At 35.3% G+C, this 72,089-nt stretch overlaps 5 protein-coding genes across 5 annotated transcripts; 1 reads left to right on the top strand and 4 right to left on the bottom strand.

Annotated features, from left to right (window-relative positions):
• The first annotated feature begins 33,124 nt into the window (after positions 1 to 33,124).
• LOC132901980 (uncharacterized) lies at positions 33,125 to 34,308 on the top strand. Its single transcript, XM_060945371.1, has 6 exons — positions 33,125 to 33,145; positions 33,232 to 33,305; positions 33,464 to 33,651; positions 33,732 to 33,952; positions 34,064 to 34,127; positions 34,227 to 34,308. Exons 2-5 carry the CDS (start codon positions 33,286 to 33,288, stop codon positions 34,100 to 34,102), a joined length of 468 nt encoding a protein of 155 aa, XP_060801354.1. The 5' UTR covers positions 33,125 to 33,145; positions 33,232 to 33,285; the 3' UTR covers positions 34,103 to 34,127; positions 34,227 to 34,308.
• Positions 34,103 to 44,026, bottom strand: LOC106141658 (putative nuclease HARBI1). Its single transcript, XM_060945366.1, has 7 exons — positions 43,899 to 44,026; positions 35,973 to 36,220; positions 35,699 to 35,895; positions 35,491 to 35,623; positions 35,255 to 35,396; positions 35,030 to 35,177; positions 34,103 to 34,482 (listed from the first exon to the last, which is right to left on the bottom strand). Exons 2-7 carry the CDS (start codon positions 36,213 to 36,215, stop codon positions 34,200 to 34,202), a joined length of 1,146 nt encoding a protein of 381 aa, XP_060801349.1. The 5' UTR covers positions 36,216 to 36,220; positions 43,899 to 44,026; the 3' UTR covers positions 34,103 to 34,199.
• LOC106139402 (GILT-like protein 1) lies at positions 39,610 to 40,330 on the bottom strand. The gene has a single exon (XM_013340838.2). It carries the CDS (start codon positions 40,276 to 40,278, stop codon positions 39,643 to 39,645), a length of 636 nt encoding a protein of 211 aa, XP_013196292.2. The 5' UTR covers positions 40,279 to 40,330; the 3' UTR covers positions 39,610 to 39,642.
• Positions 42,031 to 42,748, bottom strand: LOC106139401 (GILT-like protein 1). Its single transcript, XM_013340837.2, has one exon. The coding sequence runs from the start codon at positions 42,705 to 42,707 to the stop codon at positions 42,060 to 42,062; it is 648 nt and encodes a 215-aa protein (XP_013196291.2). The 5' UTR covers positions 42,708 to 42,748; the 3' UTR covers positions 42,031 to 42,059.
• A 981-nt stretch (positions 44,027 to 45,007) lies between the features above and the next one.
• On the bottom strand, positions 45,008 to 45,758 carry LOC106139396 (GILT-like protein 1). The gene has a single exon (XM_013340831.2). It carries the CDS (start codon positions 45,710 to 45,712, stop codon positions 45,065 to 45,067), a length of 648 nt encoding a protein of 215 aa, XP_013196285.2. The 5' UTR covers positions 45,713 to 45,758; the 3' UTR covers positions 45,008 to 45,064.
• Positions 45,759 to 72,089: the final 26,331 nt, after the last annotated feature.

The raw sequence follows: 72,089 nt of genomic DNA, 5'->3' as shown, positions 1-72,089 counted from the left end.
TCTCTTCTTATCTTTGTTTTTATATAATATCTTCTTGAACCTTTGATATTATTTTTCTATATAAGACAGACCAGAACGCGCCGAACAATACCTTGTTTGTTCAGAATAAAAAGGAGCCAAAACATATTGTATTATATACATCTGAAATAGAAATTAATCTCTTAGTTTCAGATGTAAACTGACAAAACCTAACAGAGAGAATCATAAAGTCTGCTAGTAAGTTAACCTACTTGGTAATTTTTGCTAGGTTAATCCAAACGGTTTATACAACCGACCGCATTTGATTTCACAGCTCTGCTATGTAAATACTAAAGTTTCCCAAAATAAATGTTTTGTCAACACCGTAAATTTGGGGTCTCGCTTTAGCTACCTCTGATTTCAAACTATCTAGGTGTCTTTTAATGGCTTACATAAATCCAAACTTCCGGTGTAATTTCTTTAATCTAACACTGAGATAAGATGGAACAACATTTACCTATCCATACTTATATTATAAATGCGAAATAAGGTTTATTTGTCTGTTTTCTCTTCATCGAACTAATAGAATTAAGAGTCGATATCACCAAGAGAGAATCTCTTGAAGAGAAACTTACGCGGACGAATCCGCAGGCGTCCTGTAATAGTATACATAGGTATAAATGAGACAAGCACGTACACATAAACCTGCATAGTGCGGACAAGAGTAAATCAAACCTAATGAGTGTAATAAGTGTTCCATTTGGATTATAAGCTTTGTTATAGAGTAATAGAACAACAGCCATTATGAGAAGCTAACCGCATGTAACGGCCCATTTGTATGTAAATTTGAGTGCGGAGAGATAATATAAAGGATACATCTTAAGAAAGGTCATGGCCTACAAGATGAAAAGGAGATCTAAAGTATGATCTAAGCATTTGATTAATGATGGGATAAGGCAAAGAAATTAAGGATACGCAATTGTCTTAGTAACTTTCATGAGTAAGACTACATTATTAAATGGTTCTTTATGTCCTAAGCATAGAAGGATATGATATCATAGAGCTAGTAAAAAAATCAATTCGTAATCCTAACACAATAATTAAATCTGTTTCATTTAGTTGGTATTTTTAACCAGATTTTGTTGTATGTGAAGTCGAAGTTAATGTTAGCTTATTAGGTAAAGTTATTAGCTTTGCATGACCTTTCGACACCCTGGATATTCCTAAAAAAAAAAATCTTCTGTTACAGTACGTAAAAATAAAAAGTAAAAGGCGACAAAGGGATAGGTTTATAAGCTTAAAATTCTTCGTTTAGGTGATGGGCTAGTAACCTGTCACTATTCGAATCCCAGTTTTATCATCAATACAAAATGCTGAACGTGGCCTTTCAGTCTATTCAAGACTTTGAGCTCTCAAATCCTTTCTCTTTTTAATAAAAGTATTTATTTATGTTTTGTTTTTACAATAAACTGTCAAAACTTGAAACTTTCCCCCGAGGCTAAAACATCACAAACAAATCAAAAGACCCATAGTTCGATAATAGCCTGACAGCCGAGCTGCAATCTAAACAAATTTAACACGTCATCAATCACTCTTTATTGACGGATCATTGTGTGGTTCAGATTGGCCGAGTGGATTGAACGAGTACTTGGTAGATAGTTTTAAGAGGTTAATAAGAAATCTTTCTATTTTATCATTTTATTATAAGTATTTATCGTAATCTATACATTTTTATGAAATCCATATCACTGTCATATGGTCAATCAGATTATGTTACCCCTTGCAAATTAACACTGAACGGCGCACCCCGGGCTCGTCTCCAGAAGGTTGAGGATATTACCTGACCTAATACTAGGAATAAAAAGCTGAACATGTCATAGGCTGCAAAGATTCGACTTATCATCAAAATATTAAACTTTCATTCATATAATCACGTCTATATCCGTTGCGCGGTAAATAGAGCTGTCTTAAAAGACTGATAGGCCACGTTCAGCTGTTAGGTTTGAGGAAAGGAAAGGTGTCTGTCGGCAATATAAAAAGGGATAGGCAATATATAATAGGACCACTCCATCTCTTTTCCATGGATGTCGTAAAAGGTGACTAAGGGATTGGCTTCCAAACTTGGGATTTTTGCTTTTAGGCGATGGGCTAGCAATCTGTCACTATTTGAATCTCATTTCTATCATTAAGCCAAACAGCTTAACATGGACCTTCAGTCTTTTCCAGACTGTTGGCGCTACCAACCCCGCAAGGGATATAGACGTGATGATATGTATGTAACAACTCGTCATCATTATACCAATGTGAATCAAAATGTATATTGACGGATCGCCCAGTTCGACACCCCGGTAATGAAATTTTACGCCCGCATAACATTCGGTAGGGTAATTATGTATGTTATTTAGTGATGAGATTTTTTTGGAGTCTAGAGTTGCTGTGACGAGAGAGGTTAAATTATTTTGACCTATTGAGTTTCATACATGGTAAAAAAATTAAGATGATCAATATTACCAATGTAGCTATAGACAAATCCCTAGATAACTAATATGACTAAGGCCATATGCCATAGGTAATTTAGTGGGTTAATTATGTGACAGAATCCATTCTAATATAATAAAATAATATCAAATTTCTATCAATCACGCTTTCAATGTTAAACCACTGAACCGATTTTAATGAAACTATGTACGAAAATGATTTTTTCTCGAAATTTCCATGAGACGAATTAAATCTTTTCGAGTGTTTGGTTTAACAAGTCTCACGAATAATTAAAAAAACCTCTTCATTATTACTCAAAGTTAAAGTACAATTACAAAAATAATAATAAATATAATATACCTTAATATTGCAGTATCTTTACTAAATTATCTTACAAAAAAGATAAAATTACGTCAAGAAATTTTATGTCACGCTGTATCGAATTACGAATTTAAATGAGAGCGCGTATGTCATTGCGTATCGCAAGATAAAGAATACTGGAACACCCCCGAGCTAATAAGACATGTATTAAAAACCTTTTAAAACGAAACGGCAACACAGGAGCAACAAAAACTGACATCGAGACGTGGATACGAATAAAGAAGACGCGCTGTGACAGGCCAAGATGCCAAGATATAACCAAACAAATCTAATTTTACACTTGGAAAATTAATATTCAAGAGAAAACAGTCTTTATGGTGTTAAAATTAAGATTGTAGATAAAGATAAAACCGGTGCAAAGGATTTGTAATTTTGAGCCGCCTTTTCGACCGTCTTTAGGTGTAAATTATTCAAAGCGGCTCATCCGAGGACGCTCGCTTGCTCCTACTTTTTATCATCGTAAGCCTGTCTTTAAACATAAACGAAGGAATTATTTAAAGGGCCCGGATCAAGAATTAAACCACGAAATGTCATTGGTGAATGTTGATTATAACCCGCGTCAGTCTGGTGGTATTAAGCAAAGAGTTTTTTATTTGATCACGAATCGTATCCATGAATGTCTTAGAATAATATTTTAATGCGATCAATTTCCAGAAGGTTTAATATTATTTTGCTGATCCAATAAGACATCAAACCAAGAGATTTTTGACAAGTGATAACTTAGTGTAAGGCAAATCTAACTTACCAAGTAAAGTAGGTATCTCTTTTTTTAAATTTGAAGTTTCTTGTTAGAATATAAATTCGTCATAGAAACGGTCAGAGCAACGACGGTATTTGTCGAATAGCTACAGTATCAGAATGAAAAGCTCGATTCGCAATTTAAAATCTTGTCTTGTGACAGTCTTGAATAGACTTATAGGCCACGTTCAGTTGTTTGGATTAATGATTGAATTGAGTCAAATAGTGACAGGTTGCTAATCCATCGCGCAAAAGAAGAATCCTAGGTTTATAAGCTATCCTATACTATCACTTAGTCGCCTTGAACAACACGTGTGGAAATGAGATGGAGTGGCCCCTTTTTTCTGTCGGTGCCGGGAACCGCACGGCAAACATTCTTACCGTATGAAAACATAATAAAAAATTTACATCAAGAGTTATGAATATGACCCAATTACGAGTTGCAGACTCAATTGTAAGAAATTTTACATAATGAAGACGATTACAGTCGCTACGCTATCCGTCACTGTAATTTCCATTGTCATTTCCTACGTGTATTATCGATTAGCTTGCACTATTTCTGGACAAAACGTTCGGTTCACCATAATGTGGCTCATTAAAGTTGTTTTCTACAATTACGTGCCGAGTGACCTAGATTCATAATGCTTATGTTATATCTTCGATATGTAAAATGACAACTTTATTTTATTATATTAACGACAATTCTTTTGAACGTTCCATTTTTACTGACATTTTTTTGTTTCTCTTTTTGATAAGCGGCTTCTGCAATTTACTTGAATTTTTTATACAAGACTTCTTTCAATACTGCTGACGCTGTCTACCCCGTAAAGTATAAAGACGTGATTATATGTATGTATATACATATACTTATTTGCTCAAAAAAAATGTGAAGTAGTCGCATAAAAAATATATACCTATAACTTAGTCAGTATACATAAGTATCCATATTATTAAAAAATTCTAAAATTAAATTTCTAAATTGTAATGTCCTTGAAAATTCCAGTGCCCAGTAAGCTGGTAGCATTTACATACTAACCTAAAATCACTTGCTATCTCTGCATACTTCTTTTGTTTCTCATCCACATCCATAACTCACTGCACCTTGAAGAAAAAAGAAGTAATTATAATGATTTATTGCCAAGAAACTATATCATTCAGTTGTAAATTCCATCACAATAATGTATAAAGTTATAATAAAGTAATAATTGTACCGTTCGATGGTCAATTACCACGGATCAGTCATTGAGATTCTAACGTGGGTATGACCAAATACACCATCATGCTTACACGGCGACAGGGAGAGGACCAATTTACCGATGTATGGTCAAAAAGGACACTTATTCTCTTTGGTACTCAATAAAAATAATAATATTTTTTTATAATTATCTAAAAAACAAGTCGTTATGGTTCTAAAACTAATTAACAGAGTCATTTTTACTAGTTTACGCACAAAACAACCAGGTTTTTTTTAAATATATACATTAATAGTTTTTTCTAAAATTGTATCAGAAGAAATCGAAATTCATGTGTCTTTAGGTTTATTGAAGATCCTTAGTATATGTGTATCCTCGGCAATGCGACATCAATTTCTTTGATGATCATGGACAATTTGTTACCTTTATCATCTTAATCAACGTTTTCCATTATCGCCACACCATCATTAATGTTGATGTTAAGACACTCCGAATTTTCACGATAATTGTTTGTCACTCCTCGTAAAAGTTTACTCTGCTCACTTCGCTTCACATACAATCGTTTCAATTAGTATAGTTATAGAACAACTTTTGAAGACCAAAAAAATAATCTTTATTAGTGCACGGTTCAAAATCAGTAGATATACCAAGACGGCGACGAATTAAGAACCTACTCTTCTTAAGCCGGTTAAAAGGGTCAAATCACATTGGCTCAGAAGGAAAACACCACTAGAGCCATCTTTGGCGGACTCAAGGTGCGCTCGTGACCAAACGACCGTTGGTATACTTGTTTATGGGACAGCCCCCGGCGACTGTGCCCCTGCTACGCCCCTGATCGTGGACCCCATTTTTGGTATACACTCCTGACATTGTATTTAGTGCTGGTATAAACGTTCTGGCGAAAGTGGAGCATTAGGTACTGGTCTATGATGAACGCGCAAGAATACTTTAAATCTTTTTTTTTCTTTTTGGTAATAAGAATTATGGCCGCGAATGATGTATTAGTAAAACATATAAAATTACTACCTGATAATTAATATACTAATAAACCTTTGTGTGAAAATAAAAAAGTCGACCACGCTTATTCCTGTCTTGAAATAACCGGCCAGTGTGATTTACAAACGATTATATAATATACTCGTACATTGTCACTTAGTAAACAGACTAGAACACATTACAAACAGCAGATAAGGTACTAGACGCAACTAAATAGTCAATTGATACAAAACTCAACTTCTTACGAACCATAGAATAGAAGAATAAGAACTGGCAACTCTTCAATTGATTGGCCAATTCAGACGAAAAATACTTGCAATTTACACCAGCACACTAAAAGCCGACAAAAAGGCACTGGCGGTATTTACTGCATTCAGAGCATAAATTCCAATTTTGAAATTTCCTGCATTGTGCATATTTAAAAACATTTCCATTCCACGCCGTTTCAGTTTGCGCCGTCGGAACTCGGCGGGAGGTCGCGTGAATGCGCAGTACAAAGGTCGCTGCGATATGTTTTCCTTTTATTTATGCAATCCTGGTACGTGTCGCCGCCGTCAAATAGACGCCATTAGATGAAAATAAAGCATTACGTCTGCTGAATAAGTTTTTTTTTGCGATGCGATATATAATATGAAATACTCGTAGCCGTTAGATCGGCGCATTATCATCATCCTGGCCCGGTTATATATATGCAGGTCATAATATTATGGAATCTCCTATAACCTCTGAATTACACTCTATTTACAGGAGAACTTTTTAGGGTAAGCCTAAGTTAAGATCGTGGTTGATTCTTCCAAGGAAAAATAGGGAATGGTTCTTTTCTTAGCCATGTGACACGTTAGGTTGAATCACTTGATAGATTTGGTATTTGCTTTATTGGTATCCTCTTGGTGGCCAATAAGACAACGTCAAAAACCACATCTAAGACGCCGCCATTTACAAACTGACACAAATATTTTTAACTTGTTATTAAAGTGACTTATAGCCGACAAATTTTATATGACTAATATAGAAGTTACTTAGGTACCTACCACACACCCAATAAAATGTAGTTACGCATCCGTACTGTTAACCCCATCTCCCCTCTTTGCAACGGACTTTTTACAGGCGCGACTACAAGAAATAAGTACACGCATTGTGACAGATTCCAAAAAGGGTTATCGCGTCTAAATTGTGCGGGCCGATTCCCCACCCTCCCCCTAAATCGCAATATTTCTCTCATTTTCTATCTAAAAAATCCAATTTCGTATCCGTCTTCAACACGTGACGCACAAAAAGTCGAGCCTGACAAAGCCGTCATAAAGTTTCTGAGTAAGTAATTCATAAACCGGGAAAGTGTTATGCGTGAGTCACACTGCAGGTTCGGCTTGGTGGGGTTATTATAGCTTTGTTTTGCTTATCTTGTCTTGCATAATCATTTTGCGGCTCTCCACTCTCCTTTACCGCCATATTTCCATACCAATATTAGAGATGCGAAAGTCTGCCTGTTTGTCTATGAGTGTTACGCTTTCACGGCTAAACTATTTATGATAAGTTAATAATCAGAGTTGATTATATGCGAACCTCGGACTCCTCTCCAAAGAGATGAGGACGCAATCGGGACTAATGCCAGGATGAAGCAGATTTATTTACCTATACCGATAGAATTACCCTTGACTTATTAATTCCAGGACCCTACACCCGGATTCCAGAGAGGAAACAATCGGTCCAGGAAGATAATGAGTAATTTTGTGTTAATACTTTTTTATGTTACATAAAATGCGACCATAAAAAAATCCTGAGCACTATCCTTCAACCTATCAGCTCTTAAAGCATTCGTTTACGAAAATAGGCATTCAAATAGCTTACAGTGTGACCCTTACTCAATTCAGGTGCCCCGCCGACTCGCGCCGCGCGACAGACACCTATTAATTTTTACGATCCATTTAATTCTTTAACCTGACGGTTTCGATTTATAACAGTTTTATCGCCTGCCTGTGAGATTTACCGAACACTGTAAGGCTTCTGTCGGTGAGTTGCGACAACTGGACCCTATTAGCCTTCGAGGTACATTGAAAACTACCGCGAACACTGCTAATTGGGTTTCTTTGAAACTGAAGACATGTGATGTGTGCAGCGGTTAAGTGGCTATTTATTTGCGGTTTCTGGTTTTGATGTGACGATTTTAGAAATCTGATACTATGTAAATATCGACTAGGTACAGCTTTTATGAATTTATTAAAAACTAGCGACCTGCCCTGGCTTCGCACGGATGCACAGCCGATACTAAATATATCTCTATTAGAACTAACTAAAGGACCGCCCGCAAAGCGGCTAACTAAGTCTTGCTCACTTCGCAACGGGCCGTGCAGCAGAAATCGTAATATTTTAATTTTACCACAACTTCAAAACCAAACGTCCAATTTTAATCATTCAAAGACCAAATATTATCTACATAAACTGTACTTACTGATGAAATTATTTATTTTGATAAGGATTAATAGCATGAGTAAAAAAAACGCGGTTAAATGTAGACCAAAAAAAATTCAAGATTTTTAAATAAAAATGTGGTTGTTGTGCCTCACTCGACATAGATAGGTATAGTGTGTCGCGGATTTTTTTGTAGATATTTATAAGATCTACAGTTAATTAAAACATTTTATGGTTCTATCTTTTGTAGTTTAGACAGCGTACGCAAAATAAGTAACTTTTTGGTTGATTTTTTTCAGTTTGTGTCCGAAAAATCCAAATATATTACGGAACCCTATTTTTTTCCAAAATAAAATATAGTCTATGTTACTCGTGGATAATGTAACTTTCGAATGGTGAAAGAATTTTTAAAATCGGTCCAGTAGTTTTTGAGCCTATTCATTACAACCAAACAAACAAAGTTTTCCTCTTTATAATATTAGTGTAGATGTAAATTTTGTGTTATAAAAAATATATGTAAGCAACAAAATCAAACTATTAAAGCCTCTTCCTCATGCACGCAACTATATTTTGGTCGCCTATTTTTAGTCTTACTGATGATCAAAATACCATTTATATTTGTGATTGCCAGTTTTGTTGATGGTTCCTTTACTTTTCCAATGAAACTTCATCATTTTAATAACAAAATCGAATTCATAAACAAAACAAAACAAACCTCCTCAATAATAGCATGAAAAATCATAATTCAATTCAGCTTCTACTCGTTGTTTCCAAATTGCTGCCGTAATACAAAAAGGGCTCTACCAACATATACAAAACCGACAATCGGACAAACTATAGGAAAATAACGACCCGTGCATTCGGGCCATAAATCAATGCATTTTGCATGGGCCGCTTTTAACACATTCGCAAACTATGCACCTAACTGTTTAACATAGACGATTTTTTCATTAATATTTATCACGCCCTTGCGGGTGGACAGAGCCGAAAGCCTTGAAAGAACTGAAGACCACCATTAGCTGTATGGCTTTATAATGGAATTGAGATTCTAACATGCAGAGTAGGATGAACGAAAGGTTCTTTGCTTAACCCAATGGTCGACTGTTACGAGTAGATAATGCTATGAGCATTATGTCCGCATTATTGTACTTAACGAATTGTTATGTTACAGTTAAGGATAAATAAATTAATGAAGTATTATTGAAGACTAGCTGTGCCTGCGACTTCGTCCGCGTGGAATAGTTATTTTGGGCATCATTGAAGCCCCTCAAGGATGCTCCTTCCCCGATTTTTTTCACATTTTCCATTATTTCTTCGCTCCTAATAGTTGCAGCTAGACGTTATCCAAACATATAATAAAACTGTAACTGAACTTTGTCTGTACATTGAAGATATTTAAGAAAAAAAAATACAAGGGGTCTTTTTAAGGTCAATAGAAGCCAAAACAATTTTTTGGATTTCTGCATCTTAGCCTATCCTGCCGGGAAAACGCCTGTGGTATGTATGTATTTCAATAACATTTCTACCTACTGGGCATCGGGCCTTAGGGATGGGCCACAAACTACCTTTGATTCTAACCCTTTACAAAATACAATGCATTCACTTTTATGACGTATCTTTTATACTTACGCTGTGGACACCAAACCCTACTCATAAAACCCATAGACCTTCATTATCCAAATTAAACAGACAGAGAACTCCCATTACACCGAAGCGCATTAATTAACAATTTCTCTGCAATACAAACAATGTAGCGTCACCGAACTATCGATAGATTTATCGATACTAATTTCGATATTTAATACCGTGGGTACCTTTAAACGGGTACAAATCGGGTTGGCATTTTTAAATGTGTTTTTGTAATTGTTCAATGTCTATTTTTCAATTTCCATTGAAAATGTTGAAAATATCGATACCTTGCTCCAGATAGTATGGATATCACTATCGTTAGGCGAAAACTATCGAAAGTGTCAATAGCGGCGGACTCCGAGCCCCGAAACACTTCTGTAGAGGGTGCAACCGGGAACACGCAGAGATGAGAGATAAATTATCAATAGTTATATATTCAGTATATATAACTATTGATAATTTATCTCTCAATGGTATGTATATGGTATATATACTTCAATTCTGTCAATGGTATGTCAACAGTATTTACGGTAACTGGGTTATCGATAGTATCGGCATTATCGATACTATCGATAACATCGATACATTTATAGTTGTTATGTTATCGATAAGATCATCATCCTATCGATACTCAACTATTCGCGCGGCAACACTAAAACAGTGTAATAGTGAAAATCGAAGCCGATCGTCGGCTCAGCCGTTTGCACGCGTTCAAATCATAAATCAATTGCATGCCCGATTACTTTGTGTGCGCAGCCATTAGCGCTTCATGTCAGTATGGGCACTTATTGCCAGCAGACAATATTATTATTAACTATATACTACAAATTTTGAAATAATTATTTACAACTAGCTGTGCCGGCGACTTCGTCCGCGTGAAATAGTTATTTGGAGAATCATTGAAGCCCTCAAGGATATGAATAATTTACCCCGATTTTTTCACATTTTCCATTATTTCTTCGCTCCTAATAGTTGCAGCGTGATGTTATGTATATAGCTTTAAGCCTTCCTCGTTTAATGGTCTATTCAATACAATATAAGAATGAGAATTTTTCAATTCGAACCAGTAGTTCCTGAGATTAGAGCGTTCAAACAATGAAACAAACTCTTCAGCTTTATAATATTAGTATAGATATGAATATTTAAAACAGAGTTATTACTATGTCCTAATAAGTCTACAAAGGACTTGTGCCTTACATTTTCCAATACTTTAGCATAAGAACACTCCCTTTCTTCCCCACGGACGTTGCAAAAGGCGATTAAAGGGTAGAATAATAAACCTTGCCATTAATTTAGGCGATGGGCTAGCAAGTAATTAAGCCATACAGCTGAACGTGGCTTTCAGTCTTTACGAGACTTTGTACTGTGTACCCTGTAAGGGATAAGGGCGTGATTATATGTATGTAAAAAATAAAAATAAAATATAATTCAGTTATATTGAGTTATTCAGGTGAATTGATTAACAATTGTATGCTAAGGTGGCGTTAAAGCCTATTTTTAAGTAATCATATACTTGTACCAGTATACTCCATATCTATTTCAGTATAATTTACCTATATATTTTTTGTACCGTGTGGTTCCCGGCAGTGCCGAGTGGTACCCGGCACCCATGAAAAAAAGAATAGGACCACTCCATCTCTTTCCCATGGATGTAGTAAAGGACTACGGGATAGGCTTACAAACTTGGGATTCTTCTTTAGGCGATGTGCTAGCAACCTGCCACTATTTGAATTTCAATTCTATCATTAAGCCAAATATTTGAGCGTGGCCATTCGGTCTTTTCAGGACTGTTGGCTCTGTTTACCCCGCAAGGGATATAGATGTGACCGTTTGTACGTACGTATTTATAATTTACCTAAGTTGGGCCAAACATTATATTAACCTTTTTGTACAAACTACTTCATCTGATTTTAAACAAATCAGATGAAGTAGTTTGTACTTTAAAAACATTTTCAAAATGATGTACGTTACTATTTCCAACAGCGAAGTGTTTTCCAGGTGCAATCTATTAAATTAAGCGAATCTCGCAGCGTGCATTGGAATCATAAATCAATGTACACACGATCACTTTATGTGCCTAACCATTAGGACGTCTCGTGAACGCGTCAGCTCGTCTACTCGTGCCTTGCACATTTTCTTGTATAAAAGACATTGCAATATATTTGTGATTTTATTTTTATTTTGACAATTAAAAAAAACCTTATGATACTATGGTTAAGCTGAATGTTCAATTGGTAGACATAATGTTTATCACAACTATCATAATCTTTCATTTGCATTGACTGTTTGGATTTAACAAGGTTATATCCGAAGATAATAACTAATAGGCAGACTGCATTTGTTTTTATTCAAATTATTTTATGAAACTTAGTCAACCTGTCTACAATGTTCTAAATAAACGTCATAATACATTGTATATCTTTCGACTACGTAGAATTCGATCATCATCAGTCATTCCACAACTACATCTAACTAACTTGAAACTTTAGACGTCGAAAAGTCACTTCAGTGTTCTTACTGTGTACGCGTACAAGTTATGACTGATGGCGGAAAATCAATTTCCATCGACCCCTGACGTCTCACTTACGACCCTCGAGTATGTCCCCCCCCCCTCTCCACCCCGTGCCTCACTGATCTAGCTGTTTTTCGCCTTCGTTGCACATGTCAAAATAACAAAAAATGATGAATGTGTGTAACATCACTTATGAGGGAAAGTTTAAGGGCGCGTTGTTATTGGAACATTTGACGTCAGGGAATGTAAGTTTTTTTGGGTACATGCTTGAGTCGCGTCATCATTGTAATGAACTGACAGACGTCACGGTTATATTCTTACCTTACACCGGACTCTTTAGCGTAGCAGTAGTGCGCTTGTCTGTGTAACAATAGGTCCCGAGTTCGATTCCCGGGCATGATGAAAAACGAACTTTTTCTTATTATTAAAATACGTTGTATTGTTGAATTAGGATCTCGTAACACGAGACTCCAACTTACTTCGAGGCTAACTCAATCTCTGTGATTTATCCCGTATATATTTATTTAAGACTCCCGTCTGATCTCCGCAACTTTTAACTAACCAATATATCACAGTTACGTAAATAGTTAAATACCTGTATATGCAGGATCACTTACCGTACCTAAGGTTATCGGTTAGAAATCAAACTAATGTATACAATTCAGAAAATAGTAGATAATATTGGTACATTTTTTACTTTGAATCTAACAGAACAAAAACAGATTTGTTCTCGATCACTACGCACCCAAATATGACTTATGACGAAATCTCTTAATGCATGTTTAAATATGTTTCTTATAGGGAGGTTAATGCCCGTGACTTGTACCAGTATTAAATCGCCTTAGAAAATTTATTCGCTTTTTTTTCTGGAGGGTCGTCAAATGGTTTAGTTAATAACCCGAAAATATGGAGACTTGAAACTTTTAATTGTCGGACGGTTATCGCAGTAAGTTTATGTAATTTAATCGCAATTTTATGGGTTATGTAAGCTTTGAACCGGTAAAGTATGGTAATGACTTTCATGGTGATTAAATAGAACAGTGATTTTGTTTCCTGTTGTTCTTTGAAAGATTCATTAAATGTTCTCCTTTTGATAAATTCAGAAATAAAATAATTATATTTTTATATGAATTACAAAGCTTCTGCACTGAAAGCGAATAAAAATACGAAGTGGTTGCCAGCTGTTTTTCTTTCTGTTCAGATTGTGAAAGTCAATCAAAGTAAAGAATGATACTTATGATGAATGAACTTAGAATTCTTAAGCGTTCGGATAGCAACCTGTCACTATTTGAATCTCAGCTTCAGCGCTATCTAAACATAGCTTTTCAGTATTGGCGTCGTACAGACGCACCTACTAATATATGTTAAAATTAGATATAACCCGATTCTTTAAATTACTACCAAAACAAAAATAAATGGGACGTAAAACAGTGTTACGCAAAAATTTATATCATATTTCGCAAACAATAGAAAATTCTTAAATCTGATCAGATCCACTCGAGACACATAAGAAACTTTAAAACATCTCAACAAAAACATGTCACAGCCGATCTTACCACCATTTAATTCCAAACCATACCTACGAAACTGTCATAACACGAGTAGCAAACACGACAATACTGTAACATTTGTCGCCTGCACTATAAGTTTGACACCAACTTGATCGTCAAGGAAAAGGAAAAAATAAATATTTCACTCCCCACTTGCACCCTTGTAGCTGGAATCACGCGTTGCTGCGCGTGTTTTCACAAAGATGGATCATCGGTACGCGCGACAAGTGTCGAGTAGACGGGCGGTTGGAACGCCCGCGTAACTCACGGTGGGGCGTTTATTTATCAATATCGAATCAGCCCTGAAAACAATAAAAAGGTTAAAAGGACATTGTTCTTTGGTTTCAATTTGTTTGCGTTTTATAAATTTACAATATTATATTTGCAATATTATAAAACAGTTTTTTACTCTTATAAAAGATTATCTATATTTTTAGAAAATTTGTTGACTTTACGACGAATAAAACTAAAATTATCAAATATTAATATAATACTAAACGTAGTGGAAATACTCATGTTTCCAAACCACGGTTTTGCTATAATACTTTAAAATTAGAAAAGAAAAATGACAATATCAATCAAGATATTAGGATGGAACTATTTGCTAAAATTGAACTCATAATGGAACATGTTTTTCGGCATTTTAAAATAAGATCGCTCCACCATATCTGTAAGGGACGATGGTGCAAATTACGTTAAGTTTCCTTAATCGTATAGGGTCACGGAAGGTCGACGGTACATCGTATATTTATATGACTTACCCATTTCTGGATCGATTTATTGTACGGATCTCTAGCTCTCACCCGAAACAAATGCCATTAGCATAAACTTCGAGCGGATAGTGATAATGAGTAAAACAATTTCAACCCACCTATGATAAATAGCTTCATTCTTTCAAAACCATCTATATTTAAATATTTTCAACAAAATAAATTCTTGTGACAAGCGTTTCATCCGCTCGTCTGCACAGCCCAGCTCTTTCGAAGATGGATCATCGAGAACGGCAGGGGGCGTCGATCGCGCGATAAACCGGCGAGATATGGAAAATACGGAATGCAATGTCGGAGCTCCACAAATGTAGCATTTAGAACGGGCGAGGTAAACTTTCTGCGTTTTATGCATTGTTCGGGGTGAAAGGAATTGTTATTTCTTATAGTAAAAATTCTAAAGTCAGTGAAAAAGTCTTTTACTTCTTTACACTTTATAAAATTGTTACTTTTGAACATTCTAGAACTTCCGTATTAGTATGGTAGATAAGTTTTCTTTTTCAATTAGATATAAAAATTCGCCAGGACGAAATGTCAGGTCAAGAGAACTAGAAACAGACGAGCTTGCGTGGAGAGTTATGAATATGGATGCAGCGAAAGAAGTATGTAGGAATTCACGCCAGTATTGATATTAGATAAATTTATTAATTTTTTTCCTTTATTCTAACTCAGTTCATGTGGCAATTGTTTTCTTTATTTTGAGCTCACTATATGATTATAGCTAATTCAACAATTTACCATAGAGTGGACATAAAAAATTATAATACCTATCGAGGTAACTCTTGTGTGTGATCAAAAACTTTTAAATAATCAATTCAAACAATAAAGTCGAAAAGAATATAAACATTAATAAAAAAAGTCTCTCAAACAAAATACCTGCTAAAAGTTAAACTTTTGTATTAAGTTCTTAATTTCCTTACTTGTAATTGAAATTCGATATTGTTGTTCTTACCCCGGGGCGCCATATTGATCAGTAATATTGAGTAACAAACGTTGTTAGCGCCACAAGTTCCTAATGGACTATAATATTATTGAACTAAGTTAAAAATTTAATTCATTCTAACATAGTTCTAATCAATACAAACACGACTGTTATTGGAAAATGAGCGCTGATCGGCTCGACCGCCACCAAAGGAAAGATCTTCTCGACTCAGACCGCGTAAAAAATCTCGAGATTTTTAGAAAATCCTTTGTTGCTACTATCCTACACTTTCTATAAATTACATTCAATAGCTCCAAAAAAACGTTATCTGCCTTGCAGTAAGTTCTTATAGCAAAATTCATATGTGTTGGTCGGTGGAATTATTGACATTGAAATTGATCAGTCTTTTTTGTTATTCATTCTATTGTGTAGGTGTCAATTTAAAAACCCGAGATCGAAAAATATGTGTTTAGATTTATATGACGATTACAGTGACGAACCCTCCAAAATATAATAAAAATATACACATATAATATTTCTATCCAATACTATATAGAAATGTGCAGTCAGGATTCAAAGTAAACTCGACATTAAGTGCAAAGTTTGCGTCTGACACTTTTCTTATAGGCTTACGCAAATATTAGCATTCACTTAGGTTCCCCTCCCCTTAAATTCTTACATACTCAAAATAACTTTAGCAAAACAGGTTCAGAATAACATTACCTTCTTATTTTTATATTAAACTTGAACTGCCAACTTGTAATCGCCTTAAGCTCAAAAACAGCTGTTGCCAAAATGTCCCCTTCGAAATACTTCACGTTATTTTTAATCCTCCTTTATTGTTATGACGTTTCTCGGAAACATAGGGAAGAATTGAGTCCATTTAATACAGTCTGTGGTCTCTTATACTCAGATATAAAAGAATTAGTTAATTTGATATCAATTCAATCGAGTTTCTTAAGCTTAGCGTATGAAGGAAAGTTACATAAGAGAGTTGTAAGTAATAAATAATAAAATTACTATGGCATTGTTCTTGAGTCTAAACGATTCAGATTTGAAGTTCCGAGCCCCGGCAGGTCACGTTTTGGTTATTTGTCACAAAATATAGTATCGATGAATATGTAAGTATCACTTCTACTTCTTCTGGCTAGCAAGTAATTCAGCCATACAGCTGAACGTGGCTTTCAGTCTTTACGAGACTTTGTACTGTGTACACTGTAAGGGATAAGGGCGTGATTATTACTACATAGTATAAAACAAAGTCGCTATTTTAGTCTGTTTGTCTGTATGCTTAAATCTTTAAAATAACGCAACGGATTTTGATGCGGTTTTTTGTAACAGGTAGAGTGATTCAAGAGGAAGGTTTATGTATAATTTTTTCCGAATTTTGCACCCGTGCGAAGCCGGGGCGGGTCGCTAGTTACTTATAAGGCAAACAATAAGTCTGTTAGTTATTTTCTGCCAATTTCATTCTATATCCTACTAGTAGTATTATAAATGCGAAAGTTTGTGAGTAGGTCAGTGAGTTGTTACCCTTTCACGCAAAAACTACTGAACCGATTACAATGAAATTTGGTACGTAGGTAGTTGAAGACCCAGAATAACATATAGGCTAAAATACTTTTGATCCCGGAGTTCCCACGGGATTGATTACCCGCGGACGAAGTCGCGGGCGGCCTCTAGTGTTAAATAATATCACTGTCAACATACCATCGCGCCAATTTAATACATTTATTAAATTATCTTAAAACATATTCTCACCCGAGAACAAAGCATTTGGCGTCTCTCCACAACTGTCAAAATCCTAAAAGATATACTAAAGCTGCCAATATTCTTTCGCATAATTCTAACAGATCGCCGCCGGCCCTATTTCGGTTCCTGCTATCCATACATGTCGAAACCCTTTTACTATAATCAAATATACCTTCCATCTTTCGGACATTTTGTATAATGATATAGCTTCTTTGCATGTCGAGTATATTCGAGTTATCTTTGTTTACTTTTTTTTAAAAGGCTAGTTTTACGCGGAACTTCAATCCTGTGGCATGTTCCATTCTAAAGAAGCCAGTTTTCTATAGATCAGTGTTCTATCTAGTCCTATAGATCTATCGTGCGGTTTCCAGCACTTTTAAATAGGGCCACTCCATAACTTTCCAATGGATGTCGTAAAAGGCTACTATGGGAAAAACTAATAAACATTGAATTGTTCTTTTAGGCAATGGGCTAGTAACTGTCACTATTTGAATCTCATTCAATCACAACTGGACATTGCCTTTCAGTCTTCCAAGATTTTTGGCCCAGTCTAACCCGCAAGTGATAAAGATGTGATTATATGTATGTATACTATATATTACTCTAACGATGACTGAACCGGCTAAGAAGATTTTTTGAACCATCAAATTTTTTTTATTAAGTCTCCGTTATTTTTAGCGCTAAAATCTAATGTTGCAATTCACGCTAAATTATGTAAACTAACCTGATTCACTATTCGCGCTAAATTCCTACATTTTCACCGGCCAGATAACATATCTGGGAACAAATTGCTTTGTATAATTCATGGCGGTCGTAAAGGTTATAGGGGCCGATATGGGGGTACCAAATTATGTACATACATCGGTAGTTATCTGTGTGGACTTTCTCTGAGTGAATTGTAAAGAAAGACGCACTTTATGTTTGTTTTTCATTACTCTGAAAGCATCGCGTTGAGTATAAACTATATTTTTTTCTTTCTCATTTGGTTACTGGAATAATAACAGATAATGGCGGTCACCATTTTTAGGTTCGGTTTTTTTCTTTTCTGTTGTATTTAGTTGACTAAAATACTCAGCAGTTCCTTTTCTTGAAGATATAGTTGTAATTTGGGTTATTAATTATAAAATGAAATACTTACCGAACTAAAAACAGAAACAATCATAATAATCGAATTTAAGTACTTCTCATTTTGATATTAGTACGTATGTATATAATTTATATGATCACGTCTATATCCCTTGCCGGGTAGACAGAGCCAACAGTCCCGACCAATAAACCACGTTCACCTGTTTGGCTAAATGATAGAATTGAGATTCAAATAATGACAAGTTGCTAGCCCATCGCCTTCAAGAGGAGTTTTACCTAAAAGAGAAAACAGGGCATTTGTGCCACCAAAGCTCATATCATTCGAACTAATGGATATACTTCTATTTTTATCACTAATGCGAACTCGTAACTTCACGTGTAAGTACCTAGCCATTGAGTTTAATGTACTAGCTTTATCTCGGTAAAGTTCCACCCAAAACCGGCTTGACTTCAGTCCCGGTTGCATCCACATCACTCTAGAAAGAAGCCCGGGGTATACCCTTGACCATGGATCCTATATTGGGTGATTCCCTTCTGACCTTCGCAACCTTTACAGGTAGACCTTACCCGACTTGGGTCGAGCATGGTTACACATCCAGTTGCCTGAATGTCTAGGTTTCCTCACGATGTTTTCTCTCACCGTAAAAGCTTCTTTTAGTATTCAAACTACTGACCATAGTAATATAGCCTTTCTCTGCCATGTGGCCGAGGCGGAATTCGAACCTGTGCCTTTCTGCTCATGACGCATTTTAACCGGGCACCTTACCGATTCAACCACCAACGCTCTAACAAATAAACAACATTTGTCACAAATTTTCGCATTGATAGTAAGAAGGGATAGGCTTATAAACTTGGGATTCCTCTTTTCGGCGATGGGCTAGCAACCTGTCACTATTTGAATCTCAATTCTATCATTAAGCCAAATAGCTGAACGTGGCCATTCAAGACAGTTGGCTCTGTCTACCCCGCAAGGGATATAGACGTGACCATATGTATGTATGTATGTAGTAAGAAGTAGTATGTGTACAGTGTGACTATAGACCGAATGACCAAAGCAACAACGCAAGCAAGACCTGAACTATCTATTATTGAAGCAAAAAATTAATATAACCGCGGGACTTTGTAAGAGTATCTTAAATTACTGACACGGCAGCAGAAAACTTTTCTTATTAAAGGATGTCGCTCCGTGGAATCACCTATGTTTTATTCAGAGAATTCTTTTAAGGATCCCTGCTGTTTATTGAAGGAGTTCGCTTGTTAGTGGGTTAGTTTATTGTAGCCTAAGAGCTAGTGAACCCTCCGAGTAACGGTGTTCCTGTAAGGCTAGAAATTTGTAGAGTGATGATTCATAGCACACCAAGGCCAAAAATCATGACCTGGCAAGCATCTGCCCTGCACGTCATAGAACGTGCTAGTAAGAAGCGTTACGTAAATGCATGTAGTGTCAGTGACATGTAAGAAAGTTAAAAATTATAGATGCAATATACATACATATGGTCACGTCTATATCCCTTGCGGGGTAGACAGAGCCAATAGTCTTGAAAAGACTGAATGGTCACATTCAGCTATTTGGCTTAATGATAGAATTGAGATTCAAATAGTGACAGGTTGCTAGCCCATCGCCTAAAAAGAATCCCAAGTTTGTAAGCCTATCCCTTAGTCGCCTTTTACGACATCCATGGGAAAGAGATGGAGTAGTCCTATTCTTTTTTGTATTGGTGCTGGGAACCACACGGCACTCGTGGTATCACCGGCAGAATTTGTCTAAAGTCGCCACAAAAAAGAACAGTTATTCCACCCATGTTATTACACGCATACAATATTATTAATTCCAATAAGAACGACAGCCCGCGTTTGCCGCCGCAAACGGTTCAAGCCAAAGCCGACTTTCGGCGCAGGTTACGGCGCTTCATCCACTGCGGGTAACGCAACGTGTGTTCGCGGCTCTACAGAACAATGTCTGTAGATAAAACTGAAAAATTAAGATTTTTTTCTACGTATTTTTCCAGGATAAAAAGTATCCTATTTTATGCCCATGATAATAAGGTATAATTATACCAAGTTTCATCGAAATCGAACCGTTAGTTTTCACGTGATGCCTGAACATACAGACAGACAGTCAAAAATTTTTTTAATCACATACATATTTGTGTTTGGTATCGATCCAGTAACACCCCCTGCTATTTATTTTTTCAATATTTTCAATGTACAGAATTGACCCTTCTACAGATTTATTATATGTATAGATAGATATAGATTGGTGCATTTTTGTTTTTCTGAAGAATGAATGAATTTTTAACTGTAGAATACATTTCAGGTAATATACAGTTATTTGATTCAACATACAGTCCTGTGTTATTGAACGCGATATTCCATTCTTTACGACATTATTAATTTACTGAAATATTTTTTCAGAGGAGGAAAACGATATTGGAGAGTCGGGTGATGATAAAAAAAGTAGTAGTGAAGAAGGGTCGGATGATGATGATAATTAATATGAAAAAAACGTGTAAATTACATAACAATTAGTAAAATATATTGCATCTATAATTTTTAACTTTCTTACATGTCACTGACACTACATGCATTTACGTAACGCTTCTTACTAGCACGTTCTTAGCATCTTTCCCTTCGCCTGTCAAGGTCTTATGCTGTTCAGAACCGCCTGTCATTGTACACATTTCTTCTAAATGATATACTAAAACATATACTTAAATTTCAACTTTACAGAAGAAAGTTTATTTTTCTTCCTAAACTGTGCAGTTCTCGATGCACCTGGCAGGTACTTGTGCTTACTCTAATCGCCTGGCAATTTTTTTTTTATAATTATCAATAAATAAAATAGATGATATTAAATTTTGAAGCTTACAGCAGGAAGTTTTTTTTTCCTATGTTTTTTACTTTTTAAGAAATAAAAGTGTTGATGACGTGCAGGGCAGATGCCTGCCAGGTCATGATTTTTGGCCTTGGTGTGCTATGAATCATCACTCTACAAATTTCTAGCCTTACAGGAACACCGTTACTCGGAGGGTTCACTAGCTCTCCAGCTATTGGGTCTGTAACTTACGTGCTTTAGCAAAAACGTAATGTCAATTTGACTTAGGAATTTAAACTTAAACTACGTTTTACCTCGCTGTTCGCTCTATCGGTAATAATTTCTAACAAATTACATTCTTATTATCACGACTTTATCCCTTGCGGGGTAGACAGAGCCTGAAAAGACCGAAAGGCCACATTCAGCTGTATGGCTTTATAATGGAATTAAGATACAAATAAAGGCAGGTTGCTAGCCCATCGCCTACAAGATGAATCCCAAGTTTATTAGCCTATGCCTTAGTCGCCTTTTACGACATCCATGGGAAAGAGAAGAAGTGGTCCTAATCTTTAGTGCCAAGAACGACAGGGCACACACACACATCCATAATGACAAACAATAGTTATTGGATTAAAGAAAATAAATAATAGTTTATTTTTTATTTATTATACGGGAAATTCATAGGGATCATAAATACTACGTCATAATGACCACGTCAGGAATAACCGACGTGAAAAATTCACACGAAACTTTAAGCTCTACCTCAGTTCGTTTACATAATTGATTTACTTTCAATTTCACGAAAGTTTTTTAAAACCTGATCAAAGTAGGACACGAGCTCATCCCTAGGGCGGACTTAACTAGAACAAAAGTCATTAAAATCAATTCCCATAGGCTATTGTTACTTTTGCATTTTTAACTTAGAAAGTATAGTCTACTATATTTATTGTCAGCGGCTGTAAGAAACTCGATCGTTCTAGACATAGCCATTATCCCTAATGTGTCTAGGCGACTGAAAGTTGCTCCCAAGAGGGCATATTACATGCATTAGCATGCTCACTACATTCCTACATGCACAATGGGAAGACGTCTATATTTTCAGCTAAAATACTAATATATTAATATTAGTATTTTAGCTGAAAATATAGACGATCTTTACTATTTTCAAGGCAGACAAATTTTCTTTATAGTTTTAAAATATATAACGGTATTCTAGTCTGATAACGACTACATAGTTAGTTATTTCCCCGAGTAGAGCGGAAAAGTAAATCAGGGAAAAGCCTTACAAATTTAAGGGCGTGCACACACTAATATCTGTTAGGTATGCTGCCCACCTGGTTCCATGTTTTACCTTTCACTACCCAAAGGTTGGCTGGAAGAGATTTGCTCAACAAATTCGTAATGTATGTTTCTACTACATATGTATGTATTTTTATGGGCAACATGTATTGGATGATTCTCCAACAAATTATGAAAATGGGAAAGGCTTATATAATTTGTATTCTTCTTTTAAGGCGCTGTGAAGGTCCCGTACAAACCTGTCGCTTTCTCTGAATTTTAATTACATCACTCAACATTCATAATTTCACCAAACATATCCATCGCCTTGTGATTATTGTCCTTGTCTACCCCGTTTTTATTGCTTTAATTGCTTTGAAATAAGGTTTAATTTATTTTAGGATCTTAGTACAATGTGTACAGGTACATATATTTTTACGGCAAATGTTGACGACCAAGAGAGGTCTTAACAAGATTTGAAACAGTTTAAATGAGTAAAAAATATTAAAAAAGAAAAACATTCAGCAAAATATCTACTATTCCTAGCCAGTGAAGCGTCCGCCTACAAACATATTCATAAGTGAATAAATTCGCAAGGAGAGCTTTGATTTATACGTCCACGTTTTCCGTGCGACGTCACAGCTAGTACTTATTTTTATATTATCTCTGAAAACAAGGAAAATCTTTTTTCCGTTGATATATATTTCTTTCAACATCCTGGACTGAATACAGTTTGAGGTCGATGTTTAGCGTTAACAACGTTCGTCGCGACTTGATCGACTATACTTTAATTATATAAAAAATGTTAATCAACTCAAATTCACTTTAATAAATACTTTAAGAAATATTTTTGATTCAATATTTTTTTTTCAAATTAACATGTGTTTGATTTAGCTATTGTTATCTTAAAATAAAATAAAATATCTTGGTAAAAGTATAAAAAGAGAATTACGTACAAAGTACTTTATATAAGTTTGTAATAAAAACTTCTTAAATAATAGCTATATATTTTTCAAATCAGCATAATGGCTTATATTATGTCTAGTATAAAAATACATAATAGGTCACAGATTCACATACAAAGAAATGCTACCCCATATTACGAACACGATAAATTTTCAGGGAAGGACACATCTGTCAAAAGTATAAAATACGAATTTCTTGTACCCTTTTAGGAATAAAATGCATTCACATTTGTATGTCCGGGAACGTGTCAGTTTTTACGGCGAATACAAGGGAACAATTTGCAATATTTGGTGAATAACAATAACTTGCAATTTCTTCTAAACTATGGCTGTACCGATTAGTATATAGAAAGGCAATATATAGTCCCAATTTGGGTTCTTTTTTTGGGATGTAACTATAAAAATTGTGAGACTTGATGACGATGGGTATTTAATTAAAATAATTAAATATTTGGTGTACATAAAACATATTTAGTAGGTACATCTATATAAAATGCATATAATTCTCCTGATATAAAACAAACAAAGCACAACCAATCCACTTTGATCAGTGGCATACTGTATGCGGTGACGTCATTCGTGTGGAAATTATCGTTTATCGGAATCGACCCCGCGACCTGTTTATGTCACCGTTGATTCAGATCCAATTCATTCATATACTTTTTAATAAAGTTGAACACATCAGTCATAAACGAGTGAAGTTCATTTAAACCTATGCTGGGCTGAGAAGTGATTTAGCCTTTGGGTTGTGGAGATCAGCAGGTCATAGTTAGTTTATGTATCGTAGCATCCCAACTAATACAGATTAAAGTATTTAAGCCCTTTGAAAAAATTAAACCATTTATAACCGCTAAATGAATCCCCAAAATTGATATCACACGCTTCACCAACCACTATTGTCACCTTTTCAGCTTCATCAAAGGCCTTTTGATCGGTTCCCATGTCCCTAATTAGCAGGTCCTCAGCTCCAGGGCACTCGTTCGGAAGATATTGTTTATTGGCAACTCGGAGGCTACTGGCATGGAAAATTGAGGCAACATCGTGTAAATCTGTCCCAGTTAGATATGGAAGTATTCGCGTTTGAACATTGTTAGAAAGCGCTTTTTCGAAACTTCGCCTTAGAGCAAGAGTTTTGCAAAAACGCTTTTTTTTTAAATTCCATACTAAGATTGAGCTCAATCAATTCTATATCAGGGTAAGATTATCATTCTTATCTCTTTTTCATTTAGGTTTTTTGCTTTCAACTTGTAATTTACTAATACTCTTAATTCACATGAGTTTAACATAATTATGTCAAGGTATAAGACCCTTTAATTAAAGAACTACTCATAGTCTTCAAAAGTACCTATGTGGCGACATCTCTACGCCACTCGTCACAATATCAAATCAAACAACTACTGTCAATCATCGCGAAGAAATTGGCGCGCTCAGCCAATAGCAGCGAAGAATCCAAATCGCAATTTCAAAGATTTCACGGATTGGAGCTATATATATAACCTCCGACAAAACATCGTCGGAGCCGCGGTTCCCCAGGCACAACACCTAGCCTGGCGGAAGACCTTCCCTTTGGTGGCGGTCGAGCCGAATCATCGCTCCTGCTACAAGTAAAATGTCAAATGAACCAATATTGTACACCTTAGTAGTGTTATTAGCAAATCTTCAACAAGACCAACCCAAAAAGCTATCACAAAAAATATTAAGAAAGCGTGCAATATAATGCTTGAATATAAAACTAAACTCATTTAACTTAACCGAAGGAGGCAATTATTCTATGAAAATATCCTCTATGCGTTATGTTTGAAACTAAGTTTTAAGCCGAGTTCCTTCCATGAATACCTGAGCGGCTAAGACCTCGTGAAGTATGCGAAAACTAAATATAAGTTTCAGGTTGGTGTAGATTACAAATAAACTCTGTTTATGTTAGCCAAGCGGGTTATAATTTAATTTGATTAAAATTTTTGCTAGGTATAAATATCAGGTTTAATTGTTAATCGTCTTACATACATATGGTCACGGCTATATCCCTTGCGGGGTAGACAGAGCCATAGTCTTTAAAAGACTGAATGGCCACGTTCAGCTATTTGGCTTAATGATAGAATTGAGATTAAATAGTGACAGGTTGCTAACCCATCGCCTAAAAAAAATCCTTAGTGTGTAAGCCTATCCCTTAGTCGCCTTTTACGACATCCATGGAAAAGAGATGGAGTGGACCTATTCTTTTTTGTATTGGTGCCGGGAACCACACAGCACTTTGATATCAAGCTGCTATAAAATTTCACTCGTAGAAGATAATTGGTCGCGTTCATAATTGCAGTCATAGTTCGCAAAACTTTATAGCTTGCACCGCTGCTATCACTCACACATTCACACAAATAACACAATAAACAACAAGTTGGGTAACCCGCCATCAAGAAGAGGGTAGTGAAAAAAAAAAAGTCGTCCGCTAATCAACACAGCGACACGCCACACAGCGGAGATCCATGGTGGAATAGTACGAAAATAATGGCTTCATACCGACCAGAATATTTGCGGAACAGTTCGACACATCAGTGGTTACTGTTTTGTGTTTGCACCGTGAGGGACTACACCGCAGACAGCCAGCAAGAAAGCCGTATTTATCAGAAATAAATAAGCAAGAACGTTTAGAATTTGCTCGGCAGTATTTGGATTTTGACTGGAAAAAAGCGATATTTACGGACGAAAAGTTCGTTTATTTTATGTCATCACAACACGGTAGACTTCATTTATTTATGGTGAAGAAATGCAACTCGGTATGAAGAAAAAAATATTGTGCCCAATATGGAGTCTGGACACATCTCTGTAAATATGTGGGGCTGGATGAGTGCTGCTGGACCTGGGGAACAGGTGTGGATAGCAGGACGCGCTACAGCTACTCATTATGTGCAAGTGCTGGAAGAAACCATGTTACCAACTGTGCGGTGTATTTATCCGATTGATGATATACCAACAATATCATTTGTGCAAGACAAATGCCCTGTGCATCGAGTCCATATAGTGGGTGAAAGGTTCTGCCAATTTATATTAAAAGTACTAATTACTTAGATAGTATTTTAAGGACAGCTTCAATATCTTTTCTTTATGAAAACAAATAATTAAGCTGTAACCTTAATAACAGGAGATAAGTGGATGATACAATTAGTGTAATATACTATATATGTATAGCTTTATATAATCATCAATATGTAAATAAAACTAAAGGTAAACTGTTTCAATAAAATTTACTAATTTTAATTATTGAATGTTTTATTTTGCTCCCTCTTGTTTAATATTTCTTGCTGATTTCCGTGTTTGAAAACACGGGTATTGTAATTCTTAGATATCAGTTAGTTGGTTAGTCAGTCAGTTACTTAGTTCAAATGGCACCTTGGAACATAAAAAATTGTCAATAACACTAAAATAGACAAAAAAATCCTTGAATAACTTCGGAATCCAAGTAACGCTAGTAACTAGAACAAGCGAATGTGAGCAAGCGAGTTTATCTAACTCGTATATCTTAGATCTCACTTGCACACACGAAGTAATAAAATTGCTACCCAATAACTTTCAAAGGAACCACTACCTATGTTAGGGTCGTGTGCAGACAAACTTTCAACCTTATTAAAATGACATAAGTCTGGCAGGCTTTCCTCTATAGGCAAATCTTATGCAAATAATGAGAGACGACGATATTTCGATCGACAATTATCGGGCCCAGTTCGGCCATCGTTGATTACCGTCTCTTTCTGTTTTGTTATGTTATATGTCATTGAATAATAAACTCTTTTACTTAGTAATCATTGGTATTAAAGACCGTATTCATTTGAAGGAATATTTATTCTTTTAAATATGCATGTGTGTGTGTATTTAGTGGAACCACAGTGCACGCTATTTTAACCCGTAAGAATTTTAAAACTATGACTGCAGATATGAACGCGATCGTACGTATTAAGATTATTCATATGCTGCTCACCCTTAACCTTCGCCTTTTGTTTCCTAATCTGTACGTAACCATGACGTAACTGAACTCGTAAATAAATTAGTCAGTCCAAAAATCCTCTCGCACGGAAAATATTGCTTATTGGAAACTATTATTACGCTGTTGGTGCGGAGATGGGCATTCATCCAAATAATATTTCAGTAGCGGATCGTATTTTTGATGGTGATCGTAAAAGGTAAACGGGGTGTAATGAGTTTCTGTTATGTAAGGGGTTTAATTTGATTTCCGTTGAGATTGGAATTGATAATTTTGTGTTTATTTATGTAATTCATTTTTTCTCTTGGCAATTCTTTTATTTCTGCAACTAAATTGGATTTTGAGGCGAAATATATTTTAGTACGTAGGTACTTTTCATAATCTTGATTTATAATAATAAATAATAAAGTGTTGTATGTATATTTGTTTGTTATGAAAAAAAAATCAATAATTATAAACATAAAATTTAATAGAATATACTTAACACAAAAACAGAGTAGACCTTTAGGAGTATAACAAAAATTACTTTTTTATGGAGAAATTTTCACGGAAGCGAAGCTTCATACAAAAGTCTATAAATTGGTAAAAATAAAATAAAACTAAAATCCATAAGACAGCTGTCCTATAAAGTACATATAAGCGTTGAATACATATATTTCATAAGGGAGTTAATAGACATAACAGAAATGGTAATAGCGTTGTCCACGCCAGTTATAGGTGCTTAGTTCGACGATTTGCTTCAAAGTGCAGCTGTGCCGAGTTTCCACTTTTTGTTATACAGAAACAATTATCTACGAATAAGCCACATGATGCGTTGTTATTAGGTACTCCGTTTATTATGTAAGTGCTAGATATCGCTTAGTCATATGCGAGCCAATTGAACTTAAAACTAAGGATGCATAAGGATGAAATTTATAGTGGTTGAGTGGTGGCTTCTGAATTTTGACTGCATTTCAGATATTTTTTAATATTTTTAAATTATATGCCGAGTATTTCTAGTGCGCGTGGTGCACGTATCTAGCTTGTCAGACACATCGTCTAGTCTCGGTGTCTCGTAAGAAAATCAATCAATATAAATCACACACATACACTCGGTCATTCAATCTAAATATCTAATCAGACACACCGTCTCTCTTGATGTCTTATGAGACACAACAGATTGTCTAGCATGTTTGTAAGTTACGTATGCAGAAATCGTGGCAAGTGGAAAGATGTACCTATTCTCTTCCTGTTTCTCTGGAAGGTGGGGCTTGATTTTATGTAAGTACTCGTATGTACATATGTATGAGAGTCAGTAAAAAAAAGCATAGCAACGCCTCTAGAGTTCTTAAGGCGAATTTCGAGATTAGGCTTTTTGGAATTTGATACAGTTTCTCACTCTCTTTCTTCTCTTTGCATATAAAATCCATACTAATATTATAAAGCTGAAGAGTTTGTTTGTTCAGCGCTAATCTCAGATTCGAAATGAAAAATTCTTTTTGCGTTGAATAGACCATTTATCGAGGAAGGCTCATCCTTCAGGGCTTCAATGATGCCCAAAATAACTATTCCACGCGGCGAAGTTGCGGACACAGCTAGTGATAAATATGAAGAAGAATTTACATCTTACTATGTAAATCCTTCTCCATAAATATCATTTTTCAAAGCAACTATCCCAACAATGCATGCCGTTTTACATTTGAACTTACAGTTCTTATAAAGTCTACCGTACAAAACATTTGTCATTGTCAAAAACTGGCGAAGATTTTAACCTTTAAAACACAAAACTTACAATCGAAGTCAATATCAAGAATTCTATTTCTATTTTCATACATTTTTAATTATGAGAAATGGCAGTAAAGTTTTGCCGATAAGAGTCCGCGGAGCCACTTCGAATTTAGTTCGCAGTCCGAGTATTGATATCTGACTCCAAAGTTTTATCTGTTTTTGTTCGGAAAATTTACATTGAATTTTTTTTATTATTTCAGAACTTCATTTTTGCATTTATTTTATTTATTCTAGCTGATGTTTTGTTATTATAATTAGAATCATTGAATTTTTAGATGTCTGGATAGCAAATTATAAACAATGTAAGTATTCATTATGCTGGTTTGATTGCAAAGAATAAACATAGTGTGTTCCAGCTGCTTCTCTTCCAGCGCAGATGTTTAACTTCAATCAACAAAATTCTTCAAGCCAGCAAATTATCTCTGAATATAAATTACATTAAGAAGCCATCCATCTAATCGTGGCCGAAGTCTTAAGACAATTACCTCTCTGCCGTCCATATACTACTTACTAATATATTATATTCGTGATCAGTAACAAGATTACTAATTTATTTATTTAATTCGACACGTCCAGATATTGCACTTATGACATAGACGGCAGCTCTATCCCTTCCATAAGCGAGAAAAAAGATGTAATGTTTATGTGTATCGCAGATTATAAAAGTATGCAAAATTTTGAAGAATTCTGTTTATTCGTTTCGGATATACATTGTTATATGTGTAAGTTTCAGATAAAAGATAAGTACCCAATTTCAAAGCCCCAGCCTACCACCTAATTTGATAATACACTACTTAACAATAAATTCTGATCAACGCAAGATGCGATAATAAAATACCACGTGGTGAGCATTTTATTGCGCAAACCGGAAATTTAATTACATAGATACTGTCTACCTCGGAGGGTGGAAATTTTTATGCCTAATATTTTCCAATTTAATATAACACCTAATGGTTTCAGCTGTAATAAATTATTTAATGTAAAGTTATAAAAGCGGCGGCAATTTTAATCGGTTTTAATCAACTTGTTTGTTGTGCGAGTATAAAAATACTTTATACCTTTTTTATCCACTTAAAAATTAAGGAGGTTCTTAATTCAGCTGTATCTTTTTTAATATTTTACGCGATCACTCGACCAATCGCGAATTAAATGATTCTATTAGATTTATAGTGATTGTCTTTTAGTGCAATTTCTAAAGCGATTAAGACATTTTCAGAACTCAAATAGTTAGTCAAAATTTAAAGTCGAAAGACACAGATGTAGTTGAAGGATAACCTATAACAGGTAGCAGGCAACAACTGGGTCCATACTGTCTAAAACAGGGATAAATAATTAATGAAGACCTTTGCAAAGTAACAGGTAGACACTGGCTACAGAAGACGGTACGGTCAATATAGGCTAACTAAAAAAAAATATTTACAAAATCCAATTTTCATCAAATTATTCAATCGCTAAAATAACAACTTCAAACAACGAATTCAATAGTAATTCTTAAACACACAAAGGACAAAGAGGAGATGTAGCAAACTGCACGGGAAGTAAGCGTCTGAATAATTGAAGATGGACGGTCCCGTCGGATAGTCTCGCCCTCATTTCGATCGATGTCGAGTGCAAAGCTTCGTGTACACCTTGGGCCAGGTACTGGGCTAATAATTATTGCTTATCTGCTCGACTAGTGTGTATATAGCCTTAGTATTGCATGTCATGAAACATGTGGAAGGGGGAAGGCCTACGTGAATGTATCTTCATCAAATAGCCGACGTTCGGGAAAAGGACAAGAGAACTGGAAACCGAAGAGTTTGCATGAATAGTTGTTAATAGATAGATAGATAGATAAAATTTTTATTCGACATTGCTACAAAACAAACAAATATAACAATAACAAATCCTTAAAACTTATTGTGCGAAAGAAGTATCTTTGCAGGAAACGTGGCAAGTGGAATGAGGTCTCCGTTCGGGAAGGAGGTGTGATTTTATGTATGTATCGAAAAATAACAACGCTGCAAGAAAATTTTGCTATATATAAGACTTTTTAAGGTTTATCCCCACATATAACAGCAGTACCCGCTACATGGCCGGAAGCCGGAATGTGTTTCATCCGGAATTTAAAAAATATCGATACATACATCTTGGGATTGAATAATGATAACAACAGCACTGATGAGTATGATCTAATCCGCATTAAGTGACCTATATTTTTTTTACTCCGGACAAAAATTGTTCCAGGCACGGCCCTGATGTGTAGAGATAGCCCTTAAGTAATGTTCTAAAATAAATGTGTGTAATGTAAATTGTTTGTTTGTTCTTCGTGAAATTTATTTTTTAATACCACACTAGATCTAACCCGCGACTTCGTTCGCCGTATAAGTTCACTGTCAATCTTTTATCCCCTGTTTAACACCATCTTTTTCGCATTAGAAAGTTTATTTAGCTTATATTCTTCATCAGGGTCAACTCTAACTCTTTACCAAATTTCATCAAAACCGATACATTGGTTTAAGCGCGAAAGCGTCACAGACAAACAGATAGATGGAGTAAGTAACTTTTGCATTTATAATATTAGGAGGGAAATAAGCATCATGTCATACATCCTTTATATATATTAACCCGTATCAGGATATCTGCATGCGATTGGTATAGAGGCAATATTGAGCAAATTCTGCGTATCACGTCTAAGCACAGTAGGCCAATTCTGCTATTTGTTAACCGAGACAGGTCGGCTGCGTTTCGTTTTGGTTACAGTTGCGTTTGTAATGTCAAACGGTATTCCAGTAACTTTACGTTGATAGCTGAAGCGCATATGAAAAAGAAACGATTGGTCATAAAGCCGCTTAAGGAAGGCTTACGGTGTTGCAACTCAAAAAAGAAACAGTTGCGCGTACATTGCTGCTTTTGTTATAAATTTCCAAGATTTTTGGCTGTATGAGTATTTTGCTCAGTGTTTAAAAAGGTAACGCTTAGTTCGAAGTTGACATTGACAACAAGTGGTTTGTTTTGAATTCACGAAGCGGCAAACGAAAATTTTTAACAAATCAAGTTTTTTATTATTATAAGTTATAGTTAGACACAACACGAAATAAATACGTTCTACTGCTGAGACGGATCTCAAAGAGGTTTGTGCTATAGGCCACCACCACATAAACCGGCAAATAATAGAACTATGAATTTTATTTTGTAAAATTTTCTCGTACACTTCATATTAAATTTCGTTCGTAGATAAAATGTCTCAAAACTCGTCTGCACAAGCTGGCCGTAGCAGAAGAATAACTTCTGTGAGGCAGTTGGAGCTGTTGGTGGAGTTCATGGATCGCCATAAAGATTTGGCACTTGGTCGTGTACATAGTAAAGAGGCACGGGCACTTGCTTCTCGCCTGTGGAATGAGTGTGCCACGATTTGTAATGCTGAGGGCACATATAGAAAACCCAAGGAATGGAGCCGTGTAAGTACCTTAAGTACTTAGAAATAACTTCACCAAAAACTATCCATTTAAGGGTGGGTGTGTAGTTATATTTTTATTTCATTTAAAATTGATCCTCTCTAATATAAGAAATGCGAAAGTGTTTTTGTTTGTCCAGCCTTCACGCTTAAACCACTGAACCTATCTTGGATGAAATTTTGCATAGACATAGTCTGGGGTATGAAGAAGGATATAGGATACCCTTCATTCCGGCCAAGAGAATTGTTCCTGTGGGTTCACGATAATGCTAGTAACACAATACATAAAAAATTGTAATAATGATTTCTTACCTAGCCAATAAAAAAATATTTTTTACATAATTGTTTCAGTACTGGAATGATTTCAAAGGTAGAGTGAAATCGAAATTACGTACCATACGCCAAAGTGTGGGTGGGACTGGAGGAGGACCAGCAATAGATATTTCTTTGAGCCCTATTGAGGATAGAGTGGCCACAATATTGGGACGAGATGTTGTCACTCCATTGCAGGGTGTTCAACAAAATCTTTTTTTGTCTCAGGTAATTTCATTTTATGTATACAATAAATGTTGGTTTGTTATGTTAGTTTAACAGTTAATTTTTTCATGTTTTGATTTTCACTGTAGAACACTGCTGATGAAGCATCCCACCCTCAACAACCCCAAAAGTTGTCAAGTTATATGAGCGACATTGAAATTGAGTGAGTGATTAAACTATTATAGATTATATATGTTAGTGCTTCATTATTACCAATTGAACCAAAGCCAATTTCAGTTGCATGTGATGCATTTTGTTGACTAGTTAGCAAAGCTGTGGCACAAAAGAGGTCACAAAAATATAGGATGGGTTGCTTTACAGGTATGAGCAGGATATGACTGAGCAAATTTCTATCTCCGATCTTCCTGTCTCGATACAAATGATTGGCACTGATGACCATGATACACCACAAGACTCAGCACCCCAACTTGAGCCTACAGAATCAGAGCCCAGGCCTCGCCGTTCTAGACACAGGCCTAGAGTTCATGCTAGACATAGGTCCTTGTTGAGTAAGTAACAATTATAATATATATTTAGCAAAATTTGTCTTAAAACTGCCAATCAAATATTATTTTAATGTTTGTTTTAGCGCAACAAGTAGAAGAGTCCCTGGATGAGTCACGAGCTGCATTTGTTAGGCTTGAGGAAGCAAAGCTTGCAGCCCAAACTAAACAAATGGAGATAGAAATAAAAAAGGTAGAGGCATTGCAGCAAATAGCACTAGCTATAAATAAGCTAGCAGATGCAGTGTCGTCTACATTTGATCCTGCAGGCTCCTCTACACTACAGCATGGACATCATACTCAAAAAGTAAGAATCCTATTTTGTATAACCGCCTTTACATATTCTTTGATTTTATTTTAATTATAATATATCATCAAACATGTTGCCGGTTTTTTTAATCATAACTTTTTTTTTCAGAGTCCTCGAATTTCTTCGAGTGATGAGAGTAACCATTAGTAGTGACTAGAAGGCGTAATGAAAGGTAAATATTATGGTGATAATAAGATTTAATAAAATTATTGTGAGGCGAGTACAGTATCAATTAGGTTTTTAATCAATGTCTGTGTTTTTCTTCCCACAGACGGTCCACGAGCGATTGTTGGACTGCCCTGCCTTCTGAAAGTTCCTGATTGATTTGATGCCTGTTGCTGTCAGTCCTTGCTTCAAGCCTGCGCAAATCAACATTAGCAGCAAGTTCAGCTGCTATTTCATCATTGTTTAGTGGATGGATATTTAAGCGTGCCTTGTTTGCTATATTGTGTAAAACACAACATGCATTCACTATGCGCGCAGCTGAGATGGGATCGTAATGAAGTTGTCGAGCAGATAACAGGCATCTGTAACATAATTGATAAGAATTTATTGATACAGGATCCGTAATTTAACTGTGATTTCAAAATGGCATAATATAAATAATAGAAGTATCAAAAAGTAATACTTATAGTTAGTAAATTGAAATATTTTTCATATGTTAATATAACATAGATTAATAAGAAATTATTGATTTTTAAATAAGACTGATTTTGGTAATAAAACTGTGATTTCAATGGATATAGATGTACCAAAAAGTACCTAATAATGAATATTTTAAAATTGTTTTATTGTAAAAGATTGTTATTGTTATTGATTTATATTTCTTCAGGTAAAAAGACTGATTTGTAATTTAACTGTGATTTCAAAGATGCATATTAGATATAATTTTATTGTTTTTGATTGAAATTTCTTTAGAATATAAGACTTGAGATGATTTCAGATAAAAAAAGATAAAGAGAGCCAAAAAGTAAAATAGCTAAATGATTATAAAACAGTTATTACACAAGTTTACAAAAATAATAGTATTTTTATTTCATCAATTACTTTAACAAGCAATATAAGTATACCCACCTAAAACGCGCTTTTAGAACTCCAATACAGCGCTCTACAGTATTTCTAGCTGTGACGTGAAGGTTGTAGTAGTGCTCTTCAGGCGTGTCAGGTAGAGCATTTAAAATTGGCGTCATCATGCTTGGTCTTAAAGCATAGCCCGAATCACCTGATGAATAAAATAATGAATTAATATGTATTTAAATTTGAAATTATATTTATAAACTTGTAACAAAATATACAAACCTAACAAATACAAATTTTCACCCAAGGCCAATTGCCTCTGTAAGTAATTATTTAAAGGATGTTCACCCCAGATAACACTATCGTGTGTTGAGCCAGGGTGGCTGGCATCCACACTCATTATATTGAGATTCACATCACAAATCTGAAATAAAAATATCATTTTAATTTTTGTTGACTAAAATAAACACTCCATTTAAAAGAGTACAAATATTTAAGAGTAAGGAGACCATGCTTACAATTTGTACATTTAAGGAGTGATAACCCTTCCTATTCATATACCTCTCCTCATTTTGAGTGGGTTTAATAATTGAAACATGGGTCCCATCTATGCATCCCACAACTCCTGGGATACTGAATTTTGAATAAAACCTGCAACAAATCACCAAAATTAACATTTATTTGATATAGCTACATACATATTTAAGAATAATACAATATACTTACTGGGTCTTTAGTTGTTCCCGGCCAGCTTGAGTCAAAGGGAACACAATATATTTATTTAAAATATCAGGCATATTTAAAGCCCCTACCACCTCCTTAATAGCCCGGGACACGGTTGGCTGCGAAACTCCATGGACCCTACATTGGCCAGTTATGGTCTGGTATGAGCCAGAAGCAAAAAATGCTAATGCTATTAGCACCTAGAAGTTAAAATTGAATTAATTAATTAAGTTGGTATAGAAGGGGCACACTGTAGATGGAAGGGTAAATCTTCTACCTTATTTTCTGGGCTTATGGCATCACTGCGGCGAGGCCGGCGTAAAAAGGGCCGTAATTCGTTGATGAGGTGACGTGCAAGGGTCTTTGATAACCTGTAGGTTTTTAAAAATTCCCTGTCGGTCATATCAAAGGCCTTCCCTCTTGATGCCGAATTGCGACTTTTTCTACGACGGTCTCTAGCCCTGGCAATATCCTGAAGCTGCGCTCTCAACATTATATCCCAAGCTAAATATGAGCTCATTATTTCTGCAAGAATAATATGTAAGAAGGTATGAGTAACCAATGAAATAACAATGAATTTTGACTGAACAAAAATTTTAAGTCAACAATAAACACCCGAAAAGGTAATTTAATATAATCAAGGAATTACCTACCTTACAATTTTATCACAAGATAATCGCAAAATTTCGCAAAAGTTAAACCTTTGCTGCCGATGCAAAACCGCAACTTTTGACAATTCAACTAACGCAGATCCGTTGTGTTTCGGCCGGACCAACTGTCAAAAAGTTATCAGAATACGCAATAATAGCCGAACGGCAAACGGAACTTTACGTGTCCTTTAGCAGAATACGAAAACCGAACCCTTTCGGCTGTGTAACCAATGCGTTACGACTTCGTTTTGAAAAATGGTTAGTAGAATACCAAAAGTTGTCATCAAAGCGTTTCAGATCCGTTTCGGCTAAAAATAAAATAGCAGAATTGGCCTGCAGGTATTACACTGGAGGCTGTATTATGCAGATGGCCAATGTTACTAGATATTATGGCAGTAAAGTCACTGTTTTACCATCTGCGATTAAGAGAAGCTCGTAGTTAATGTTATGAGACTACTATACTGTGTCTATTAATCTAAAAGCAGTATGTTGTTGTTGCAAAAAGGTTGGGAGCGTCGCTGGTCGAACTGATGAAGGTGGCAGGTTCAAAAATGCTTGATACGCATTTATTTATTTGAAACTTTATTGCACAAAATCAAAAATGTACAAAAGGCGGACTTGATGCCGTTTGGCATTCTCTACCAATCAACCAGCTGACCAAACAGAAGAAACTTTAAGTTGGTGGTGAGATAAAGTGCACATGCATAGTGAAAACTACAACGAGACTACAAAAATAGATACATAATAAACATTATAAATACATATATGGGTACATATATAGTAGATACATAAAATATCAAATTAGGATGACCCATTATTGATCTGCCGAAGAAACGCATTTGAAGGTACAGGTGAAATCCCTCCATGGTCAAGTAACAATGACTCTCTTTCTGAGTTATGTATATTAGCTAATGCTCTTACGGTGAGGGAAACATCGTGAGGAAACCTACACATTCAGGCAATTGAATGGGCATGTTTAACCATGTTCCAATACGGGTCAGATTCCCCTGTCAAGGTTGCGGATATCAGACGGATGCCGCTTCGTTTAAATTCTTTTTTATTATGACACCACCGAGGATCGAACCCGAGACCTTTTGGGGCCAGTTTTCTATAATTTCACCAAACATGCCGTCTAATAAAATATAATTTCCACGCTTTCCGCTCTCAAAGGGACATACAACCAACGTTATAGGCCGTGTTACCTTGTAGTCCCATAACCACGTTATTGGTTTATTAGATTGGATCAGTTTGTTTATTTATATTATGTAGATCAATTATTGCGTACAGGGATTTTTTTTATAAAAACAATGGACGTGAATTATCTTATGTACAATTATTTTTAAAGTCAATACGAACGTGACCTATCTGTCTTTCAAGACTGCTGGCTCTGTCTACCCTGCAAGGGATATAGACGTGACTATATGTATTTATGTGTGTTAATCATGAAATATGTACATACATACATATGGTCAGGTCTATATCCCTTGCGGGGCAGACAGAGCCAACAGTCTTGAATATACTGAATGGCCACGTTCAGCTATTTGGCTTCATGATAGAATTGAGACTCAAATAGTGACAGGTTGCTAGCCCATCGCCTAAAAAAGAATTTGTAACTCTATCCCTTAGTCGCCTTTTACGACATCCATGGGCAAGAGATGAAGTGGTCCTATTCTTTTTTGTATTGATGCCGGGAACCAAGAAAATCCTAAAATCATTTCTTTAAATTTTATTTCTTTAAGCGTTTCCATCGTAATTCAGCATATTCTTAAAGCGGGTTAATGCAGCGCATCGGTGTTGCAAAGTGGGCTGCAACATTTTTCAATCGCCTAATGGCGCGACATTATTGGCTCATGCAACCATTCATAATGGCATAATGCTTTGAGCTTATAACCATTTGGGATATACCAAGGAAACGTGTTTCCGTTATTTAATTATTTATGGTATTTTTAAGCGTTCGCTAATCATTCCGGTACATCTCCTTCAGCATCTGTTTTTTCTTTTGCAAACAAGTGAATAGATTTTTATAGTCACGCCTTCCGGGAGGATAGGTAGAAGTGACATCTATCAACTCATCACAATCTCTGTAAGCTACTTTCGCTTCATCCATATACGGCACTCTTTTCATCATGCCCTTGACTACTTACCCAGGTGTAAATCTTGGTTACATCCATGGAGAGGACTCCAGAAAGGTAAGGATGTAACCAAGATTGTGACCATGTGACCAAGATGCACGGCACAGGTGGACACCTATAACCAAGATCCAGGAGTGAATAATGCAGGTAATTTATCTTACGCCTGACCTCCTTGACCCTAACTAGGAAATCTGACCTAACGTTACTTACGTTGTAATCATGATTACGCATTTAGTTAATTGTGCACCCCTCACGGTATTTTTCCTCACCAAATCATCATCGGTTATCATTATTATTGTGATATTTAATACGCCCAGTGAAACTAATAGTTAAACTTCTATTTTGTTTAAGCTCTAAGTTATAGTTTAATGTCTTGGGTAGAATAGCTCTATGGCTTTCTAAGGACATTTTACAAAAGAAATTGATTCGAAATTTGTCGTCGTTAAATAACGTACAAATGATAACAAGATATTTTGAAAGAAAATAAGTCTACATAAGACGACGATAAAAAAATTTAAGGAATTTTATTTTATTTAATATTTTTAGTAAGGTTAGGGTGTGTAGGTCCAAATACAAAAGACTCCTACTTACATAAATGTTTTTTTTTTATATTATCGTTATAGCCCCAATACTTTAAGTGGAGTGGACATGGAGTAATTTAGTAACCCGTTATCAGATTTGTAATATCGCAATTGTAGATATCATAATCATTACTGTTATCAGTAAAAATGATACTGGCAGAATTAGCCGTGCCAGCTCGGCAGTGATTGTCCAATTGGGCAAGTTCGACGATTACATGCCAAAAGTTGGGCATTTAGCTCTGAAATAGCAGAATTCCCGGCTCGGAGGCCAAGAGATAAAACTTTGGGATCGTCGATTGAGGACACCAAGATTTCTTGGTTATTGAACAAGTTTGCTAATTGTCACATTTGAAATACAATGTTTTATTATTACTCTTCATTGTCAAAAAGAGGCGCGATCTCAAAATCAATTGAGTTAAAATCATGGTACAAAAAAAATACGAGTTTTAAAAAGACAAATAATGTTTGGTATTCCAAGGGCATATATTTTCAATACACAATTCCAATACTTACAACTATTCCAAGGGCTCATCAAAATTGGTTACATCAAATAAATTATGAAAAATAAAATTTACTCAGAAAAATTACAGTGTACATCCAGTTACATTGGTCTCAGGAATTTCAGCCAATGCGGAGCAGATCATGCTTCCCAGTCTTGTCCTAGCTTCCGTATGTAGAGCCACATTAATTTGATCATTAAAAACAATAGATGGCACAAAATTAATTGTTGCCATAGCTGGAGCGATAGCTGCAGCTGCGTCGGCATCTAACGTGTCACGTTGTGGATTGTTGACACAATAATCAACTGTGACAATATTCAAATTAGAAGGAACGCACTCGTAGCTTCCGTACAAGAAAGCTGATCGTTGAGTGAATTCACAGTACATATACCTCATTTGAGCGTCATGGTTGTCTTTCAACAGATCTATAACACACCTATGAAGTCTGTTGGCCCAACAGTCGTTAGTTCCAAAATTGCAAGTGACAGTTCCATCTGTATTCAATGTCGCCCTTCCCCAAGGAATGAACTCAAGCTCCAAAAAATCTCCATATTCTTCATAAGCTGGTCCCAATTGATTTGTAATGAAGTTGACCGTATCACCACAAAACGCTCCGGTACCAGTTGTTATTTTTATTTTTCCATTTACAACTTGCAACTGAGCATACGCAAGTGGTAAAAGAAGGCACACAGCAAAAGCAACGGTAATTTTAAAAGCCATTCCGTCTTCACTTAGAACAATCACAAATCAAATAAAATTTGATTTAGTGCTTATATGGGAACAAATATCGAATTTATCTCAAGAGTAGTTCTAACAAACTCTGATAAGATTATCGAAATGAAATTAAGATCGTTTGATATGTAATCAATTTATTAAATCTTATCTTACAGATACATCATTTTTATTTACGTCAACGAATTATGCATGCATGTTACAAGATTTTTTTTATCAATTAAACTATTACAAAATATCTAAGACTTGTTCCATTATTTGGATCGATCATATTTGTGATACGTCATCAGTATGTAGCTACTGGTAAAACGTTGTCTGATATTGTATCCGACAAAATTTCTATTTGGTTTCAGATCGAACGAAACTTTGATACCTGATTATTATGACGAGTATAATGATGAAAAAACGGCGAAAGAGGGCATTCATTGCTGTCCATCTATGGCATGCGGCATTGTTACGATATCTTTGAGTTGAATAACGTTAGCGGTAGTATTAAGATATCTTTGAGTTTTAGTGCATAAAAATAGTTTTGATACTGTAATTCCAGAATCAAACCTAAAAAAATATTGCATTTGTTATTTTATCATTTAAAGCAGTAGCACAATCTTGTACCTAAAACGCCGCTTAATACAGTTGCCAAGTTCCCAACAAAAATGCTTTTTAAACAATTTCCCTTCTTTCCTCTCCCCTTCGAAAGTATTTCAAGGTAATCTCTTAAGATTACATCGCAAAAAACTCAAACTCTTTAAGCCTCCATATTTTCTTTATGAGAAAAATATGTTTTTGCGGCGTCTTGCGTTCCCGGCTAGAATAATAAACAGAAAAACTTATTAACTTTTCTTAGCAAAAAATACAAGCAGCCATGTGCTTTATAGGGGAACGCTACAAAATACATTCTGCCTCCCTCAATTTATAAAAGTTTCAAGTAAATTATCTTTATGAAAAAAGAGATTATGAATTAGGAGTGACACAAAATCTTTTAAAAATAATATTTATAAACGATACTCGTTTGGATACGCATATGAGTTCTTTATCTGACTCGGTAAACAGAGCAAAAAGACCAAAAATCGAAGTTCGTGGAGCTGGATAGTTCAGTTATTAAATTGATTCAAATTAAATAATGTATTGGATCGTTCTCCATTATCATTGTCCGAAAAAAGTATCATCGATCAAGTTAAAGCTTGATCTCTGTTCTACGATACGAACCTGTAGTTTGGAGATTTCAAGGCAAAAGTGAATAGACATTATTTGATCTTACTTGTACTACCTAAGAGCTTATATTTTTTAATTATTATTTTCTTTATTTTAGTAAAACAAATAAGTTCGATAAATATAATTCCTACTTGATAAAAATTTAAGAAAACATTCTTATCTATTCTATGTAAGAAAAAAGACGGTGCTCAATTACGGTTAATATGTTTAAAAATGTAGGGTCTTCCCTTCAGAAGAGGTACCAGACCGCAGTATTAATGAAATTGAATTCCCTAGGGGCGGCACAGGCCCTTCGCGTGACGACCCTTGGCTTGAAATTGTTGGAATTCGGAAACAAAGGTATCGATGCTTTATCAAATTAACGAGGAATCTAAGTCTACTATCAACTTGATACGGATTAAAGACAGTTGAAGAAAAGGTCTAATCACAGAAAAGAAGGTCAAAAATAAAAGTGATAGTAGTACAAAAAAAAACATAAAAAGTGACACGCAAAACATGGTACAAAACATGGTAAATAAAAATAGATACTAAAAAAGAAATACTATATTTCACCTAAATCACATCAAAGTACACCCAGTAACATTCGTTTCGGGAACTTCGGCCAGTGCAAAGCAGATCAGGCTTGAAAGTCTATTTCTAGCATCCGAATATAATGGCACGGACTCTTCGATTTTGTCATTAAATACTATAGCCGGTATACCATTAAAAGTTGCCAATATTTCAGCAGATGAAGCGGCAGCTTCAGCGTCCAAGTTGTCTCGACGAGCGTTATTCACACAATAATCCACTGTTACAATATTTAAACCAATATCTTGAACACAAGCGTAACTGCCCTGTAAAAAGCCCGCGCGCACTGTATACTCACAGTTCATGAACCTCATTTGCGTAGCTTGATCATCTTTCAATAAATCTATAACGCACCTGTGGAGTCTATTAGCCCAACAATCATTAGTCCCAGCATTACAAGTGACAGTACCATCTTCATTTAATCTAGCTATTCCCCACGGGATGAATTCTATATCCAAGAAGTCTCCATATTCTTCATAAGCTGGAGCCAGTTGCTGTGCCACAAAATTGACAGTATGAGGACAAAAAGATCCTGTTACGGTTGTTATTTTTATTTTGCCATTGATAACTTCCAACTCAGCTAATGCAAGTGGTAAAAGAAGATACAAAGCAACTGCAATGGACTTTATTACGGCCATAACGTCTTTAATCAACTAAAATTTCTCACGTCATTATTTTTTATTATAGGCTTAAAGCTAGTCCCAAGTATGATAAGGTTATTGATACGAAATCTAATTCTTTTGACATAAAAATTGATGTCATTAATCTTATCTTCAACACATAATTATCATTCATGATTATAAGTATTTATTTGGTTTAATTTTAATTGTAATAATGTGTAAATATGATTTAATACAAAAGAAAATCAATATTATAAATAAATATTTCAAATTCAACAACATTCACACAATTTGATACAAACTTTTTACGAGCGCGAACACAATCTCATCAACTGACGTCAGACACAAGGGAATTATATGAAGCTCCAGAAATTTCGCTAATTTTAATTAATTCAAATTGCACACGCGAAGTCACAACTCCGACGACCCCAAAGCCAAATCCTGTCTACAAACGACTGCTAAAACTTAACGACTTCATACATCCCCATCTACTGTTACAATGGGGCTCATAAAATTAATACCTTACCTCTGAATCGTCGGGTTAGCTCTCCAGATGGTAATTTCCCCTAAAATATTTAAGTTTTCTCTGCACCCTCCATCCGCAACAAGATTCAATTTCACGCCCAGCAAAGGGGTCCGTTTTGGGCGATTTTCGACTCCTCAAACGTCAGGAGACACCAAAGCGGCCACTATAAATAGACCTCTGGCTGTTGATCACATCACCTTTTAATCTTTGTGGTTGTTAAATGAATAAAGGTCAATTTAAATTGGTTGTCCCAATGAGCAGAACCACTTGAAGTATTATCCGGATGCACAGAGAATGGAAATAGCAGGAATTCAATTGAATCAATCTTGCGTCAAATTGGCAAAGGTTTGAAGGGAGGCGTACATTTTAAGTTCCATTACGGTTAGAGTCATTACGCTATTTGTGGCGACACGTCACTTTGGTGAGAAACGCGCTGAATATTAACGGTATTTTTTATCAATTGCCCAAATTAATTTAATAACATAATGATGCAAGCTGATACGATCCAATGAAAAACATTATATATTGCATGCGGCTCCAAAATGATTTGGAGATACATAAAAAGATCATAAAAAGTGCAAGATTATTTGACAATTGTGCAATGATTACTTTGCTTATACTATGTTTAGCATCAATTTCTTTTGTAATGCATCATTGTTTGATTTGCTGTTAACTGTACTCACTACATTGCTTACATAGGACACTGCAACAGGATACAATATTCAGGGTTGTCAACGTACATAAAAACAACTTGCGACAGAGACGGACCGCATGCTGCGTGGAAACGCGATAATGGAAAGTGACGTCATCACTGTTTCATCCTAGGGCTGAATATAACAAACTAATTTATAAAGTATAAATTTTGGGGAGACCATGAAGACATTGATTGCATCCGCGAAAGACTGAAGAAATCAAAAGGAAGACGTCAAGAAAGGTGTGGAAACCGCAACTGAGAAAATAAATCTAATTGAGTCAATTTCGGAGCTCCTACATTCATCACATATTATTACACTGAAACAGTAAAATAATAAGGTCAAGATTTTAAAGCCGGGTTTGAAAGATTTTTTTACTTAAGAGGTTTAATTTCGGGCGCGCGCCAAATGTAACCCGCGTCAATATTTGATGCGCTAATGTTCGATCAATGGCCTTTTTAATCACTCCCTCTGACTTAAATGAAAACGGATTATAATAATTTCCAAAAATTCAGAAAAAATGTAGTGAAGTCAACTTCAAGCTTAACAATAGCCAGCCCTGGGACTCGCATGAAAACAAACGACATTAGCATACAAAGAGGGCCATCGCGTGCGTTTTGCCCCGCAGTCGCCAACCTGATTGTGTTTGTACAACCCTAATAAAACTGCATAACATTCTTTGTCCATTTGTCTTTAAACGCTGTGAATTGGATTATCCTGCGATGTGAATGTAAAGTAGGACGGCGATAGCAAGGGAACAAAAAACTTTAATTTACTACACTTCATTTTATAAGACAGTTTAAATCGTAAATTTTATTTAACAAGATCGAAAGTTAAGTAAAAACCTGTGCTAAGTAGAATATATACGTTTCTTGGGTTCTTTTTATGTAGCATCTAATCATAGAGGTACAATGATGCGTATTTTGATTTTTTTTTGCTATGTTGAAGTACTCCTTTTATTCGATATAAAAATTATTCGATATTTTAGAATGGAAGTATGGGTAAAAATAACACATAAGGTTTCATAGAATTCATGATGTGTGGATAGGTAGTAAGAAGCATTCAAAAGTTCAGGAAAAAGTCACAAATAAAAACTACCATTGTGAGTAAAACAATATGTATACTTAAAAGTGAACATCCTAATATATTCCCTCGAATTACATCAAAGTACATCCAGTTACATTAGTCTCGGGAACTTCGGCCAGTGCAAAGCATATCAGGCTTGAAAGTCTATTTCTAGCATCGGTATATAATGCCACGGACTCATCAATATTATCATTAAAGATAATAGCTGGCACGGCATTAAGTGTTGCCAATATTTCAGCAGATGAAGCGGCAGCATCAGCGTCCAAGTTGTCTCGACGAGGGTTATTCACACAATAATCCACTGTTACAATATTTAAACCAATATCTTGAACACAAGCGTAACTACCATGTAAAAAGGCTGTGCGCTCAGTAAACTCACAATTCATGAATCTCATTTGGGCAGCTTGATCATCTTGTAACAAATCTATGACACACCTGTGAAGTCTGTTAGCCCAACAGTCGTTAGTTCCAGAATTGCAAGTGACAGTTCCATCTGCGTTCAGTGTCGCTCTTCCCCAAGGTATGAATTCTATGTCTAAGAATTCTCCAAATTCTTCATAAGCTGGCGCCAATTGTTGTGATACAAAGTCGACTGTATGGGGACAAAATGATCCTGTTAAAGTTGTTATTTTTATCTTCCCATTTATTACTTGCACATCAGCAATAGCAAGTGGCAGAAGAAGAATGATAGCAAATGCAATGGACTTTGTTACAGCCATTACGTCTTTACGCAGGATATCTACAAAAAAACTGAATTTATTAAGTCATTATTAGATGATATTGTACTTTTATTATACGCTTTATCGAAATTACGATAATGTTATAAGATATGAAATGTACTACTTTGTCTACTTTGCAAATATAACGACCCGACCCATTGTTCCTTGAACATTATTTGAAGATGCAGTTACCATAATGCCTGATGAAGCCACTCATATAAGCTTGTATATCAATATGTTAAATTAGTTATCTAATGGATTACTGAGGTCGGTCGTAGGTTGACGTCGATGAGCCGATGTGAGCGCGTGGCTTTATCAGTGTTTCGAGTTTAATCCGACATTTGCTCAAAACTATTAACGGCCATTACGTTAATCCCTACTTTGTTAATCGAGTAATTTATATATAGATACTCGCTGTTTACCAAACAATGTACCAATTGTATAGAAACCTTTTTTTTTTACCAATTTTTATAAAGATTTTAATTTTAAATGAACTCAAGATAATTTTTTATTTCGTTTTGAATCTCTCGAAACTATGCATTCCCGAGGCTCCCAAGAAATTTCCCAGAAAAAAAACTAATGGAACTCTTAAAGGTCTGGTCAACTTTGTGCAAAATTTTTACAGAACCGGTTCAACACTTCTTGACAAAACTCAAATACTAACAACAAATCTTAGAAAAACAAAAACACAAAACTTCATTTAAGTATTGTTGCAGTTTGGATTAAACATGGTATGCTTTGTAAAATGCCACTTTGCTACCACTTAGCAGAAGTATATGCTCGAACTTTAAGCTACTTGGCCAGATTCCGCCATAAGCTGCTCGTGTCATTTGGACTCAAGTGGGCTTTGAAACTATACCCGGTCATTAGGGTCGGGCTCAGAATTCTGAGCTTAAACATATGTAGGTACACTTGATTATTCTAGATAAAATCGTTGATACTATGTTCTTCGTTTTTAAGCCTTAAGTTTTAAGGGGTTATTTTGTATCTATCATTTAGCCATCCTGCAAAATGTGGCTTTTAATCTCTTGTTACTTTTGGCTCTGTCTACCCTTCTTGGTCATTGACTTTCCCCACGTCACTCTGATTCTGTCTACCCAAGGAATAATGACGTGATTATATGTTTATGTGTCTTAGAGTATCTAGGTACTTATTTATAAATGTATGTGTAACTCTTAGACTTATTGCTTTAGCTTTAATAAATCTTGAAAGAAGAAGCAATATTAACCGACGACTTTAGCTTAATGTTCTTTGAACAAAGCATTTAAATATTTTAGATGCTGCATAATGTTTGGGAAAAAATTAACTGCTCTCTCATAAAACTTAAATATTTTTTTGCACTAACTTTAAGCGTAGGCTACTTCTTTTTATCATCGATACACTCTTGACAGATTGGCCGTGGTCGTCATGTAGTCACGGAAGTGGAGGGGGTTGATGAAACATTACGCACGTGCTTCGCCAGCGTTTGCTTTCCAGCAGTTAAACGGTTGTAAAACATTAACAAGAAGGAAAAGCCATATTGAATTAGGACTGCCGCATTAAGAAAAACCTGGAAGATAATATTAAGTACAATAATGTACTGTGATATGGTAAGAAAGTTGTTAGTTACGGAAAGAGCGCCGTAATTTTAAACTACCTGAAAAAAAATCAAAAAATTCTTCTTCTCAGTCTTTGTCTATCAAATATTTGATGTAGACCTCCTTCCATCTCCTCCACAGAGTTCTTTTTTGGCAATTTTGTCTTCTAAAAAACTAGTAACAAATTTATTTTCATAAAAATTAGAACTATTAACGAGGCTAAAACTGCAGGCAAACTTAACCTGAAAACGTAAATTTCAATAATTGTGCATTGCTACGAACCACGACCTGCAAACAACACAGAGGTAACAAAGGCTCGCGGGTTTACGTTCGTTCGCAATATGATTTCATGTCATTGACTATGTAGCCAGATAGAAGTAGTATTTAGATTTCATTCCAATAAGAAAAGAAATTGGATTATAATTGTTTAGTAGGGAAAGGCAAATTAACTTGAGGTTCTTTATTTAGGCGATGGCCTAGCAACCTGTCACTATTTTAATCTATATTCCATCATTAAGTTATAAAGTTGATCGAGATCATAGCCTTTTGTAAAGACTGTTGGCACTGTCTACTTCGTAAGTGATAAAGACGTGATTATATTTGTATGTAAACAATAAACGTTTCCAAAACAATGGCATAACTCATATACTATTATCTGTCAGACTCGTACTTTGATTACGATTATCTATTACAGACAGATTAAGGTTATCTATAGAGATAAATAAAATGAACTTAGTTTGTTAATCGCCTGCATTATGATAATTTTTGTACATATTTTTAAGAAGTCCAAGTCTAATAATGAATTCATGCGGCTAAAGACATATAACCTGTAGTTATGTATAATTGAGTTTTATAAATAGTATTGTATTATTAATTATATCTATGGACGCTTGATTACCGATGACCACAAATTTAAAGATATCCGTCTCTTAATTTTTTTCATAACTTTTTGAAAAACTCGTGTCAAGTCTATTTCTTCATATATCTGTTTTGTCCCGATGAATGCCCGCTATGACTGAGTAGCAATTAGATTGAGCAAACACATATGAAACCACTCGTCCGGAACAATATGAGAACGGGGTGCTTGTATCAACACGCCATTGTACTGCGTTGTATTGTAATACCCAATCGTTGGCCCTCTAATCCGAACGGGTTTGTAACCTTTAGCTGTAAAATAAACGGAAAATTGCTGATTTTGATTCATTAATGAACACGATGTTACAGTCTCTCTATCATATTACTTATCTTTGAATTAAAATTAATATCTCCAAACAAAATTAAACAAATACTAAGATACATAATTATTAGTAGGTTACAGAGTAAGTTTATGAGAGACTGGTGTGTAAACTACGCAGAGCTTCTATAACAGCATACCAGTCTCATCAGCAATAGCTGCACAATGAAATAAAAAGAAAATATAAACATGTTGTAAACAAAATAAGTATTTAATAATAGTAAATATCCTTTTCTCTTTATGTATCGACTAACTAGTATGGATATTTTTGCTATTTTCAATATATTTTTTAATTAAACTTATTTTTGTAACAGTTCATTCGTTTTCACCCTTTGTGTTGCCGATACAATGCTTTCGTTATATATAATTAAGAGTCTAAAGAAGGACACAGGGCACCTTTCATCCCGTTAAAAACTATAGTTCCCGTAGGATTAGCTGAATATCTGTATTCTTTTGTAGGTGTCGCTAATTTCGTTGCTTTTTGTAGGTAGCGCTTAAATCGCGCGGGCGAAACTGCAGATGAAACATATAAATTGTAAATCTACATGGTTTATTTATTATAAACCAAAAATTCCATTAATCCTATGCAACTTCCGCCTAATGTTATAAATGTGAAAGCTTGTAAGCATGTGTTGAAATGTGTGTGTTTGTTACTCTTTCACACAAAAACTAGTAGACGGACTTTGATAAAATTTTGTACACAGGTAGAATAAAATTGCGGGGCACCACTAGAACTATAATAAAAAAGCATAAATTTTCTTTAAAGATATCATTGTCATCATTATTATTCATTCATCGCGATTCATCTTAAATAAGATTCCCATGTTAAGAAAATAAATCTTAAAAATGATATTAAATTTGAACTCAGATGGGCAACAATAACACAATAACAATACCAAGCTGGTTGGAACATATCAAGGCTGAATACTGGGTTCAGACCGAGGTCTTTTGTACTATTACGCTGTGACAAATTGGGATTCCAAGTCTCTGGGACAGATGTTATATTAAGGAACTAGATTTTGTCCGCGGCTTCACCAGTGTTTATTTTACACTAGCTTTTAGCTGAAGCTTCGACCGGGCCAATTTAGCACCTACACGCGTGAAACTAGCGCCACCTTTAATCAATGTGACGTGTGGTTCCCGGCGCCAATAAAACACAAATAGGACCACTCCTTTTGTTTTCCACGGATATCGTAAAAGGCGACTAAGAGATAGGCTTATAAGCTCATAATTATATTCCTTGGAAAGTGACAAGGAGAACATCCTGAATTCAAATAAACCCAACTAGGTAATGTTAAAATGCGAAAGTTAGTTTGTTACCCCTTTACCGGTTATCTAATGAATAAATTTATTCATTCATTCATATAATCACGTCTATATCCCTTGCGGGGTAGACAGTGCCAGTAGTCTTGGAAGACTGACAGGCCACGTTCAGCTGTTAGGTTTAATGATAGAACAAGATAAAGAAGTTAAAATATCACGTAGGTAATTATAATTTAAAAGTCTAGAGCAAAACATATCCATCCCGGTAAACACTAAAGTTCCTATGGTATTTTCGACAGATCTGTATTCTTTTGTAGGTGGCGGTTAATTCGTTGCTTTTTGTAGATGGCGCTAATACGACGCGGGCGAATCTGTGGGTAAAAGCTAGTATATTATATCGTCAAAAACCATCGGAAAATGACGTTCATATTACAAAGTACCCCCGAGACACGAAGCTTGATTAGTTTACGACTATCCATACTGTTGGAATAGAGGAGATACATTACAGAGCCAAAGCTTCATGAACTTGATTTATAATAACTTTTTCTTTAATTTTAATCTGTAAAAGAATAACTTTTACAATCTTGAATGATTAAGACTCGACATAATACGACTCATAAAAAATTAACTTTAACCTAAATATTAGCTATAATCTTGCTCTCAAAGTGTAGCATAAGAAGTAAAGTGTCTGTGGCGTACTAAAATACTTATTGTTGTCTCGCTCTTAAACTATTATCTGTGCTTTTCAAGACGTTGGCTATATCTACTCGATAAGAGATAAACACGTGATTATATTCGTATGCGTATCAGCGATGCAGTATTAGAATGTTTTTTTAACCGTCTTAACAAAAGCTGATTCTCAGTTTGACCTGTATGTATGTATTTATACAAAAGTTATTTGACTCTATAATGTATCATCTGTGCTAGCCAAAGCCGGAGGGCGGAATAAAATACACATCCACAGGAGCGACGGTTTGTCACGTCACGCAAGCCGCGGAAGCATTTTAATTTGCATTTTGATTAAATACAGCCGCTTGTCTTGCTGATACGCCGTGGACTTCGCAATGTTTTCTAGAATGCACGGTTAATTCCTATTCTTGATGAAATACAGTCAACGGTTGTGAAACATTGACCCCCTGTTCATACAAAATTAATAAATAAATAAATATATATGCGACACAGATTGATTTAGCCTCGAAGTTAGTTCGAGACTTGTGTAACGAGATACAAACTCAACGATGCAAAATATTATTATAAATGCTTACTTTTGGATAAACATCCAAGACCCAGGCCAATCATGCCCTGGCCGGGATTCGAACCCCGGGCCTCCTAAAAATAAATTATCGGTTAGGTTTTTATTTTGACTTGTCATGCAAGTATAATATTATCTCGCCTCTTATATACATATATTTATATATTTATTTACGCTTTCCCAGAGAGGTAGGTAGAGCTTAGATCTAACCATTTGTCACCTTTCAATTTATCAATCTTTTCACCAAAGCTCTTCGACTTAAGGTAATTTATCAATTTAGATACAAATTACTTACCTTGTATATGGCGTTAGTCCCGGCTGCGTCCTCACTTGTCAAACTTGATTCAAAGCGCGTCTGATGTCCACAATCTTTCAGACGCACATAAGATTTGAACCAGTGCACCTTTATTGTTTAAATAATGAAAAATTTAACCAATAAAAAACCAGTGCACTAAACGATTTTCAGTCGGGAAACTCGACTAATCTAATAAAAGTCACTTCATAAGGGCGTGGTGTGATGTGATTCGTAATTTTCATGGATTTGGGTCAACAGTGTGCCGCGCCATTACAAGTAAATATTTTGAGTATTTATCACGCTTTTTTCTCGGAGAGGTAAGCAGAAACTACATTTTCCACTTGTCACGACCCCTTTATTCCATTCTAGAACTACGACTTTCTGTTGATGCGGAATTATTCTTTTTATTTTTTTTCGCTTAATATGCTTCATAGCCAAAGTTACGCTAATGTATATATTCGTTGATAGCCTTACAATATAAATCTAAATAAATCAAATATAAATCTCGTCACCATTCTTACTTTCTTCATAAAAACAATAATACAAGTCCAGGTAAGTATAGTGTTTTGAGAAACGTTACAGTGAGCTCTTCGCCTAAGGTCAAAGTAATTTCTATCTCATATTCTTCACAAATTCATTAATTTATTATGGCAAAAAAGGCAGCTGGCAAGTGAAAATCTAATGGAAGCACAAACAAAATAACCAAGTTTTATAAGTCTTCTTTGAGCACTGAATCTAGTTTGAAATTGGTATCACGTATTCCACCGTAAAAATTTACCAACATAAAAATGTTATATGGAAAAATGTGTTTTCTATTTCATACACAGAGAGATGTACAAAACGCGAATGTAGCTAATAACAATATAACATTTATACCCGAACCACGTTTCTCATTGGCTTTATATCAGATCTTGAAGTCTGTGTCCAATGTTTCACGAAAACTTTGATCAGTCGGAAAGTCTACATAATCTCTGAATTATCTGCAATTCTTTCGCCGTTATGGCTGTTAGGCTCTGGAATTCACTTTTCGAGTCCATAAGGACATCCCGAAGTCTTTCTAGTTTCAAATCACGGGTATACAAGTTTCTTTTGAATCGCGAGGGTATTTAATATTTAATACCTATAAGCGTTTTCACTCATTTCGGTAATCGCTGCACCTATTTATTTATGTCTTTATTTATTGTAGTTTTAATGTATGTTTATTATAATTATTTTACTTTGTATTTTGTGTAGGCATAAATATATTTGTTTAGTTTGACCTTACATAAAGTTCTCTGGGTCCAGTCCATTGGGTCTGACCCAATAGTTGACTGGTAGATAATGCTTCTTGCATTAAGTCCGCCAACCGTACCAAACATTCGTATTTTGTGCAATGAAGTTTAAATAAAAAAATAAAAAAATGTGTATAAATTTATGTCCATATACGAGTATCTGTGTGTATTTTCACTAATATACTGCATAATTTGTTAAGCATATGTTCATATCGTTGAATCTTAGTCATTTTAATTGTGGAGTTGCGGGTAAAAGCTTGTATCTTCTAAATTTTTAATAAACTAGGACATGACTGACTGATTGACTTGTATATAAAACGCGGTTAGTCCCAACAAATGGGTCAAGTAATTTTAAATTTTTACCGTCTACCGGATTTTTCGCTTTCACTTTAAGCGAGCAAAGCTGCGTGCGTACAATATCTAAAATGAATTGACGCTACAAAAACCTACATTTCAATATAAAATACAGTATTGTAAAAGACAATGAAAGAATATATTTGGAATTCTTCTCTTAGGCGTTGGGCAAGCAACCTGTCACTATTTAAATCTCAATTCTATCATAAAGGCATATAGCTAAACAAACGTGGGCTTTCAGTCTTTTAGAGACTTCATTCTGTCTGTATTGCTTACCTTGCTTGTATTGCTTGACTAAAGACTTGATTTTATTTATATAAAACAAGAAATGGAAACGCTCACTGGTCGCATCTCGATAAGTGCGCAGCACAGGCAGCGACGGTTTCTGTTACACTCCCCGACGAAATCTAATTTACTTTTCAAAGTTTTACGGCTCGTCTAGACTGACCTCGAGTTTCAATATCCTACGAGCATTCGAACTGGACATAAAATAAAAAAGACATGAGAAACACTATATTTTTGACGCGTAAATTAAAACCGCTTGTTTTTAGGATTAATCCCTAAAGTCATAATGTATAAAATCTTTTATGCTATTGGATTTATGATGTTTATCTATTTCAGTATAAAAGAAATATAAAATATAGTATTTTTAAGTACTATATAATAAACTTACTTTTGGAGTTAGCTTAATCTAAGTAAAACTACTACTAAAGAAAGTAAGTTTTGGCAATTGTGTTGTATAAGACACTCAACGATACCATATTTTAAAAAAAAAATATTCGAATATATTAATCACCTACGATCCAGATCAATCAGGAAAAGCCTTTTTTCCATCATGGCCTGACCGGGTATCAACCCCGAGATCTTTTGATACAAAGGCGAGAACCTGACAAGTGTGCCAAAGAGGCCGTCAAGACATACATACACTGAAAGAGATGTGTTAAAATTGCTCACTCTCGAAAATTAATTGGTCTTAAAAATAAAAGCGTAGTAATAAATCACATCTTTCCTATCCTGCGGTCGCGAACAACTAATAAAAGCGTTTTGAATATCTTAAAAATATATTCACAATTTGAGAAAAGTTTTTAAGAGCGTGGCATCTGCACCGTGCAATATCGATTTGTGAAACGCTGGCAGTAAATAGCGAACAGTATGAAAGTAGACTCCGTTGGGAACTGTGGGGACTATCTTCAAAATACTCAAAAATCTAATAGGCTACAATTGTGAATGCTATCATGTTGGTCTTATAAAATACATGCTGCAGATTGTTAAAATCAATCAAGAAAATGGTTGACGCAATAGCATCCTAGCAACCACATCCTGGTCACAATTTAAATCCAAAATTAGTCAAATCTTTTCGATACTATTGAAAATTGTAAACGACGCTCTACATATAAAATGTTAATAATATAAGGAATCAAATAACTTGAGGTATAAAAAGAAATAGTTGGATTGACATGTTTTTTCAAGCACAGAGAAATCCACTAAACTATTTTTCCTTAAACCTACCTATTTCAACCGCCGGGAAAAATCTGTTAAGTTATGATATTAGGGAATTTCAAGCAAAAGATGTTGGCCAAATAAGTTTAAAGAAAATCGTCAATATTAAAAAATGCGGAAAGTTAAAGTACGAACACAATAACAAAACCAGTCAGCTGCATAAAACAGAACTTTCACAACAAAAATCACCATTTCATATCGGTAAGTACCCATTTCGGTCTCCCCTACAAGCTGTGCATGAAATGAAAGCCATTGTCGGCTAGAACTCGAACGGTTACATGATCGACCCCCGACGAGGAACTTTCTACTAAGCTATCACATACTACATTCGACTATTTTGCCAACACTCCCGGAAACAGGGATTTGCGAGCTCTTTTTACGAACCGACTTAAAATAGAACAAAGTATCTAAACAGAGGGACTTTGAGCCATGTTTAAAGTCTTTCAGAAACGTTTTCGTCTCTCATAAACTTGGGTTTAGCTCAAACGTTCTGTTTATTGGATTTCTTTTTCTTATCAATCCTTTTGTACTTTATCAGAATGGCTATTGCCCTGAGTTTGTCATCCGTGACAATCTCCGACAATCCATCAGTAGCTGTTGGTAACTCATCATATGTAGCATCTATATGCATACTTTATTCAGTGGTTTAGTTGATAGATATGTCAGTCTTTACACCTTGCCAAGATTCCTTTCGCACATATCTTTCGCTTCATTCACAATTGTCAGACAATTCATGTAGACGCGTCGGTTGAGAGTACCTTCTCTTAACACATTCATCTAGTCTAGGCCTTCCCCTTGGAATATTCCCATAAATCTACACTCTTAATTAACATATCTTTTTCATGTAACCACTATTCCTTTACATATCCGAATTAGACTTGCCAACTTTAAAAGCTTTTAAACATCTCTTTTCATTTGCTTTTACAGATTTGTTAGATCTGTTTGGTAAAAATCATGTTCATTGCAAATTTCACCAAAACAACCACACCTAATGGGCCACCCACATATATTATTCATGAAGTAAAATGAATGTGTCACGGTGACAATAAGAACCACTACTCACACGTGACAGGGTAATCTGATTTGTTTTAATTTATGTGTTGTTTATGACTTTGTTCTACTTACATACCTATTAAATGGTCCCATATTTGAAGTAGGTGCTAGCTTTTGTCTGCAATTTTGTTTCTACTAATTGGGGATTACTGAAAATCCCTCAGGAACTATTTTTCGAGATGGAAGGAAGCGTATATCTTTATATGAATGCGTGTGCGAAATTACAAGAAAATGGAGCTAGAGGTTTTATTTATTTATTTATTATTATTAAACTTAGATATTTTTACATTACATACATTTAACTGCTACAGTGTAACAAAAACCATAATATGTAGGTTTGAACGTACACTGGCACTCATCGTTGAACATCCATAAGATGTAGGTAGTTTTACAAATGCAATGCTACGCATCGCACCCAGTAAAACACAAGTGAAGAATGTCTCGGTACCACACGAGGTGAATTATGCTTGCTGAATTTTATAAAGAAAGTATTTTTTTAATTTTGTTTTAAGATTTTTGGTATTAAGATTTTGGTATTAGGTGGCAACATACAAAGAAACTTTATCGCTTTTACATTAATACGCGAATTTGAAACTAAATGAAAAATTAATTATTTATTTAATTAAAACAAATTTTAATTCATTGTTCACACTTAGTAAAGAAATCCCAAAACTCTGTCATTAGCGATCAAACGCTATCGACCCAACACGAGAGCTCGAAACAAGTAAAGTAGAACACAATGAAAGATTAATATTTATACAGAGAGTAATTCGCGGGCACTTAAAACGTAACGACACGAGTTCGTGGTTCGGACATCGTCCCGTCGGAATACCAATGGCCCCCCACAGCGTATGCATTATTTATCCCTAAGCCCGCCCAAATGAATGCACCGGCCAAGAAAAACAACGTGCAGGTCTTGTTCGACTGGATGCGACATTGTGTGAGTATAATTATTATAGATGCATTTTCTTATTTTGATTTTCGTTTATGCATTCCATACCAGTTGCATCGTCTCTCAGAAGACCCAAGATCCCTTACAACTACTACGAATGTAAAAAGTACACAGAGCGAACTCTCGATAAAAATGCATAAATTATTATTTTTTTGACCCTTGTGTTTCTTCGATCTGAACTTCACATTTTTCGATTGATGATTGATTAACCTACCTAAGAAAGTTAATGTAGGTACTGTGATGTAAAAGATAATTTAATTATCAAATATTTTTTTTTAATTTGAAGGCATTCACAGGAAAATAATAAACTGTCTTACAGTCCTAATTTACTCTCCTCGACACAACATGACAAACTCGAGCTTTTCGATGCCACATCCAGTTCCTAAGCATCAACAATGGTCCCTACGTGTATCCGAGGCTAAACGACGGAAATAAAACTCCTATAAATATTGAACAACCATATTTTTCTCACTTTGTCGCGTCGAGAGCCGTCCACGACCGTAGTGCCACTGTTGTGTTATGTGCCATTCTTAGTGCCATCTTCGGAATTTGTTAGAGCAGTGTCACACTCACACGCTGCGTGGAATGCGGTCTTTTTGTGTTCTTAATTTAAATTGTCTTACTCGTAACACATAAGAAAAGATAAAAGCTGTCCACTGTACATATTTTGAATGTGAATATGTTGTTTTGTTTTTGTTTTCTTTCACTACATATATTTTAAGTTTTCTTTTTTATCAAAATCAAATAGCTGCTACAAGTTGATTATGAAACCTGTGTTAGTATTATCTAACTACAGTTTTTTATATTAAAATAAGTGTATTGAATAGTAACAGTATTTAAAATAAAGGCTTCTTTTTGGGTCTACACATGTCACAGTTTTAGATTAGTAACAGTTTTGAATCTGCCTGTGCTGGGCCTAGCAAACAACAGCTATAGTATAAAAGGCATAAATATAGAAAGAAAATAGACACACAGATATTATATTTTCTCGATTCCTGCACAAACCATCCTCAGCGTAACTTTTCAGTTTCTCTGAGACTGTTTGCTACATATATCTGCCCCGTAGCAATTAAAGACGTGACGATCATGTATGAATATTTTAATTACGACTCGAGCAAAACTCTTTGACAAAACATAAAAAAACACATGTATTTTGCACATGTAAACCAACCTTTATTTTACGACATGCACCTCCGTTCAATTTTTAGGGTATCAAAAGGGACTGCGTGCGTTTATAGGCGATAATTTTTGTGGGATCAGTGAAGATTGCCCGCCGTGAATGCATCGGGGTTGAAGGGTGATATCTTACAATATACGGTAAGCCGGTCTATACTATACGTGCTCCGCAGTGACAGGAGGGTCGGCTGTTCGACAAGACATACATGATCATTGGGCATGTCAATATGCCAATGCAAAGCGGTTTCTGTTTGATTTTATTTGATTTACAGTTTGCTCTCGTAAATGGATTTAAGTGAAGAGGCTCCCTCCGTTATTTCATGTAAGAAAGTCGACGGTCGAATCGGTGAAGTGGCCGGTTGAAATGCGTGTGGCGCAAAAAGGGCACAGGTTCGAATCGATCATGTTCCAATGACTGTTTTCGAAGGTATGTACATTAGTTCGATCGATATCGAGGTCGCTCTTACGGTGAGGGAAGTCTTTAGTTAGAAAAAGAAAAACATTTTATTGCCCATCTTTGTCTACTAAATCTTAAGTAGTCTCAATGTTAATTTATTGATTTTTCGATTGCATTTGACTTTAAACACATAACAGATAGAAAAGTTTAAAAGGGGAAGCTTTCGCCCAACATAAAAAAAAATGCTAAGAAAAACGTGATCAACATCTCAAGACTAATTCCATTAACCAAATATCAGACTTTGACAATCACAAATAATAAAAATGAAGTTTAATTGAGTTCTCCGGTATTAACTCAAAGAGTATCGCATCTGGGCGGCGGCCACCCGACGTCGCTGTAAACATTACGACTTAATCTCGACTAAATTGCCAGTTATCTGTCCTAGTGCAGACGCTGGCATAATTGCGCCTTTTGGGGTACCGCAAGGAAGTGTTATGCGAAACTTTATCTTATCGTTTAGGAGTGCGGGCTCCGATTCTAGAAAGACCTTTGGATTCTCTATCTGAACTATTCAAAGGTCGTTTGACATACCTACTCAACAGGCGAGAGAAATTTCATCTTCGAACGGCTCGTCGACGCCCTATACATATATCAGGCTGTCTACAATGCCTTTGAGCAAATCCTTAGCAAAATCTAGTTCTTCTTGGCACACCTGCAAAAACAAAGAAAATACTAAGTATATTCAAAATTTAAACAAATGAATTGCATGTACGCCTATTCGTCATCGAATTTAGAGTGGTGGTGGTAGCAACTTTAGCTCTAGCAACTATTAGGTCGGTCTACCCCGTAAGCGATAAATACTTAATGTTCTTGTATATGTCACTGTACTGTTACGGCAGGATCTTTGCTTCTAGAATGATTTTATACTAACAAATATACGGAACACTGAAACAAAAAGCTGGAACACTTTTTGATTTCACATTTACGAGTATCAAGCCGCCATTTTGTGCAGTTAATTAGTACAACGATACTAACCTGCTCGGAAGCACGGCTATCATTCGCGATTATTTTTGTCCCTCAAACCGAATCACTTAATTGCTTTTGGATAAGTTCTTTGTTAAGTTTTTTAACCGACATTTCTTTACGATGGCTACTGTATTTTTGTCCTATAATGAGTTATATTTATTTTATTTTATTTTTATTATGAGTTATATACAGAGCTATGTGATACTCAGTACTTTAGAACTGAACCACTGTTTCTCCCAAGGATCTCATAAAGGGCACCTTTAAACCTTACGTAGGTACCTATATTGTCAGAATCACGGTCTGAGATCAGGAAGATATGCCGCGTGATATATGTGATTACGTAAATTAATTACTTCTAGATACTTCTATTCTCCATTTCTACACAAACATGTGTATAATTTCGTCTTAATCCCATAAAGGATAGACAGAGCGAATAGACTGAACGGCCGCGTTTAAGTGTATGGCTTAATGATGGAATTGAGATTAAAATAGTGACAGTTTCTTAGCCCATCATCTTGAAGAAGAATCCCAAGTTTATTAGTCTATCCCTTGAGTGACTTTTACAATCTGCATAGAAAGACAAGCAGCTAGCACACACTATGTTAAATTCTTTGTACATATATGTCGTAAACATAAATACTGAATGCTTTTGAAATTTAATAAAAACTTCTCATAAAATTTGGATTTCAATACACAGAATGCATATGGACAGAATGCGAATGTGGAAAGAAATGGACATAAAACAGTTATTGCGTATGGTAGTTGAAACCGACGGACTTGGTAACTAAGGCCTTGTTCAGACTGTGCTAGATAAAAATAAAATTTAAACGAAAACAAATGTGAGTTCGCACGTGCACGTCTAATATAAAAAAGAAATATATTAATTAATAGTAAAGGGAACTTTTTGTGACGGTTGCGCTTTCAATTGCTTTTTGCTTTTTTACGCAAATATTTCGTATTGTGCACCTACCTAGATAAAGAGATTATTTTGTTATCCTATAAATATTTAAGAATTACCTTTACTATCTAAGTCCACAGAAAGAACAACTGTGCTACCAAATCAAGGCTCTGTCTATTCTTATGGATACCTCTATAGTTTGATCACCTACGCTCTGTCAATTCCATCATGACTTATGATTATGCTATTAATTTAATATACAATGCTATTTAGATAATGATAGACTCGACACGGTGTATATTGATTTTGAAAATAAATGAATATGAATATCAAGTGTGACTATACCCTTACAATTAAGGTGAACGACTTCAAATTCAATATGAAAGGAATCTTCAGGATTATTAGACTCAGAAGAATATAAAAACTTGAGAGAATGCATCATATGGAATATGTAATGTGGTCATGCGCAGAATTCCATATGTTTGGAACTTAAATGAAAACTCTAAAGATAAAACATAAAACCTTCTCAATTTATTCCACATTTTTTTTAGCTACTTTGATATAATACAAGGTTTTAGTATTAATTTTTTCAACTAAACGATAGTAATAAAACTCATTTTAAACGTACCTAGTTTAAAATGAGTTTCATTACAGTCGTGTCAAATGTAATATTTTATAATGTAATACATAGATCACATCTATATCGCTTCAGGGGTAGAAAGAGCCAACAGTCTTGTCAGACTGTAAAAGCCACGTTGAGCTGTATGGTTCAATGATGAAATCGAGATTCAAATATTGACAAGTTGCTAGCCCTTCGCTTAATGTGATATTTTGTTCATACGAGTAATTAACCTGAAAGTGGGAACTGGAATTTAAAAAAAAATCTGTATTAAATCTACTCTTAGATTCTCTTATTTAAGTATAACTACCAACTTGGGAGTTTAACTGCGAAAACTCCACTTAAAAAAATTGCTTCATTCCAAAAACGGGTTGCAAAAAATTTGTATTGGATTATTGCTATTATTTATTATTATATTATATTTGAGTATTTCGCCAGATACCTGAGACACTGCTTAGCTTAATGACATCCTTAAAATATTTATCCTTAAATTGTGCTTAAGTTATAAGGCTCCATTCCACCCGTTGATATTAAATACATCAATTCCTGTCACGTTTCAACAAGAAGTATGTGTTTAATGAAAATAATGCCGATGTCCATCCGTGACGGAATGTTTGTTCGTCTATTTCTGAACCATTTAATATTATCTATATAAATCAATATAAAGGAGATTCGGTGGAGCGGTTAAAGCATCTGATTTCAAAGCATAATGCACAGGTTCGAATTCCCCCGCCGTGAAAAGCCAATATCTAACTAAACATAATACGGGACAAATTACAAAAAAATAACTGTCAGAAAAGTAAATTTTTCATTATTATTTTTTTCATTACAGAATGCGAATCCAAGACCTTGTCTCTCATAGGCAGGCATACTACCGCTGAGCCAGAGAGGCCAACAAGGAAAACATCGTGATTTATTTAGATTTATATAGATAAGATTCAATTCATGTCAACTATAAACCATTCATCCACTACGCTCTATAAAAATAAAATTTTAGTATATTATATTTTATTCGAGGAGTACCTAAACATGAATCTTGTATCAAATATATTCTAACAAGCGCGACTCTTACAAGAATATCCCCTTACCCGTCTCGCGAAGGCTTCGTGTTTATAGAAATCCCGCACCTGGCCGGGATGAATTTAACGAGCTGACCCATGTCGGGGCATGTTGTGTCGGTGACCGCAACCTGCCTAATTTTCTGGGAAAAATATATCTGAGAAAATCTCTAAACGTATAGAGGTTGTTGTATGTTTCATGTACCTATGTGTACCGATATTGTTACCGCTTCTTCAGCATTGACGCTTTGGAAGCACTAAACTAATTGATTGCCGTGTGGTTCCCGGCAGTGCCGTGTGATTCCCGGCACCAATACAAAAAAGAATAGGACCCCTCCATCTGTTTCCCATGGATGTCGTAAAAGGCGACTAAGGGATAGGCTTACAAACTTGGGATTCTTTTTTTAGGCGATGGGCTAGCAACCTGTCTCTATTTGGATCTCAATACTATCAATAAGCCAAATAGCTGAACGTGGCCGATCAGTCTTTTCAAGACTGCTCTGTCTACCCCACAAGGGATATAGACGTAACCATATGTATGTATGTAACTAATTTATTCGACATCAAAAAATGTTGTGAAACCAAAAGCCTAGTCATTCTTGCCTTGAAAATCCCCAAGTGGTTTGTATCGGGGAAGAGAGATTAATTCTATCATTAAACCTAATAGCTGAACGTGGCCTATCAGTCCTTTCAGGACTGCTTGCTCTGTTAACCCCGCAAGGGATGTAGACGTGATTATATGAATGAATGAATGAAGTTTTTTTGATCCCTTCAATTTACTTCTTTATATGATTATCAGGGGTACGTATATGGCACGCGCTACGCCGTTTTGATTGGGCGATACTAATGCTATTCGCTTTTTATTATCACGTGAAACGGGACAGCTGTAGTTTATCGCGCGATAAAAACGAGCCATGTTAGCACGGAAAATCTGATTGGACCTTCATAAAAAAAAATTCTGTCGATCCCTCGTGAGCAAAGCCGCAGACAACAGCTAATCACACCCAAAATAAGCCAAAATAAAACCACACCTGGCACATTTACAAATCAAGCGAAAACGACAATTGTCTCGTATTTCTCTGCGATCTCGCCTAAATCCATATCGTCCTTTGGTAAATTTCATTTCCATTGTCCTTTGAGACATTTCCTTTGAGCCACGGAATCTTATAAAATCTGTTTATGAAATAAAAAAAGTAACTGTTATTTGCTTTCTTTTTAGCCTTGGAATATAATTTTAACCGATTGAAGAGAAATTGGAAAGTTATTCACTTTTTGTGAAATAAGTAAAATGCATTATAGCAATTAATTGAGATTAAATAAGTTAACTAAGTTTATTTACAACGGTAGAAACAATTAAATCTTTCTATTGTTCAATTGTCACGATCTCTGCATACTTCTTTCGCTTCATCCACATTCAAATTAACGTTTAGGATAAATCGATTAAGCTTTAATAAGTGTTATTTCTTTTCATTGGATAAATAATACATTACGACACGACGATAGATTAGAACAGAGATGAAATGCTGTTTGAATATGTAAGTGAAAATATGTTTATGATAAAAAACAACTTTATTCAATTGTCCTGCGAGGAACTACCAACAAAATGTATTTCGTTAATTCTGATCCCCACTAAGATAAATTTATGGGGCTGTATCAATGAGAAACGACTTAATTTCACTAAAACATTTGTTACGGAATTGCCATTAATGGCCCCTCCGCGATAATACATTATCAAAAAAAAGTTTATCCGCCTTTTCGTGATGTATTTGATAATAAAATTCGCAATAATGTTCAAAGCCAATATGTTATGGGCATACATAAATAGACAAATGGATTGTCTAAATTAAAACAGACGGGTTTCTTTTTGCAGCTTTTAATTTTTTTTAACGTTAATATAGAAAGAAATACATATCATATCTTATAATACCTGCCTTCGACCCCAGATCGTATTTTGGTCCCTATCAGATCATGATGGAAAACTTTCTGACTGGGTCTTTCATTACGTTTTTACACATAAGATTTAAATTTCAGTTGTAAATCTATCATAATAAATTATTCAATCAAATTCTGTAAACATTGGTCACATATTGTCACAAAAATGACAAGCATCGAAAACTTACTAATTGCCTGCCATAGCGTTAATAATTACATTGTCCAATGGGGTATTAAGTGTGAACAATAATAAACTTTATGACCTACAACTTATAGCACACAATGTGTTACATAAAAAAGCCGTAACCCGATAACTGTCTATTAGTTCTGAAACTGTCAAAAGACCCTTTATTTTATGCCAACTATGAGATAAAATGATATGAAAGTTTAATGTAATGGCACAATTTAATATACAGGGTGGGCCAGGAATTAGTTAACATTTTAAAAAATCATTAAAAAAAAACTATTATATTTACATCAAAAATTATTTATTTAAGAGATAGCTTATAAAATGGAAATTACTTTTTAAAAATAATATCATTTAAATAGCCACCATCACGGCGTTGGCATTCCTCTAAACGAGCACGAATATTTTCGAATACTCGCCGTAATAAAGATCGTGGGATCGCTGACATTTCGTCTCTTATTTTCGCCTTTAATTGAAGTAATGTCTTTGGTTTGTGGGTATAGACACGATGTTTTAGATATCCCCAAAGAAAAAAATCGGCAGGTGTTAGGTCAGGGCTCCTAGGTGGCCACGGAATGTCACCTCTTCGGGAAATGAGCTTTTCTGGGAACATTTCTTTGACGACCGGTAGGAATTCATTAGACGTGTGGCAAGTCGCTCCATCTTGCTGAAACCACGTCTGCCGATTGTAGCCGGCAAATTCTTGCAGCTGTGGTGTCAAAAATTCTCTCAGCAGCTTCACATACTCGGAGGAGTTTACTGTGATCGTACGGCCACGAAAATCCTCAAACAAATAAGGTCCAATGATTCCTGTAGCTGAAATGGCTGCCCATACAGTGACCTTAGGGGAATGAAGAGGCCTTTGATGTTTAGCCCTGGGATTTTAGCTGCTCCAATATCTGTAATTTTGTTTATTGACGTGCCCATTGACATGGAAGTTGGCTTCGTCAGAGAACAAGATGTTGTCAAAGTTACGGAAGCGATCCAACATTGTTTCAGCATATATTTTGTGTAAAATCAAATCATTAGGCTTTAGTTCTTGCACTAATTGAATCTTATATGGATGTAATTTCAAATCACATTTCAAAATGCGGCGTAAAGACGTGCGAGATATACCTAATTCAGCCGAGCGTTTGCGCGTCGACAAATTTGGATCGCGTCGTACTGAAGCTGAAACTCTCTGCACGTTCTCATCACTCCGTGAAGTCCGTGGGCCGCCAGTTTGCTTCACATTTCGATCCGGTCTCTTCAAATTTGTTTACCCATTTCTTTATTAAAACTGAGCTTGGGCACTCATTTAGGTCGTGTAAATGGAATTCCACGCGAAATAGACGCCGCACAGTGATGAGCGAACTATTGTTTAAATAAAATTGCTTTACGCAAAAGGCACGCTGCGGTCCCGTGAAGCGATCCATGTCAACTAAATTTCCAAGAACTGAGCTAGCTGTTAGACCTCTCCCCGCACCACGCCCCTCTGCTGTTTGCGCGCGAAGTCAAATTCAAATGTAAACAAATTCATGGCCCACCCTGTAGTTGTAAATTCCACACTGAAGGTTTTGTTTCTATGATATGTGTACAATTATGTCTGCTGTGATCAGTCTACATTTTATACATGCATTTAAAAATTCTAGCTAGAATGTTGTGATGTGTAGTGAATTCTAACTGCACTAGATTACGCCCGCGACTCCGCCTGCGTGTAACAAAAATTCCTGTTGCTTAATTACAATTGTTTCTTATTGCCTCTAGGCCACATAAGGAATTTACAATCTACAACAAAATTTAAAATGCGTTTAAATAACCATCAGTCAGTCAATCAGATTCTTCTTATAGAAAATGTATCAGAGGTAAACCTATATAGGTATGTACCTTTTATAAAGCTGAATGTGGCCTACCAGTCTTGTCTAGACTGTTGGCTTTGTCTAACCCGCAAGGGACATAGGACTATATTTATGTATGTATGTACCTTTTATACATAGGTACACAAGATTAAACAGATTCCCACATACATCTAAGCAGTTCACTACAAAACAAACACGTCTGTAAGCGAATGAAAATTAAACATCACGAGACGATCTTGGAGACAATGCAATTAATTTCCGACTGCAAATATGCAGGCGTATTTGTACTAACCCTCAATGGGCATTATTCGGTTAGACAGTCTAGTTCTGTCGTACAAATAAATCCGCATTGCTGTAGGGCAAGGGAAGTGGGTTTAATCCATGCTAAATTACTTAACGTCTGCTTGAGGCTGGGCTGTAGAGTTATGAATTATTTAGACAGCAATTTTTTTAATTATCTTCTACTTTTCATTATAAAATCTTTCAATAATTATATAACTTCTTAATTAACTGAAATTTTAAAATATCCATTTATAAATAATGTAAGTCACTAAAACCAATCAAAGTTCTTCAACTTTTAATAATTTTGGTATAACATTATTAATCTATAAATATTTTTTTAATTACAATTAATTCCAATTACAAACGTATGAAGAAAGAGTGGTCCTAATTTTATTCACTTTCTGTAATGACTACATCAGTCATTATTGACAATTGACTACAGATAATTGAAAGACGAAGGTTATCCCTCTGTGGTTTTTCTTACATTCATTTCCATAGAAAGAGAGCTATGGTCTTTTATTTTTTATACTTAGAATTACAACGAAACAAATGCAATTTAACCTCATAAAAAATGGAAAACAAAAGATTTAAATAAGAGATATTTAATATACAGCTAGGTCTTCTACGTCACTTCTGTGCATTCTGAAGTCTATACAATAGCCCGATTATCTGCTGTGTTTAGCGCCCCTAGCCCCTACGAATATTTAACCCTGTTTGTTAAGTTGTTGCCTGAGTTGAGACTCAACCCAGCTTGATTTGATTATTTGAGCTATTTCCACAGGATAATAAATAATTGAAAAGGTTTTATTTACTTTGTAGGAACTACACTTATTAAACTTGATTTTGTATGTGATCTTATAAATTTCAGTTGGCTGGAAGAGATTCCACTAAGGGATACGCCCGACTTTGTATTGTACTGTTTCATATTTTTAACGTAAAGTTCCTCCACCTACTTTCTCTGTCTCTATATATAGATATTTCTATATCCCTTGCGAGGTAGACTGAGCCAACAGTCAGCCAAAAGACTGAAATGCCACGTCCAGCTATAAAGATTTATTGATTTATCTGTCTGTATTTATGCGCGAATTTGTTCCTAATTGAAATTTTTGAAAGAGGGTTTTCTGAGAACATTTTATATCTATAAATGCTACCTGTGCGAAGTCAGGGCGGGTCATTTGTGAACAATAGAGCATTTACTCAGTGAATTTAAGACTAGCAACCTGTCAGTATCTCAATCCCAATTCCATCATAAAACCATACAACTGAACGTGGCCTTTCAATCTTTTGAGATTGTTGGCTCTGTCTGCCCTGTTGGGGATAAATCATAATTACATATATGAATGTATGTAAACTATTCGAACTCTAAATGAAATTGACTGTTTGCACTTCTAAATTTCATTTATTTTGATAACTTAATTATGACTCTTTTCATGTTAGTGGAAAGCTCATAAAAAATGTTTCAACAATGACGTACATAATTTATGATGCATTATTTAAAATTAAAATTTGCGTGTAGTTAATTGTCCATTTGACAATTATTTATGTTAGGCTGAAACTGTAACAATGAATGAAGTTTTAGATTTTACTATTATATAATTTAAAAATAAAGTACAATTTAGCTGACAATTATATCTACCAAATTCTTATACCTACCAAGATCTATCAAGTTTTTAAGTGATTAATGTACTCTTATTTATTTATTAAACTTTATTTACACTCAAATGCTATAGGTGAACTCACAGAAATAACTTATCTATATTGATCCATGTGATTCCCGGCACTAGAAAAAGGAACACTCCTCTCTTTGCCATGGATGACGTAAAAGGCGACTAAGGCGTAGGCTGATAAACTTGAGATTCTTAATTTAGGCTGTGGACTAACAACCTGTCACTATTTGAATCCCAATTCAATAATTAAGCCATACAGGTGACCGTGACTTTTCAGTCTTTGCGAGACTTTTCGCTCTGTCTATCCCGTAAGAGATAAAGGCGTGATTATAAGTATGAATGTAACAATCCGAATTCATTTTTAATTAGCATTCTCTTTCATTCTACATGTAAGCAAACAGATTAGAAATAAAAACAAATAAAGGCGAAAATATGTACTCACACTAATTAAAAATAAATATTTAAGCCAAGTCCCTTTCACGTTGGATAAGTGTCTTCCACTCTGTCTGCACATCGTCTTGAGCACTCACCAAATCTAACAACAAAGAAGTTATTTCAGATTCAATAAACTCAAAAGAACCAATATTGGAGAAGCCTAACCTCTCCTTTTAACTTCCTTCGTATGAAGATTTCCTCCAATGGCGTCGCAGAACCGTTATAAACGGATGCGGTATAAATGACTTACCTATTGTTTAAAAAGGTTTTTTTTTATTCGTAGTCTTGATCGGACTGTGCATCGGACGATCGCTAGTCGCTGGTCATCACAGTCTGCGCCGTTTAAAGTCATCAACAGGCGTTCAATCTAGTCGGGTCTGTCAGACCTAGGTCGGACGCAGAAAGATAGACGTCACTTAATGTGTGGCGACATCTCTACGCCACTCGTCACAACATCCAATCTCACAACAACTGTCAATCATCGCGAAGAAATTGACGCGCTCAACCAATAGCAGAGAAGAAACTAAATCGCGATTTTAGAGATTTCACGGATTGGAGCTATCTATATATACAACCTTCGACACAACATCGTCGGAGCCGCGGTTCCCCAGGCATAACACCTAGCCTGGCGGAAGATCTTCCCTTTGGTGGCGGTCGAGCCGAATCATCACTCCCGCTACAAATGTATGTATGTATGTTGTCATTGCCAGACCGGAGACTCCTTCTTGGTGTCATGTCAATATAAGAAGGTTGATTTGTAAAAACTAAAAGTAAAAAAAAACCTGAACACAAATTAACGATGAAAACCATACGTACAACAAAAAAGTACTGAATAAGGTAAAACTGTGAACGGCTAACATTATTACTACAATACCACATCCATCAATAATACTAGTACATAGTGAACGCCTTTCACAAAGAGGATTCTCGTTTTGTTTCTTAATTTTACGCGCCGGCGCACACGCTGCCTACCTACTTAAACGCTCAAACGAAATCCGGTGTATGAGATTTTACTTGCTCCTATCATTTTTTGTCACGCGCACTTTCTATTACAGAAAAGGATATATTGTTGACCTGTTTATCACGAGTATAATATAAAGGGCTGTATAAAAAAGAATATCTTGTTTTATTCTTACACACAGTAAGTGTTGATTAAATGAAGGAAACTTAGGCTTTAAAAGAAATACAAATTTATTTTACTCATTTCTATAGGGAAATGAGTTATTATCGTACCACACAAATAAAGGCATACCCTATGTATTCATAATGTTTTAAACAAAATGCAATATGTATCACAAATCAGTTCTTTCAAGAAACTAATTCACGAACGTTTTTCTCTGTTACATTTCTCAGTTTCACTGACTTCGCAGTGGTGAGGTTAAAAAATGAAATATTTAAAAGGGAATTGAAGTCAGCTAGAAAATTTTCTTCCCGTTTTTTGCCAGTCCCCAGTTATCGAGTGGGAAGTATTGCTTTTTAATGTAATTTCCGAAACGGAAGGCTACCAATGGTGGATTCCACTTTGACCCAGATTTTAACACCCGACCGATTTGAAATGGTGCATTTAGTTCTTGACTTAACTTTAAAATATTATAACTTCTTATAATTATTTCTTTCTTTCTTTTTATTTCACCATTACCCCAGGAAAAGTAAGCTTTTCTCTCACTCACTCACTCTGATTAATTAAATTTAAATGACAAAAATTAAACTCAAATAATCGTATTACAAGAAGCAATAGTAAGAGATTTTACTGTTATTTATCATTTAAATTGACAAAAGAATAGCTTATTATCAATCATAGGGATGAAAAAATAGAGACAATGGGATCATATCATTGCTGCGGAGGTCTCCTCTGAGAGATGGCTAATGGATTTTGTTCATACTTTTCCTGAACATCTATCAATTGTAGATGTATTAAATTTGTTTCTTAATTCATTAAATATGTAGAAAAGGTGTAATAGGTGCGCAAAATTTTGTTTCGCCTAAATATGTTAAAGTTTCTATATAGCGTGTTCTTAATATCATGGCATTTTTCCCTGGTTGTACAGACATACATACATATAGTCTCGTCTGTATCCCTTGCGGGGTAGACAGAGCTAACAGTTTTAAAAAGACTTGAAGACCACGTTCAGCTGTATGGTGATTAAAATGAAATTTATATAGTGACAGGTTGCTTGCCCATTATCTACAAAAAAAATCTCAAGTTTATTAGCTATTCCATTAGTCGCCTTTTACGACATCCACGGGTAAGAAATGGATAATGAAATGAAGAAATGGATGGATGGTCCTATTGTATTAAAGTGGAACTCCTGACAACCAATGGTGGAGCCTTCCCGCTCAACCTAAAACTTTTGACCATTATGAGGTCACCTTAGAAACATTTGTGACGGCCTCTATGGCGGAGTGGTAGCGCGCTTGTCTGTGACATATCCCGTTTTCAATCCCGGTCCGGACGAATATAACAATTATTAAGTGTCCCACAATCCATACATATAATAAAACTGTAACTGAACTTTGTCTGTACATTGAAGATATTTAAGAAAAAAAATTATAAGGGGTGTCTTTTTAGGGTCAAAAGTAATGAATAAATGTTTTGGCCATTTTGATGAATTTGAATTTATGCTCTTAAGCAAATTGAATACAAAAATAACGTCAAGATAGAGTTTCCGCCTAACATTTCATTTAAGAGCAATTCTTATTATTGTTGACTTAAAAGCGGGACCTAATTTGATGTCACAATTCCTGCTCAACCCGCCAGGGGCTCGCTGTTGCAGTCTTGGATTACAAATTACAAGATCTATTTCATCTCTCCACAACCATATCACGTGTCAATAAGGTTCGTTTTAATAAAAACAGTTGATAATTCAATATTTGTGTGGTAGATGCGTTGCAATGGTCATTCTGTTTCAGCGGTGAGTCGGATTTCTTCAAAGAATTGCTCGTTATTAAAAGAGATGACAATTATTATGGCTTCTATCTTATTAACTGGAAGGACTTGATATTGTGCTTTAAAATAGAATAAAAAGGTAGTCTGTAGATAATGGTGAAATATCTTTATTGAATAGGCCTCGTTCAGGTATATGGCTTAATGATGAAATTGAGATTCAATTAGTGACAAATTGCTAGCCCATCGCCTAAAAGATTGAATCCCAAGTTTATAAGCCGTTCCCTTAGTCGCCTTTTACGGATTTTTTTTTACTTTATATACATTTAATAATGTCTAAGTTTTAACTAGGTTGCAAACCTTCGCCTAAATAAGAATCCCTAGTCTATTAACGTTTCCCTCGATTGACTTTTACAGTCTGCATCGAAAGAGAAGCAGCTGGCTCGCACTTTGTTATTTCTTCGCCACGAGAACGTCAGGGAAGCTAAATATCAAGTTATAGCTAAACTTAGCATCGCAAGGACAGCGTATATTCTTCGAAGGGTGGGAAGAAATGGTTTTAAGACATAATCCGCAGGGAACAAAGAGACTTGGACATGTTTGTTTCCCAATTTTACGCCTTGCCGGCTCCGAGAGAAATCTCTTTGGAGACAAAGAGTATTATTTATTTGGAGATGACATAGTTACTTAATGTTTAGACATTACTACTACTCATATTACGGCCTCATAGAACGTTCCTGTGGCGCAGCTGTAGTGCGCTTGTCTGTGACACCGGAGGTCTCGGGTTCGAATCCCGGCCAGGGCATGATGAGAAACGAGCTTTGTCTGATTAGCCTGGGTCTTGGATGTTTATCTATATAAGTATTTATTATAATATGTAGTATCGTTGAGTTAGTATCTCGTAACACAAGTGTCGAACTTACTTCGAGGCTATATTTATTTATTTATATGCTGGGCGATTCCCAGCACTAAAAAATGGACATGCGAAAAGATATACAAATGCCAGGTATTTGGTTACCAAGAAGGGATACCTACAATGTAGGTAGGTGCTACATACAAATAATCACGGCTTTATCTCTTACGGGGTAAACAAAGCTTGAAAACTCGAAAAGACTGGAAGGCCACGTTCAGCTGTATGGCTTATTGATAGAATTGAGATTCAAATAGTGACATGTTGCTAACCTATTGCCTAAGAAATAAACCCAAGTTTGTAAGCCTATCCCTTAG

The sequence above is a fragment of the Amyelois transitella genome, chromosome 8, assembly GCF_032362555.1.
Source record: "Amyelois transitella isolate CPQ chromosome 8, ilAmyTran1.1, whole genome shotgun sequence".
In the NCBI taxonomy this organism is placed as follows: Eukaryota; Metazoa; Arthropoda; class Insecta; order Lepidoptera; family Pyralidae; genus Amyelois; species Amyelois transitella.
The sequence above is the reverse complement of the archived record's forward strand: the minus strand, read 5'-3'. Positions and strand labels throughout refer to the sequence as shown.

Coding starts and splice junctions, on each gene's coding strand:
- LOC132901980 (XM_060945371.1), top strand. CDS start 33,286: ATGAGCGACATTGAAATTGA. Junction 33,306..33,463: donor ATGAGCGACATTGAAATTGA/GTGAGTGATTAA, acceptor GTTGCTTTACAG/GTATGAGCAGGATATGACTG. Junction 33,953..34,063: donor ATGGACATCATACTCAAAAA/GTAAGAATCCTA, acceptor TTTTTTTTTCAG/AGTCCTCGAATTTCTTCGAG.
- LOC106141658 (XM_060945366.1), bottom strand. CDS start 36,215: ATGAGCTCATATTTAGCTTGGGATATAATGTTGAGAGCGCAGCTTCAG. Junction 35,397..35,490: donor ACTCCTTAAATGTACAAATT/GTAAGCATGGTC, acceptor TTTTTATTTCAG/ATTTGTGATGTGAATCTCAA. Junction 35,178..35,254: donor TGAAAATTTGTATTTGTTAG/GTTTGTATATTT, acceptor TTTATTCATCAG/GTGATTCGGGCTATGCTTTA.
- LOC106139402 (XM_013340838.2), bottom strand. CDS start 40,278: ATGGCTTTTAAAATTACCGTTGCTTTTGCTGTGTGCCTTCTTTTACCA.
- LOC106139401 (XM_013340837.2), bottom strand. CDS start 42,707: ATGGCCGTAATAAAGTCCATTGCAGTTGCTTTGTATCTTCTTTTACCA.
- LOC106139396 (XM_013340831.2), bottom strand. CDS start 45,712: ATGGCTGTAACAAAGTCCATTGCATTTGCTATCATTCTTCTTCTGCCA.